The sequence below is a fragment of the Neofelis nebulosa genome, chromosome 10 (assembly GCF_028018385.1).
Source record: "Neofelis nebulosa isolate mNeoNeb1 chromosome 10, mNeoNeb1.pri, whole genome shotgun sequence".
NCBI lineage: Eukaryota > Metazoa > Chordata > Mammalia > Carnivora > Felidae > Neofelis > Neofelis nebulosa.
The window spans coordinates 62,738,784-62,810,872 of NC_080791.1; the positions used below are offsets into that span (position 1 = coordinate 62,738,784).

The 72,089-nt window shown below is 37.4% G+C and overlaps 4 protein-coding genes and 1 pseudogene across 4 annotated transcripts; 4 read left to right on the top strand and 1 right to left on the bottom strand.

Annotated features, from left to right (window-relative positions):
- Positions 1-6,679: 6,679 nt before the first annotated feature.
- Positions 6,680-7,784, bottom strand: LOC131487369 (olfactory receptor 56A3-like). The gene has a single exon (XM_058688018.1). The coding sequence runs from the start codon at positions 7,747-7,749 to the stop codon at positions 6,802-6,804; it is 948 nt and encodes a 315-aa protein (XP_058544001.1). The 5' UTR covers positions 7,750-7,784; the 3' UTR covers positions 6,680-6,801.
- A 1,309-nt stretch (positions 7,785-9,093) lies between these two features.
- On the top strand, positions 9,094-27,918 carry LOC131486606 (olfactory receptor 56A3-like; annotated as a pseudogene).
- A 10,588-nt stretch (positions 27,919-38,506) lies between these two features.
- Positions 38,507-39,505, top strand: LOC131487372 (olfactory receptor 56A3-like). The gene has a single exon (XM_058688022.1). It carries the CDS (start codon positions 38,558-38,560, stop codon positions 39,503-39,505), a length of 948 nt encoding a protein of 315 aa, XP_058544005.1. The 5' UTR covers positions 38,507-38,557.
- Positions 39,506-52,881: 13,376 nt separating this feature from the next.
- LOC131487371 (olfactory receptor 56A3-like) lies at positions 52,882-53,830 on the top strand. Its single transcript, XM_058688020.1, has one exon. The coding sequence runs from the start codon at positions 52,882-52,884 to the stop codon at positions 53,827-53,829; it is 948 nt and encodes a 315-aa protein (XP_058544003.1). The 3' UTR covers position 53,830.
- Positions 53,831-69,414: 15,584 nt separating this feature from the next.
- On the top strand, positions 69,415-70,374 carry LOC131487366 (olfactory receptor 56A3-like). Its single transcript, XM_058688016.1, has one exon. It carries the CDS (start codon positions 69,415-69,417, stop codon positions 70,372-70,374), a length of 960 nt encoding a protein of 319 aa, XP_058543999.1.
- Positions 70,375-72,089: the final 1,715 nt, after the last annotated feature.

Consider the following 72,089-nt stretch of genomic DNA (forward strand, 5'->3'; position numbering starts at 1 on the left):
TGCATACAAGATCCATTTTAGACCTAAAGACACATGCAGACTGAAAGTAAAGGGATGGAAAACATTTATCATACAAATGGAAGTGGAAAGAAAGCCAGGGAGCAATACTTATACCAGACAAAATACACTTTAAAACAATGATTGTAACAAAACAAAGAAGAACACTATATAATCATAAAGGGAACAATCCAACAATTACAACAATTACAATTACATAAATTTATGGCTCCAAGATGGGGGCAATCAAATACAAAAAGCAGATATTAACAAACATAAAGGAGGTAATCCATACTTCCATAAAGGAAGTAATCCTAATTGCATAAAGGATGCAATCCTTTGTGATGCAGCAAAAGTTGTTCTAAGAGGGAAGTTTATAGCAATACAGGCCTATCTTAGGAAGCAAGAAAAATGTCAAATGAACAACCTAACCCTACACTTAAAATTGCTTGAAAAAGAACAAACAAAATCCACAACCAGTAGAGGGAAGGAAATAATAAAGATTAGAAGAGAAACAAACAAAAGAGAAACCAAAAATAAAACAATATAATAAATCAATGAAACCAGGAGCTGGTTATATGAAAAGATCAACAAAATTGATAAAACTTTAGTTAGATTCATCAGACAAAAGAGAGATAGGAGTAGGGAGGAATGGAAGGAGGGAGAGAGAACACAAAATCAGAAATGAAAGAGGAGATATAACCAACATCACAGAAATATAAAGGATTATAAGAGAATATTATGAACAACTATATGCCAACAAATTGTACAACATGAAGAAATAGATGAATTCCTAGAAAATATCCAGAAGCTGAATTAGGAAGAAACAAAAAATTTGAATAGAACGATTCTCAGCAATGAAATTAAATCAGTAATAAAAAATTCCCAACAAACAAAAGTCCAGGATCAAATGCCTTCAGAGGTGAATTCTCCCAAACATTTAAAGAGTTACTGCCTATTCTCCTCAAATTTTTCCAAAAAAAAAGAAAAGGAAGAAAAGCTTCCAAGTGTATTCTACGAGGCCAGCATTACTCTGATACCAAAACCAGAAAAAGACACTACAAAAAGAAGAACAACAACAACAACAAAAACAACAACAACAACAACTACAGGCCAATATCTGTGATGAACATAGACACAAATATCCTCAACAAACTACTAGTAAACAGAATCCAACAATAAATTAAAAAAATCATTCACCATAGTCAACTGACATTTATTACTGGGATGCAAGAGTGGTACGGTATTTGTAAGGCAATCAATGTGATGAATCACATCAATAAGAGAAAGGATAAAGAAGATATGGTTATTTCAACAGATGTAGAAAAAGCATTTGACAAAGTATGACATCCATTCGTGAAAAAAACCCAACACAGTAGGTGTAGAGGGAACATACTTCTAGATGATAAAGTCCATAAATGAAAAATCCACAGTAAACATCATAAAAAAATGGTGAAAAATTAAGAACTTTTCTCCTAAGATCAGGAACAAGACAAGAGTGTTCACTCTTGCCACTTTTTGCTCAACATGATTATGCAAGTCCTAGCCACAGCAGTCAGACCAGAAAAAAAGTAAAAGACATCCAAATTGGGAAGGAAGAAGTAAAACATTCACTATTTGCATATGGCATGATAATATCAAAATAACACCAGCATTCTTAACAGAACTACAACAAACAATCCTAAAATTTGTATGGAACCACAAAAGACTTCAAATAGCCAAAGTAATGTTGAAAAAGAAAACCAAAGCTGGAGGCATCACAATTCTGTACTTTAAGCTGTATAACACAGCTGTAGCAATCAAGACAGTATGGTATTGTAAAAAAAGAAAAAAACAGCACAGAGATTAATGGAATAGAGTAGAGACCCAGAAATGGACCCACAAATATAGGGTCAGCTAATCTTTGACAAAGCAGGAAAGAGTATCCAATGGAAAAGAGACAGTATCTTCAACAAATGGTGCTGGGAAAACTGGACACTGACATGCAGAAGAATGAAATTGGACCATTTTCTTACATCATACACAAAAATAAATTCACCTAAAGGTGAGACAAGAAACCACCAAAATCCCACAGGAGAAAACAGGCAGCAACCTCTTTGACTTCGGCTGTAGCAACTTCTTATTGACATGTCTCCAGAGGCAAGGGAAACAAAACCAAAATGAACTATTGGGACCTCATCAAGATAAAAAGCTTCTGCACAGTGAAGGAAATAATCAACAAAAGTAAATGACAACTGACGGAATGGGAGAAGACATTTGCAAATGGCATATCTGATAAAGAGTTAGTAACCAAAATGTGTAAAGAATTTACCAAACTCAACACCCAAGAAAGAAATAATCCAATGACAAAATGGGCAGAAGACATGAATAGACATTTTTCCAAAGAAGATATCCAGATGGCTAACAGACCCATGAAAAAATACTCAATATCACTCATCATCAAGGAACTACAAGTCAAAACCACAATAAGTTACCTCACACCTGTCAGAATGGCTAAAATGAACAAAACAATAAACAACAAGTTTAGTGGGAGTGTGAAGAAAAGAGAACCCTTTTGCACTGTTGGTGGGAATGCAAACTAGGGTAGCCACTCTGGAAATCAGCATAGAGGCTCATTAAAAATTAAAATAGTACTATCCTAAGACCCAGCAATTGCACTACTAGGTATTTATCCAAAAGATACAAAAATACTGATTCGAAGGGGCACATGCACCCCAATGTTTATAGCAGCAATATCAACTATAGCCCAAGTGTCCATTGAATGGTGAATGGATAAGGAAGATGTAACTACACACACACACACACACACACACACACACACACACACACTGGAATACTACTCAGTGATGAAAAAGAACGATATCTTGCCATTTGCAACAATGGCAATGGATGGAACTAGAGGGTATTATGCTGAGCTACATAAGTCAGTCAGAGAAAGACAGATATCATATGATTCACTCATATGTGGACTTTGAGAAACAAAACATATAACAGAGGGGAAGGGAAGGAAAATAAGATAAAAATAGAGAGGAAAGTAAACCATAAGAGACTCTTTTTTTTTGTTTAAGTTTATTTATTTTGAGAGACAGAGAGCAAGCTGGAGAGGAGCAGAGAGTGAGAGAGAGAATCTCAAGCAGGCTCTGTGCTGTCAGCACAGAACCTGACTCGGGGCTTGATCCCACAAATCGGGAGATCATACTTGAACCAAAATCAAGCGTTGGACGCTCAACCAACTGAGCCACCCAGGCGCCCCTAGAGATTCTTAAATACTGGGAACAAACTGAGGGTTGCTGGAGGGGTGGTGGGTGGGGGATGGTCTAAATAAGTGAAGGGAATTAAGGAGGGCACTTTTTGGGATGAGCACTGGGTGTCATTTGTAAGAGATGAATCACTAGGTTCTACTCCTGAAGCCAAGACTACACTGTATGTTAACTAACTTGAATTTAAATTAAAAAAATAAAAAGAAAACCCAAAGGACTCTACCAAAAAAACTACTAAAACTGATAAATGAATTCAGTAAAGTCAAAGGATAAAAATCAATTTATGTATGGAAATCATTGCATTTCTATATACTAATAATGAAGTAGCAGAAAGAGAAATTAAGAAAACAATCTAATTTATAATTGCACCCAAAATAATAATATAGCTAATAATAAACAAGGAGGTAAAAGACCTGTACTTTGAAAATGATAAAACATTTATGAAAGAAGCTAAAGATGACACAAACAAATGGAAACATATTCCATGCTCATGGATTGGGAAAACAAATATTATTAAAATGTTCATCCTACCCAAAGTAATCTACAGATTTAAAGCAATTCCTGTCAAAATACCAATAACATTTTTTTTCAGAACTAGAACAAATAAACCTAAAATTTGTATGGAACCACAAAAGACCCCGAATACACAAAGCAATCTTAAAAATGAGAACAAAACTGGAAGTATCAGAATCCTAGATATACAGATATACTACAAAACTGTAATAAACAAAACAGCATGGCACTGGCACAAAAATAGACATAGATCCATAAAAGAAAATAAAGATCCCAAAAATAAACCCACAACTACATGGTCAATTAATCTATGATAAAGGAGGCAAGTATATGTAAAGGGAAAAAGACAGTCACTTCAACAAATAGTGTTGGGAAAACTGGACAACTACATCCAAAAGAGTGAGACTGGATCACTTTCTTACACCACAGACATAAATAAACTCAAAATAGATTAAAAACCTAAATGTGAGACCTGAAATCATAAAAATCCTAGAAGAGAGCACAAGCAATAATTTGTCGACATCAGCAGCAGTAAAATTTTTCTATATATGTCTTCTAAAGCACAAGAAACAAAAGCAAAAATAAACTCTGGAGACTACATCAAAATAAAAAGCTTTTGCATAGCAAAGGAAATAATGAACATAACATAACATAACTTCCCCCTACTGAACGGGGGAAGATATTTGGAAATGAAACACCTGAGAAGGGGCTAATATCCAAAATATATAAAGAAATTATACAATTCAACACCACAAAAAAAATTAATCCAATTAAAAGATGAGAAGAAGGCTTTAACAGACATTTCACCAAAAAAGATATAAAAATGGCCAAGAAGCAATTGAAAAGTTGGACAACATCACTGATCATCAGGAAAATGCAAAACAAAACCACAATGAGATATCAACTAACACCTGTCACAATGGCTAAAATCCAGAACACAAGAAAGAAGTTTTGGTGAGGATATGGAGAAAAATGAATTATCTTGTATTGTTGGTAGGAATGCAAACTGTGCAGGCACTGTGAAAAAAGTATGGAGTTTTCTCAAAAAATTAAAAATAGAATTACCATATGACCAAGTAATTCCACCACTGGGTATTTACCCAAAGAATATGAAAACACTAATCTGAAAATATATGAGTGCCAGTATGTTTATACAGCATTATTTACCATAACCAAATTATGGAATCACCCCAAGTGTCCATTGATAGAAGAATGACCAAGGAAGATGTGGTATACATATAGGATGGAATATTTTCAATCATAAAGAAGAATGAGATCTTGCCTTTTACGAAAACATGGATGGATCTACAAAGTATAACGCTAAGTGAAGTAAGTCAGTCAGAGAAAGCCAAATACGAAATGATTTTACTCAAATGTGGAGTTTAAGAAACAAAACAAATAAAGAAAAAAGGAACGGACAAAATTAGACTCTTAAATATTGAAGACAGACTGGTGGTTACCAGAGGGGAAGTGAGTGTGAAATGGGTGAAATAAGTGAAAGGAATTAAAAGTACACATAGCGTAATGATCACTGAGTAATGTATAGAATTGTTGAATCACTATATTGTACACCTGACTAATATAACTCTGCATGTTAATTAAACTGGAATTTAAAAATAAATGAATACAAATAAAAACAAAATAAATTCATTTAAAAATATTTTTTAAAAAATCATTTAAAACAATGCTCTAGGTTCTTGTGGTCTATATTGTGACAAAAAGCAAAACGGTTAGCCTAGAGAAAGTCCTTGACTGTATACTGCTGCCTACACCAGTTCAATAGAAACTGCTCTTGGCATATTTTCTGGGTGGGAATTAACTGAGAAGAACACATCAGCCAGAATAATATCTGCATAGTAAATTGCTAGAGACTTTGTCAGCTTTAGTGCAGATGCCATATTTGACACAATTGTACTGAAACTATAACTTGGCAAAATTTACTTTTGTCCACCTTTATCTGCTGTGAACTCTGGTTTATGCAGGGACTATCCTAGTGAATTTAAATGGATATGTGTTTGTGGACCACCACTCTATACCTTTTCAAGTCTCTGTACTATTACAGCACAGGATGCAGTTTGGGTTCTGACTCACTAAATTGATCATAATAAGGGGAGTTGTTCTTTTTTGGTTCAGGGGCAATACAGGATGCACTGATGAGTAAGTTATTGCTGTGCACAACTGGGGCTCAGTCCCATTGGGAATTCATGAGAGATATTTAAAAACAATATTCTATTTTTGTGTTTTAATATCTAACAAAATTCCCAGAACACAAAGTGTGCCTAGAAACTCTCCAATTAATATGATACAATGTTCAAATAATATGTTTTGAACATTTTAAATTATTATTATGGGATCATGTATTATAATCCTTATAATTCTTCAGTCAATAACAGAGCTATGTTTGCACACCATAAAGTATGATACCCTAGATCCAAAAGATAAATGTCCAAAGCACACACAACGGGGAGGAGAATTTAGAAGCCCCTTAAATCTAATTAGATTCATTGCTAATCACTGCACAATGAGAAACTCATGCAAAATCCCAATCCTCTTGCAATGCACATTTCAAAAGACCGCCCAATTTCAGACCAAATTATAGACCACAAGCAACTTTCCATCATTTAGGACTGAAATTTCACCCCTATGTCTTTGTCTCCAAAATGCTCCCTTTGATAAAAATAAGAATAAAAATACATTGCATATTACACAACTACCTCAAAATATCCAGAGTTGTATAGTCAAGAACACAAAGACATGGCACATTAATAGCTGTATATTCAAGAATAAAATTCTCACTAAGCTACCTATCCAAGAAATCCCAGTATTTTGTCAAAATAGGATAATGTGCATGGTGGAAACGCAAAGGGATCAAGGATATTGTTAAAGTAAAAGTGAGAGAAAGGGAAACATACAATGAAACTTAAGTTTTATTAAAGAAGACACAATATCCAATAGCTATTAATTCCAGCCCACTCACCCATTATTGATTCAAAACTCATCCTATATTAGGAATGCAGAGATCTTGTCCTTATTAGCACACTTTCTTCAGTAATCTCTGGATGCCTTGCTTGATCTCCTGGGTCCGCACTCCATAAACTATGGGGTTGAGGGCTGCGGGGATGACATGGTGGAGGACGTTGAGCAAGACTGGAATATCAGGGGAGACCTTCTTCTTCACCACATGAGTGAGCACGAAGACCAGAAGGATGGTGCTGAAGAAGAGGATAAGGATGAAGTGGGAGCCACATGTGCTCAGGGCCTTGGCCACAGCACCTTCTGCCTTGAGTCTCAGCACAGCTCGCAGTATGAGGGTGTAGGAGAGGAAGATGAGGATGAGGTCAGATCCTAGCAGTGTCCAGCCTCCAACAAACTGGTAGATGCGACTAATGGTGACATCATTACAAGAGAGCCTGGAGACAAACATATTGGCACAGATGCAATTGTCAATGACATTTGTCCCACAATAATGGAGTTGGGATGATAGAATGGGGATAGGCATTGTAATAATACTATTCCTGGCCAAAATAAAAATGGCAGCCTTGGCTACAAATTGGTCAGTGATGATGGATGGGTACCTCAGTGGGTGGCAGATGGCCACATAGCGGTCATAGGCCATGACCATGAATGTGCAGGATTCCATAGCAAAGAACCAATTCATGATGTACATTTGGAGGAAGCAGGCATAGAAACTGATGGACTTGAGGTCAAACCAGAAGATGGCCAGGACCTTGGGGATGACAGTGAGGCAGACAACAATGTCCAGCAGGGAAAGGATACTGAGCAGGTAGTACATGGGCTCATGCAGAGAGACCTCTAGCCAGATGGTGATCAGGAGAACACTATTGGCCCCCATGGCCAGAAGGAAGAGAAGGCTGAGGGGCAGGGACAACCAGAACTTCCAGCTGGGGGACCTGACAAAACAATTCAGGAGGAAGTCTGAAACCTCAGAGGTGATGGTGCCATTTTGGTATATTGTCATATTTTGTCATATATATTTCTGCAGCTTTCTTTCAGTGATCTGTAAAATTAGGATAAAAATTAGATACTGACTTAAGACACATGAATTTAGAACAATTTGCTTTAGTTAGGTGAAACTCGTGAGTCCTAGTTGGTCATCCAGAGCCATGTGAATTCATCTGTTTATCCTTTGTGCCATGCTCCAGGGCCAGTCCTATCACTAAACAGTATAGAAGACTGAGGTAATACGGTTTGTTTTTACATGTTTGATTTGTTCAAGGTTTATTTTTAATAGAACTGTAATGTTTGCAGAAACCAAAGAGGAGAAAATTACTTAGAAAACTATTTTTTGAAAGTTTTTTCCCCAATTTGTCAATTCAACTGTAACCATTTACACAGATAAGGAAATAGAACCTGGCACAAATAGGGACACAGATAAATGTCCCTGGGTCTCATGTCACCCTCATTCTGAGTTTTCAGCTATAGTTTGTTTTAATTACAGATTTAAAAGATGATGCCCTGGGGTGCCTGGGTGGCTCAATTAGTTAAGCGTCCAGCTATTAATTTCTGCTCAGGCCATGATCTCACAGTTCTGTGTTGACAGCATGGAGCTTCCTTGGGATTCTCTCCTTTCCTCTCTCTGCCTCTCTCCTGATTATATGCTTTCTCTCTCAAAATAAATAAATAAAAACTTAAAAAAAGATGATGCCTTGTAAATAAAGTTAATCTTCATTATCTCAACAGTCATTTAATGAGGGAGGTGTGGATCCTGCCAAAAAATTGCTTTTCTCCTTTCTATATATCTTCATATTTGTACAATTCTTAACTTTGGGAAGAAACAATCTTAAGAGGAGAAGGAGCAATTCCACATAGCTTTGTGAGACCGATACCTGCCATCAGATAAGGTGAAAACTTGATTGTTCTGGTTGCAATAATGTGAGGGTGATGAAGTCTTATCTTTAAAGTTTTTGCATCCCGTTTCTATTTTATTTTTCCATTATTAGTATAATGATCCAGGTACACATTCCTCTGTTTCCAAGCCCAGTTCGATGTTGCCATGTTCTCTAACATTTGACGTCCTCCCCTGGCATTCTGTTAGGTGCTAGGGTCACAATGTTGAAAAAGAAACTGTCCCTTTTTCAAGGAAGCAAACTAAGATCATTCAGGAAACAATGGGTAGAAATAAGAACAAATGACAGGTCTTGCACAAACAATTAGGAGAATGTAGAGGAGACTGAGTACCTCTGACATGGGACATAGGCTGGCGAAAAATAATTTAAATGAAGTGAGGTGGTTCTCTCCTTTACATTAAGGGTGAAGGGTTCTAAGGTGCTTGTCCCCCTGAATTGTGAATGAGGTTTGAAAGATGACTGAAGGCTGGTCAAAGGTGAGGATCAGGTCTTTGTGGGATACTTCAAATCATGCAGTCCATTGTAGCTGAATCTATCTACATGCACCAAGGCCTCTGTTAAACCATTACTTTGTGGGTTTAGAAACACTTTTTCATTGGGAGTTTAAATACTTCCCTATTTATTACTCTTGAGGTTCACTATATAAGATAAATTCCATATTGATTTGGAATTTCTAGAATTCCTAGGGCTTCATCCCATTGAATTATTCAGCATCCAATGAGATATGTTATAATATCACATTACCAACAAGGAAAATTATACCTCACAATTGTATTCACTCATTACTGTATTACGCTGATCTTCTTGCTTAATACAGTGGGTGGGTTGGAGTAATTTCTAGGATTCCTCTGCATCTCATGAATAATTATAATGATAATACGTTTTTCCCATCAATTCTATAAAAAAGAAAACACAAACTACACCAGTGATACAATGAATAGTTTTGACAACAGAATCTGATGGAGGAGGAATAGTTTGGCATAGGGGTTAGAGTGGCAAGGAAGAGAGTTTTATTAAATCATGAACTCAGATCGGAACAATGTTTTCATACCTCTATGATGAGGAAGTATTAGGAAAGCTGAGGGCAAAGCAAAAGTTAACACCACCCTCCCCCACCCCATGGTGGGGGGGCGGTGGCAGTGAGATATGTGTGACATTGCTCAGGCACTCCTGGCTGCCCAAGAACAAAGAAAAGGGGAAAACAAATGGTTAACTGATAGAGACCACAGTCATGCAGAATATGAGTCTCCATCAGTTCACATAAGTCATAGTAAATTATAAGAAAAAGGCAATCTTGTCAAAAACCTAATCTCCAGAAACCTATAGATTTAGTTTCCCAGAGCCCCAATATCACCCTCCCTTCCACAATGATGTGGGGAACAAAAGCAAGAAGGAAATGGTAGTTATAGTTAAATTCCTTTATAACCTGCAGCCCATTGACAAATACTTGAAGCAAATACACAGTGTAGCATTTCTCCATTAACTCCCTACTGACTTAATGTTAATGCTTGACTAGAGAGAAAACAACCTTAGCTTTACAATAGCAAGGCCTCAGGTATCTTTAACATATGAAAGTCCTTTTGTAGGCCTCCCTTTTGCCTTTACCTCCCTCAACTCCATGGTATATAACTGGTCACTCTTCACAACCCCAGTGCAGCTCTTTCTGCCCATGGGTCCTGTCCCTGTGATTTAATAAAATTATGATAGGGAAATATAGAATAAAATTGGCAGACAGGGAAAGATGAGGACCTGAGGCCCCTGGATGGGGAAAAACGCATATTTTGGAATAATGCTGGGAGTGTCTGACCACAGTAAACCCTCTTGGGTGTAAGGTTCCTCTTAAGACTGTAACTGATGCCGCTATTCCCCCTCAGGTTCCCCTCAGGAATTTGACAAAAGACCTGACGAAAAGTGAGTAGTAGACCATAAAACATATGACGCACAAGGAACGGTATGGCCATAGACCACCCCTCATGTAAAAGAAATGAGCCAATCAAAAAGGAATGAGTTGACATTTAGAGTTACCCAGCCAATAAGGGTCGGACCTGAGAAGAAACAAAGGTGGGAGAGAGGTGGTGACCAAAACCTTATAAAACAAAGACCCTTGCCTACAGTCACAGGCATTCACTTTCAAATACCTCCTCTCTATAAAGAGAGCTTTCATTCTATTCCTACTTTCTTATATTACTCTAATAAAGTTTTGCCTGCTGCTCATTTTGTGTCTACCTCTTCATTCTTTGAAGCTGCGAGACAAGAAACTCTAGGTGTTGAGGTAAAAAAAAATCATAAAACAAAATCACCTTTTTGCACCAAACACATCTCAAGAATTCTTTCTTGGCCATCAGCTCCAGACCCCCACCACTCCAAAACCCCATCACTTTAGAAACACTCGTTTTCCTGGAGTGGTTCAAATAGTATTTTTGTTTCCAGATATGATTTTCTATTCCCCAGCTGCAGGCTGCTGTTAAACTCTCCCTATCAGGAGACCCTGTTAGTGTCTGGGGCTTGCTCTCAGAGCTGGAAGGAATGGCATTCCCTTCCAGGGCTCTTCTCTTTACTCCTGATCCTCTGCTTCCCTAAGCAAGGGTTTGTGCAGCTGGCACCTGCCAGGCATGGCTCCCACATGATATGTAGAAGAGATTTAGATGGCTTCCAATTCTTGTTCTCTTTCTAGCAGAATACATTAGTAGTGACTTGGGCAATTTTGGGATGAATTTTAAACATATTTCATATGTGACTCATAACATTCTGAAGTAGGTAGGTTAAGTACACCATTTTAACAATTTATCTTTTGAAATGGACAACTGAGACTCAGTGATATTATCTGTATTTCCAGCTTAATTAGCAGTGTCTGGATGTGGAAGAAATAAAAGTTAGGTCCAAACCACTGACTATATGAATATACCTATGTCCTGTGTCACCACAGTGATACAGAAACGCATATCGTATCTGGCATTTTGTTTTATGTTTCTAGGTTTCTCTTACCTCCACCCCCATGCACATAAAATCCTTGGGCCATTTTCCAGAAATCTGGAATGTCCCTTGTTTTTGCACTTACAACTCTGACTCCTGGTTTCACTGCTCAGATTACAATTTTCTTCTTGTTTCCTTTTACTTTGTGTCCATTATTATTATTATTATTATTATTATGTATTAATTACTAATTATAAGGACCACCTAACTCCAGAAACTCAGAAGTTGAGACATCTCTCCAAAATATTGTTTAGGACTTTACTGAGTGCAACCAGTAATAGATACCTCAATGATCTTCTGGGCATAGTTTTCTGTTTTTACAGCATAGCTTTTAGAAATTCTTTAGATGAAGCTTAATCTGAGGAACTACTTTCTTACTCCCACTGACCCCAAATTGTGGTCTCTGTCTTTAACCTCTAATGTTACTTAGATTAAATTTAATTTCTCCTCCATGATTCAAGCATTTGTGTGCTGATTCTTTGCCTTAATGCCCCTTCAGTATGTTCAGCTGAAAACTCCAAATCATCTAAATTACGCTGCAGATGATCACTCTTCAGGCTTTCCACCCCACCCCTATTCATCTCCTATGGACAAACTCCTGCACCTCTGAATCTGGCACCACTCAGTAAAAGATCAGAAAAGGCAACAGAAGGGCAAAAAGGAAGGTCCCAGAACACAGGTTCTTACATTTGCTTCCTGACCTGAGACAGGATGAAATCTCTACAACCTGGTTTGCAGACTGCTTCAGCAGTACTGACTCAGGAATGGAATGGAACACAAATCTGTACTGAAAAGAAAGGTGTCCCCATGTTCTGATTAATCTTGGAATAGCTGCCTCTCAGGGGCCCTCTATCCAGACTCACTTACAGAGGATGTGAGCAAGGGTCTGGCTCCACTGATATTGGAGTTCTGGTTAGTTCCTGAACTATCTGGGTGTAGTTATAACTCCAGGGCCTCAGGGACTTTTCCCTCTGGGAACTACTCCATCCCTACTTTATTGTGCCTAAAAAGCCCTCTTGGGACAGACAGGCAGGAAGGAGAAGAAAATGATTTTCTTTCTCTCTAAAAGCAAGGAGCTCTGGTAATCCAGCCCAACATTGACTGTGTGTTCTGTGGACAGTTAATCTCCTGGGTATAGGGGTCTTACATTCATCCATCCATGTTCACAGTCATTTGCACATGCATACTCGATGCCTTCCATGGGTCCAATAAGCTCACTCATAAGTTCTCATGGGCTTCCAACAGACCATTGTTAGATAGGTACCTCCCAAACCATGCTATTGAATGGATTGGTATTAATTTGCCATGACTTTTATGATGGCATCATGATAATGATGGTAGAGTAACTTGAAAAATATATCCCTGAGAAAATGCAATGTGCTTTTCTTAAAGAAAATCCTATCATGTTTTTTGCTGTACTGAAAGACTTTTCAAATGTGATGTATATACAGCTCTATACTAGAAAGAATGATTTGTTTATTTTATTTTTCATTTTGAGCCTCATGTGAAATATTCATATGCCTCAAATTATGGGAGCAAGCATCATCAGTTCCTTTTTTTTCTTTCTTTCTTTTTCATTATTTTTAAAAGTTGATTGTAGTTGACACAGAATGTTGCATTAGTCAGTTGTACAACATAGTGATTCAACAAATGTATACAGTTATGCTATGTTCACCATTGGTAGCTACCATCTGTCACCACATAACACAATTACAATACCACTGACTCTGTTCCCTGTGTTGTGGCATCAGCATCAGTTTCTTTAAAGGCCTTCTTTTGCTCTATTTTTATTTCTCTGTCTCCTACATATCTCAACTTTGCTCCTATTCCTCTTCTCTTTAGAAAAGTGAAAGCCCCAGTGTTCTTATTGTTTTTTTTAATGTTTACTTATTTTTGAGACAGAGACAGAGACAGAGCACAAGCAAGGGAGGGACAGAGATAGAAGTAGACACAGAATCTGAAACAGGCTCCAGGCTCCTAGCTGTCAGCACAGAGCCCAATGTGGAGCTCGAACTCATGAACCATGAGATCATGACCTAGGCAGAAGTCTGATGGTCAACCAACTGAGTCACCCAGGCGCCCCAAAGCTCCAGTGTTCTTAAAATGTGTCTTTTCAATTAATTTTAGATATGCTTATGTAACTACATGTTCATGAGGATTATTTGGATATTGAATTTTATAAATAATATTGGATAATCTGATGTTATTCTTTGTTTTCACTCAATACTAAATCTTAAACAACTGTCCATGTTGTTCTGCATAAGTCATTCTTTTTCATTGCTTATTCATTTCAATTCCCATTATGTGCATTTTTTATATAAGTAGTCAACACCCGAATGACCTATAATTACTGCTAACGTCAATATCTTTGTATACTTCTTTTATAGTCCTAAAATAGGTATATGTGTAGGAGTGGGTTTTTTTAGTTATAAAGTAAAAACATTTAATTCCACTAGGAATTACCAAATTTGTCTCCAAAATACTTATAAAATCTCACTAGAAATTTCTATAGTTTAATTCTTCTATAGTTTAATTCTTCACATTCCTTACACCAATTGATGTTATTTTTTTTAATGCTTGGTGGATATAAAATTGTATCTCATTATTTTAATATGATTTTCTCCTGATAACTCAGCATTGTTCGTATACTGTTTAACCGTTTGTGATTTTCGTGCTGTGAATTATATTTTGACATCATTTGCCTGCTTTTTCTATTAATTTTGTTTTTCTTGCATATTTTTGCAAAATCTCCATGCATAATTTAAATCTTAGAGCCCCCTTTTCACTAGATATTGCTAGTATCTCCTCTACTCTATTATGTATCTGTGAATTTTAGTGTAAACTTCCCATTATTCAATGGAAAATCTTCAATTTGAACAACTCAAACTCTGTTTTACTATGAATAGATTTTCTGTGGGGATCCTATTTAGGGAACATTTCACAAGATCACAAAGGTGCTTTTGTTTGTTTCATTTGTTTTAATTGTTTTTTTTTAACTGAGTGGTTATTTTTCATAATAATTTATTCATTTATTTATTTGTTTACTGTTTCAAGTTTTTATTTAAATTCTAGTTAGTTAACATATAAATTAATATCAGCTTTAGGAGTAGATTTAGGGATTCATCACTTACATAGAACACCCAGTGCTCATCACAAGTGCCCTCAATACCCATCACCCATTTAATCCATCTTCCCACCCACTTCCCCTCCAGCAATGTTCAGTTTGTTTTCTATAGTTAAGATCCTGTATTATGATTTATCTCTCTCTCTTTTTCTTTCCCCTATGTTCATCTGTTTCATTTATTACATCCCACATATGAGTGAAATCATATGGCATTTTTCTCCAACTGACTTATTTTGCTTAGCATTACTTTCTAGCTCCATCCTTGTTACAGAAGGAAAGATTTCATTCTTTTTGATGGCTGAATAATATTCTATTGTGTACATATACTACTTTTTCTTTATCCATTATCAGTCAATGGATATTTGGTCTCCTTACATAATTTGGCTACTGTTGATATTGCTGTTATAAACATCAGGGTGCTGGTGTCTCTTCAAATCAGTGTTTTGAATCCTTTGGGTAAATAACTAGTAGTGTAATTGCTGTCTTATAGGGTAGTTCTATTTTTAACTTTTTGAGGAATCTCCATACCGTTTTCTAGAATGGCTTCACCAGTTTGCATTCCCACCAAGAGTGTAAGAGCATTCCCCTTTCTCCATATCCAGATCAATATTTGTTGTTTTCTGAATTGTTAATTTTAGTCATTCTGACAAGTGCTAGGTGGTATCTCATTGTAGTTTTGATTTGTATTTCCCTGATGATGCGTGATGGTGAGCATCTTTTTATGTGTCTGTTGGCCATCTGTATGTCTTCTTTGAAAAAAAATGTCTTTTCATGTCTTCTGCTCATTTCTTAAGTGGATTATTTTGAAGGCGATGAGTTTTATAATTTCTTTATAGATTTTGGATACTAACCCTTTATCAGATATGTCTTTTGCAAATATCTTCTCCCATTCCATAGGCTGCCTTGTAGTTTTGTTGATTGTTTCCTTCACTGTGCACAGAAACACTTTTATCTTGGTGAAATTCTGAGAGTTCATTCTTGTTTTTGTTTCTCTTGCCTCCAGAGATGTATCTAGCAAGAAGTTGCTATGGCTGATGTCAAAGAGTTTGCTGTCTGTGTTCTCCTCTAGGATTTTGATGGTTTCCTTTCTCACATGTAGGTATTGCATCCATTTTGAATTTATTTTTGTTTATGGTACAAGAAAGTGGGCCAGTTTCTTTCTTTTGTATGTTTCTGTGCAATTTTCCCAATGAATTTTTTTAAAAGACTGTCTTTTTTCCAATGTATATTACTCCCTGCTTTATCAAAGATTAGTTGACCATATAGTTGTGGGTCCATTTCTGGGCTTTCTATTCTGCTCCATTGATCTGTGTGTCCTTTTCTACCAGCACCATACTGTCTTGATGACTACAGCTTTGAAATATAGCTTAAAGTTTGGAATTGTGATGCCTCCAGCCTTGCTTTTCTTTTTCAAAATTGCTTTGGCTATTCAGAGTCTTTTCTGGTTCCATACAAATTTTAGGATTGTTTGTTCTACGTCTGTGAAAAATTGCTGGTGGCATTTTGATAAGGATTACATCAAATGTGTAGTTTGCTTCAGGTAGTATAGACATTTTCAATAATATTTGTTCTTCCAATCCATGAGCAGGGAATGTTTTCCCATATCTTTGTGTCCTCTTTAATTTCTTTCTTTCTTTTTTAAATTTTAACTTGTTTTATTTTATTTTATTTTTTAATTTACATCAAAATTAGTTAGCATATTGTGCAATAATGATATCAGGAGTAGATTCCTTAGTGCTTCTTACCCATTTAGCCCATCCCCCCCCACAATCCCCCCAGCAACCCTCAGTTTGTTCTCCATATTTATGAGTCTCTTCTGTTTTGTCCCCCTCCCTGTTTTTATATTATTTTTGTTTCCCTTCCCTTATGTTCATCTGTTTTGTCTCTTAAAGTCCTCATATGAGTGAAGTCATATGATTTTTGTCTTTCTCTAATTTCAATTAGCATAATACCCTCCAGTTCCACCCCACGTAGTTGCACATGGCAAGATTTCATTCTTTTTGATTGCCAGGGAATACACCATTGTGTGTGTGTGTGTATGTCTGTGTGTGTGTGTGTGTGTGTGTGTGTGTGTGTGTGTGTGTATACCACAACTTCTTTATCCATTCATCCATCAATGGACATTTTGGCTCTTTCCATACTTTGGCTATTGTTGATAGTGCTGCTATAAACATGGGGGTGCATGTGTCCCTTCAAAACAGCACACCTGTATCTCCTGGATAAATGCCTAGTAGTGCAATTGCTGGGTCGTAGTGTAGTTCTATTTTTAGTTTTTTGAGGAACCTCCATACTGTTTTCCAGAAGGGCTGCACCAGCTTGCATTCTTATTCAATTTCTTTCTTAAATGTTCTATAGTTTTCAGAGTACAGAACTTTTACCTCTTTGGCTGGGTTTATTCCTAGATATCTTATGGCTTTTGGTGCAATTGTAAATGGGGTTTGATTTCTCTTTGTGTTGCTTCATTATTGGTGTATAGAAACGCAACAGATTTCTGTACGTTGATTTTGTATCCTGGGACTTTGCTGAATTCATGTATCAATTCTAGCAATGTTTTGGTGGAGTCTTCAGAGTTTTCTACATAGAGCATCATGTCATCTGCAAAGAGTGAAATTTTGACTTATTCCTTGCTTATTTGGATGCCTTTTATTTATTTTTGTTGTCTGATTGTTGTAAGTAGGACTTCCAGTACTATGTTAGATGACAATGGTAAAAGTGGACATCCCTGTCTTGTTCCTGACTATAGGTGGAAAGCTGTTTTTCCCCATTAAGTATGGTATTAGCTGTGGGTCTTTCATACATGGTCTTTATGATGATATATGTTCCTTCTATCCCTACTTTATTGAAGGTTTTTATCAAGAATTGATGTTGTACTCTGTCAAAATTTTGTTTCTGCATCTATTGACAGGACCATATGGTTCTTATCCTTTATTTTATTAATGTGGTGTATCAGACTGATTGATTGATGAATACTGAACCACCCCTGTGGTCCAAGAATAAATCTCACTTGCTCATGATTAATAATTCTTTTAATGTAATGTTGTATTTAAATTGTTAGTATCTTGTTGAGAATTTTTGAATCCATGTTCAGCAGGGATATTGGCCTGTAATTTTCCCTTATAATGGGGTCTTTGGTTCTGGAATAAAGGTAATGCTGGCCTCATAGAATGAATTTGGAAGTTTTCTTTCCATTTCTTTTTGTTTGTTTGTTTGTTAGTAGCAGTTTCAGAAGAATAGGTATTAACTCTTCTTTAATTGTTGGCAGAATTCCCTTGGGAAGCCATCTGGCCCTGGACTTTTGTTTTGGGGGAGATTTTTGATTACTCATTCAATTTCTCCACTGGTTATTAGTCTGTTCAAGTTTTCAGTTTCTTCCTGTTTCAGTTTTGGTCGTTTATGTGTTTCTAAGAATTGTTTGATTTCTTCCAGATTATCCAATTTGCTGGCATATAATTTTTAATAATATTCTCTTATAATTTATTGTATTTCTGTCGTGTTGGTTGTGATCTCTCCTCTCTCATTTGTGATTTTATTTATTTGGGTAATTTCTCTTTTCTTTTTGATAAGTCTGCCTAGGGGGTTATCAATTTTACTAATTCTTTCAGAGAACCACCTCCTGGTTTAATTGATCTGTTCTACTGTTTTTTATTTGTTTGTTTCTATATCATTTATGGCTGGTCTAATCTTTATTATTTCCCTTCTTTTGTTGGCTTTAGACTTAATTTGCTGTTCTTTTTCTACCTCTAGCTCTAAGGTTAGGTTGTGTATTTGAGACTTTTCTTGCTTCTTGAGTAGTGCTATATTGCTGCCCACCTCCCACTTATGACTGCTTTTGGTGCATCTCAAAGATTTTGGATCATCATGTTTTCATTATTATTTGTTTCTATGTATTTTTTATTTCTCCTTTAAGGTCCTGGTTGTCCACGCATTGTTTAATATCATGTTTAACCTCCATACTTCTGTGGTCTTTCCAAACGTTTTTTTTGTCATTGACATCAAGTTTCATAGTGCTGTGGTCTTTCAGACCACATGCTTTAATATGCATATTATTATCTCAATCTTTTTGTATTTGTTGATGCCTGATATGTGAACTGGTATGTGATCTATTCTAGAGAATGTCCTGTGTGCACTCAAAAAGAATGAAAATTCTGCTGCTTTAGGATGAAATGTTCAGAATATGTGTTAATTCCATCTGGTCTAGTGTGTCATTCAAAGCCATTGTTTCCTTGTTGTTTTCTGCTTAGATGATCTGTCCACTGATGTGAATGTTAAATCCCCCTACTATTATTATGTTATTATCAATGAGTTCCTTTATATATGTTAATTGTTTTACATATCTGGGTGTTCCAAGTTGGGCATAATTATTTACAATTGTTAGGCCTTCCTATTGGATAGACCATTCTATTATGATATAGTGCCTTTCTTCAACTCTTGTTACAGTCTTTGGCTTAAAAAAACTTATTTGTATGATATAAGTATTTTACTCCAGTAATGTGGTTTGTGTAAGCAAGTTAGGGAGCCAGTGTTGGTGCCTTGCTACTTCCTGTAGGTGGCTCTGTGTTTATGTTGGGAGTTAGGGGAGGAAAATAGTGCCAGCCAGCTCCTTTATCCTGGAGAGGAGACTCTGTGAATGTGCCATATCTGGGATGCCCTGAGAACAGCAAATACTCTGAATACTCTCCCTCTGTGTGTACTCCAGGCGTTCTTCAAATCATTATTTGCACGCTGTCTGCCCCTGGGTTATTTGCTTTTCTTCTCTCCAGGAGCAAGGCAATGCCTTCTGCGATCCATCCCAGCTAAACCCACTGACCTTTAAAAACTCCATGTTTTAATCCCACCGTTTGCAAGAATTGAGCCCATCTCATTTCCTCAATCGCTATATGTTAACTAACTAGAATTTAAATCAAAACTTAAAAAAAAAGAAATAAATGAAATAGAGACTAAAAAACTAATAGGTGAGATCACTGAAACCAAGAGTTCATTGTTTGATAAGAGAAACAAAATTGATAAACCTTTAGGCAGACTCACCAAGAAAAAAAGAGGAAGGACCCAAATAAGTAAAATCAGAATGAAAGAGAAGTGACAACTGATACCACAGAAATACAAAAATATATATATTACAACAAAAAATACATGTCAACAATTGGACAACCTAGAAGAAATTGATAAATTTCTAGAAAGATGCACTCTTTCAAAACTGAATCAAGTAGAAATAGAAAATAAGAAAAAGAAGAAATATAGAATCTAAATAGACCAATCGCCAGGAATGAAATTGAGTCAGTAGTCAAAAGACTACCAAAAAATAAAAGTATAGGACCAGATGGATTTACAGGTGAATTATACTAAACATTTAAAGAGTTAATACTTCTTATTCTCAAATTTTTCTGAAAAATAGAAGGAAAGCATCCAAGTATATTCTATGAAGCCAGCATTATCCTGATACCAAAACCAGGTAAAGACACTTACAAAACAAGAGAACTAAATGACAGTATCTCTAATGAACATAGATGCAAGAATCCTGAACAAAATACTAGCAAATCAAATCCAACAATACATTAAAAAAAGTCATTCCCTATAGCCAAGTACGATTTACTTCCAGGATGCAAGGTTGGTTCAAAAATTGTAAATTAATCAACATGATATATCACATCAATAAAAGAAAGGATAAAAACCACATGATCATTTCAATAATACAGAAAAAGCATTTAACAAATTGCAACATCCATTCATGGTAAACCCCCTCACAAAGTAGGTTTGGAAGGAGCATACTTCATCATAATAAAGGCATTATATGAAAAACCCACAGTGAACATCATATTCTGTGAAGAAAAATGGAGAGCTTTTCCCCTAAGGTCAGGAACAAGACAAGGATGTCCACTCTTGCCACTTTTATTCATCATAGTGCTACAAGCATTCAGACAAGGAAAAGAAATTAAAGGTATCCAAATTGTGAAGGAAGAAGTAAAACTTTCACTATCTGCAGATGACATGATATTATATATTAATAACCAGAAAGACTCCACTAAAATAGTACTAGAAGTTATAAATGAATTCAGGAAAGTCATAGGATACATAATCAGTATATGGAAATCTGTCACATTTCTACACTCGAATAATAAAGTAGCAGAAAAAGAAATTAAGAAAACAATCTCATTTACAATTGTACCCAAAATAATAAGACATGTAGGAATAAACTTAACCAAGGAGGTGAAAGACCTATTCTCTGAAAATGATAAAACATGATGAAAGAAATTGAAGATGAGGAAAAAAATGGAATGGTATTCCATGCTCATGGAATTAGAGAGCAAATATTGTTAAAATGTCCATTCTATCCAAAGCAATCCTTATCAAAATACCAACAGCATATTTCTCAGAACTAGAACAAGGAATCCTAAAATCTCAGTAGAACTACAAAAGACCCTAAATACACAAAGCAATCTTGAAAAGAACAATACTGGAAGTATCAGAATCTCACATTCACAGATATACTACAAAGCTGTAGTAATCAAAACAGTTTGGCCCTGGCACAAAAATAGACATATTGAACAATGTAACAGAAGAGAGACCAGAAATAAACCCACACACAATTACATGGTCAATTATCTATTTAAAAAGAGGAAAGTATATGCAAAGGGGAAAATACAGTCTTTTCAACAAATGGTGTTGGGAAAACTGGACAGCTACATCCAAAAAAGGGAAACTGTACCACTTTCTTACACCATACATAAGAAACCCAAAATGAATAAAAGATCTAAATATGAGACCTAAAACCGTAGTATTCACAAGTATAGTATTTTTCTAGATATATTTCTAAGGCAAAGTAAACAAAAACAAAAATAAACTCTTGGGACTACATCAAAATAAAAAACTTCTTCACAGCAAAGGAAATAATGAGCAAAACTAAAAAAACAACCTACCGAATTGGAGAAAATATTAGCAAATGATATTTCTAAGAAGGGGTTAATATCCAAATATCTAAAGAACCTATACAACTGAACACCAAAAAACAAAAACAAGAACAAAAAAAGCCCTCAAATAATCCAATTAAAAATGGCAGAAGACATGAACAGACATTTCTCCAAAAAAGACATAAAAATGGCCAAGAGGCAATTGAAAAGATGCTCAATATTTTGAGCTCACTTATCATCAGGAAAATGCAAATCAAAACCACAATGAGATATCACCTCACAGTTGTCACAATGGCTAAAATCCAAAACGCAAGAAACAATAAGTGTTGGTAAGGATGAGGAGAAAAAGAAATCACTTGTAATGTTAGTGGGAATGCAAACTGGTGCAGGCACTGTGGGAAACAGTATAGAAGTTTCTCAAAAAATTAAAAATAGAATTACCATATGACAAAGTAATTCTATTGCTGGGTAGTTGCCCAAAGAGTATGAAAACACTAATCTGAAAAGATATGTGTACCATTCTGTTTATTGCAGCATTATTTACAATAGTCAAATTATGTAAGTAGCTCAAGTGTTCATTGCTAGAAGAATGGATTAAGATGTGTTGTACACATAGAATGGAATATTATTCAGTCGTAAAAAGAATGAGATCTTGCCATTTACAACAAGATGGATGGATGTAGAGTTCATATTGCTAAGTGAAGTAAGTCAGTCAGAGACAGACAAATCCCATATATTTTCACTTATATGTAGAATTTAAGAAACAATAATGAAGAGAGACAAAAATAAATAAACAAAACCCTCAGAACAATATGAAGAACAAACTGGTGGTTACCAGAGATGAGGTGGGTGGGTGGGGGAATGCGTGAAATAGGTAAAGGGGATTAAAAGTACACTTATCATGATGATCACTGAGTAATATATAGAATTGCTTAATCACGATATTGTACACCTGAAACTAATGTAACACTGCATGTTAATTGAAGTGGAATTTAAAAATAAATAAAGGATCACTCTCTTGTACTTCCATAACACCACGAGCACATCTTATTTTGGTGAGCCACACTATACTGCTATTCTTCTGTCTGACATTTTTGTGCCCTACTTTATTCAATGAGTTATCCCAAAGGCAGAGATGAATCATATTTGATATTTTCTCCCAAGGTCAAATACAGTGATTGACAATCTGACTAACCAGATTATTATGTTATTTCCCATCCTATTTTAATTTAGTTTGATACTTTCCACAAAGCTTCTTACATGGTTCTCCACAAGCTTAAATGATTTTTTAACAAGTTTCTTCTTTTTTGGCTACTTGTTGGCCTCTTCAAAGATGGGATCAAATGTCATATTATCCTCCAGCAACATCTGCTCTGCTGATATCCAAGTACTTCCAGAATTGTTTTGTCAGGTTCCTAGCTGGCAGCACTGATACCTTTCATGCCCTATTCCTCCTGGCTATGGGGCCAGTGTCACCTTCCTGATCACTGTCTTGATTCCAAATAATCAACCAGATCCTTAGAAGTTCCTCACCTAGTCTTTCATTGATCAAGGACAGAAAGTCAAGGTCCTTCCTGTCTTTTAGGAAAACGTATACTCTTTGTAGAGCTGATGCTAGTGTTACTGCAACCACCGCTAAACTCCGGATGACATGGTTTGTATGAAGCCCTCTTTTGTGTTTATTTAAGATGGTTTTGAAATGCTCATCAGATAACTGCATGCAATGAAATAGTGATCACTGAAAACTAATAATTATTTAACATCTTAGCAGTTTAAAAAACATCTAGAATGGTGGTTGCCAGGGGCAGAAGGGAGGAGGTCATGGGAAGTTATTGTTTAATGGGTACAGAGTTTCAGCTTTGCAAGATGGAGAGAGTTCTGGAGACGGATCCTGGTGATGGTTGCGCAGCAAAATGGATGCACTTAATATCAACGAACTGTATATTAAAATGGTTAAGATAATAAATTTTGCGTCATGTGTATTCTACCACAATAAAAAGCTGGAAAAAAGAAATACAATTTTAGCAGCTAATATAAATAATTCGATAGTAATTTTAGTAGTCTAACAGTTTAACATCTTCAAAACCTCCATCAATTTCAATTTAAAGCATTATTAAGACATCTTCACTAGTGTCTTCATTATTTACCACACTTTACTCCTGTGGCCTGTTGACGCACGCATATTGAAACACACACCCATTGTTCTCATTGTAATAGTCATATTGATCTTTAAGATCATTTCTTTCTCTTTGGTACCTAAGTTAGACCATGATATCTAAGTGTATATATTTATTTTTATTTTTTAAAGTTCATTTATTTCTGACAGAGAGAGAGTGCGAGCATGAGCTAGGGAGGGGCAGACAGAGAGGGAGACACAGAATCTGAAGCAGGCTCCAGGCTCTGAGCTGTCTGCACAGAGCCGGACGCAGGGCTCAAACTCACGGACCGTGAGATCATGACCTGGGCCAAAGTTGGATGCTTAACCGACTGAACCACCCAGGCGCCCCAACTAAGTGTATATATTTAGATATATCCAGGTGTACACTTTTTTTGATTTCTCCCACCCAGGATTTATTGAAATTCCTTTTTTTTAAGTTTATTTTTTATTTTGTGTGGGAGAGAAAGCACAAGTGTGGGAGGGGCAGAGAGAGAGCAACAGAGAGAATCCCAAGCAGATTTTGCGATGACAGCAGACAGCTTGGTGCAGGGCTCAAACTCATGAACCTGAGATCATGACCTGAGCCAAAGTCGATGTTTAACCGACTGAGCCACACAGGTGCCCCTTATTGGAATTCTTGAATCTGATTACTGATGTAGTCTGTCCTGAAAAGTTCAGATGTTTCTGTCTCATTCTCTTTCTTCTTCAACTGGGAGCTCTTATTAAATGTATTAAACATGCTCATCCCATCTATTTCTCCTACATTTTCTTCATTTTTTCCCATATGTTTTTATTTTATTTCCATCTTCATTCTCAGTAGATTCTTCTGACCACCTCTGACACTTTACTGACTCTACCATTAGCTGGCCCTAATCTACTGTTTAATTTAGTTCTTATTGTTGATATTCTGTTTTTCAAGTATATCTGGTTCTTCTTAAATCTGCTTTGTTACATTTTAGAGATTCCAGTGTCCTGAGCAAAATATTAATTCTGGACATCATCTTATTAATCCCAGGAAAACAGAAAAGATAGAGGGACTCTTAGCAGTCAGAATCCCGTATTTTGCTCTTTACATGTTTGCATTTTCTGTATATCCATTGGAGCTTCATTCTAAAACATTTCTCAAGTTCTATCTTCTAGGTCACTAACTATCTTTCCAAGTGTGGCTAATCTATTCTTAAATCTGTCTCTTGCAATGTTTTTTTTTCATTTTTGGAGAGAGGACTGATTCTCCTTTTCTGTGTGTTTATTTTGTTGTGTATATTTTAAAGCTTTTCTTTGTTTTCTTTTTTTAATGTTTGTTTATTTTTGAGACAGAGACAGAATATGAGCAGGGGAGGGGTAGAGAGAGAGAGAGAGAGGGAGACACAGAATCTGAAGCAGGCTTCAGGCTCTGAGCTGTTAGCACAGAGCCCAACTCGGGGCTCAAACTCACAAGCCGTGAGATCATGACATGAACCGAAATTGGATGCTTAACCGACTGAGCCACGCAGGCTCCCCTAAAGCTTTTCTTTCATTACCTAAAACGCAGTAGGGCTAGGTAATGAACAAAATAATTTTGTTCAATATCTTTTACCACACAAGTAATATCTTAAGTTTTTGTAGATTGGATTTGGTTATCATTTTTGTGGGCTTATATTCATTTTTTAAATTAAAAAATTTTTTTGATGTTTCTTTATTTTTGAGAGAGAGAGAGAACATAAGCAGAGGAGGGGCCCAGGGAGAGAGAGAGAGAGAGAGAGAGAGAGAGAGAGAGAGAGAGAGAATCCAAAGCAGGTTCCAGGCTCAGAGCTATCAACACAGAGCCTGACGTGGGGCTTGAACTCATGAACCATGAGACCATGACCTGAGCCGAATTCAGACGCTCAACTAACCGAGCTACCCAGGTGCCCCATCATTTTCTTTTTAATTAATTGTCTTTTTACCACAAGCAACTCAATTTCTTCAGAAGTTTTTGTGCTGAAATTCTTTGAGGCCTGAGATGAAGTTTCTTTCTCAAGAAGGGATTTGGGCTTGTTTCTGTTATTTTCTGAAACCACCACCAATCCAGGATAACTTTAAATTCCTTTCTGAGACAAACAGTTGGTGCGAACACAGGCTGCCAAGTCAAAAGAGAACCAGCCAGTAGTTCAGGATTTACAGGGAAGATTTCTACTATATAACAAGCTTTGAGGTTATTTGAAGTTCCAGGTATAAGTGAAGGATGAAGATGAAGGAGTGGGATTATTACTAGTGCCCACCTTTTTATTCAGGATGTAGTGTTGTAAAGCCCTATCTAAATGGGAGATCCTCTGCTACATTCTCCACCTGCTTGAGCCTAGATTTATCTTCTGTCCCTGGAGTTTAGATTTCAAGCTCCCCTAGGTAATGAAGACAGGTGCTTAAGTTTATAGAGTGATGCAAGTGCTCTCAGGTTGAAAGCCAACATCAATATTTGATTTTGATGTCTGGATTTTATCCAATCTTTAGCCTGATAATTCTTTCTTTTTTACTTGTTCATGGGTGTATTCAAGATATTAAAATATAAATAATAGGTGTAAGTATAGGCATAAGTGTAGGTATGGATATGGGTATGGGTATTGATAAAGATAGAGATTAGATATAGACATAACCATAGAAATGATTTGTATACCTTTTCATCAAGGAGATTTGCTCTAAGTACCCCAGTTCATCATGTCACTGGATACTATCATCTTTTTCTTCCTTAAAATCTTGAAAATGAATCCCATCTAACCTTTGGAATGCATTTCTGTTCATTTTAAAATTTAAACTGAAATGTTTCATCAGCCTTTGATTTTATGTATTTAATTTAAATAACATTTGGTGTTTAAATAATTTCTGATTCATTAAATATTAACCAAGCAAACAAACTGAAAATATACATTCACATAAAAGAAAGATAAAACACACATGAAATAACAAAGATGTGGAAACATTATATTATATATTCAACAAATGTCTATCAGCCACCTCTTATATGTCAAAAAATGTGCTAGGCACAAGGGCTGTGGGGTGGATGAAGTGGACTATGTACTTACCCTTATGGATTTTACAAGCTAAGTACATAGCCATCAGAGTATGATAGATTTACTCCTCTCTTCTGCAGCTACTCAGAGACATCTGCCTCACTAAAGTCACTGCCAATGCTGCCTTAGAACAGCAGCTCCCTCTCTATTGAAGTCTCAGACTTCATCCTGAATTGCTTTGTCAGGTCCCCCATCTGGAAGCATTGGTTGTCTCTGCCCCTCAGCCTCCTCTTCCTCCTGGCTATGGGGCCAACGTGACCCTCCTGATCACCATCCGGATCAGGATGGAGGTCTCTTGGCATAAGCCCATGTACTACCTGCTCGGCCTCCTTTCCCTGCTGGACATCATGCTCTGCTTGACTGTCATCCCCAAGGTCTTGGCCATCTTCTGTTTTGACCACAGGTCCATCAGCTTCTCTACCTGCTTCCTCCAGATGTTCATCATGAATTCCTTCTTGCCCATGGAATCATGCACCTTCCTGGCCATGGCCTATGACCGCTATGTGTCCATCTGTAAGCCTCTCTACTACCCATCTATCATCACTGACCAGTTTGTAGGAAAGGCTGTTCTCTTCATCTTGGCCCGGAACACATTTCTTACTGCACCTATTCCCATCCTCTCTGCCCAGCATCATTACTGTGGAAAAAATATAATTGAGAACTGTATGTGTGCCAATCTCTCTGTGTCCAAGCTCTCCTGTGATAACATTGCCTTTAACAGAATTTACCATTTAGTTGTGGCTTGGACTCTTCTGGGCTCTGACCTCATCCTCATCATTTTCTCCTATACTTTCATCCTATGAGCCGTTCTTAGACTCAAGGCAAAAGGGGCAGCTGCCAAAGTTCTGAGCATTTGTGGCTCTCACTTCATCCTCATCCTCTTCTTCAGCACCATCCTGCTGGTTTTTGTTTTTACCCACATAGCCAAGAAAAAATTTTCCCCTGATATCCCTGTCTTACTTAATGTGTTATACCATGTAATTCCTGCAGCTCTCAACCCCATTATCTATGGGGTATGAATGCAGGAGATTAAAGAGGGGATTAGGAAATTGCTGAGGAGGGCAAGAGCAGCAAGTAATTGTGTTCTAGCTTGACTTTTCTTAACTAAAATACTCAAAATCACTATTGGAATACAGGGACTTGGAGACAAAATTACAGTCCTAATCCTCTCTCTGGACATGCCTGATGATATGAATTGTATGGTTTTTCTCTTACCCACAGGTACATCACATTTCTTACATTCCATCATTTTCTAGAAGTGACTAAGGATACAGATGTATATATAATCTCTCATCATGCCACCCAGCCCAGAAGCTATGAATTTTGATGAATCAAGCATCACACCTCACTGTCTGCTCCTGATTAAATCCCTTTTAGAGTCAGTGTAATGGATGTGTGGTTGATGGGAAGTATCAGTACTTAAAGATAGTGCATTGACTTTGGAAAAGAAAGTAAAATTAAAAAGCAATGCTAAAAAAATGCTGAAAATAACCATTAGGTTTTAACCTTTCCCTCAGGCATTTAAGCATATTTATTGAAAGCTATTTTATATCTAGCACAGAACTAGAAAATGGGATTTTAACATACATAAATCTTGGTCCCGTTACTCAAAAAGGTCCAATGAAAATTTCAAAAGTTAGAATTAAGAGTTAGATTAAAACACATAAATAAGCCCAGAAGAGAGATAAATTTTGTTCCTGTAGGTAGGACTCCTTTACCTACCTGACCTCCTCCTTCAGACCCCCAGTCAGAACTGCCTCCCTAAGAGCTGCTTAAAAACATGAACTATAGTCCTGTCTCTGGAACTTTTTGCTTTTTGTTCCTCTGTCCACATAGCTCTGTCCCTCAGGTCCACTGGGTCTCCCTGACCACAGTATTTAACATAGTATCCAACAGTATTCCCCCAAGCACAAACAATATCCTTATACCTTCTCTGTTTTCCTGTTCTGCACAGAACTTATCACTGTTTAATGAACCTACATTTACTCATTTATTTGTTTAGTCAGCCTACATTCACTAAAATTTAAGCAGTAGAAGGGCAAGAAGTTTTGTCTTTTATGTTCACTGTTGTATTTTGAGTGTGCAAACAGTGCTCAGTGTATGGCATAGACCAATAAATGTTTATGAAATTAATGACTGAATACATGTTGAATAAATGATTCAATGTATGCTGGTTATCCAAAAATGAGACAAAACAATTGTAAATATTTATGTACCCAAAATGAGAACACCCAAATATATAAAACAATTAATTATAATATACAGGAACTAATTGATAATAATACAAAAATAGGGTACTTTAACTCTCCACCTCCAGCAATGGATATATCATCTAAGTAGAAAACCAACAAAGAAACAATGGCTTTGATTGACACACTGGACATGATGGACCTAATAGGTATATTCAGAACATTCCATCCTAAAACAGCAGAATACACATCCTTTTAAAGTCTACATGGAACATTTTCCAGAACAGATAACATATTAGATCACAAAACAGGCCCCCAACAAATACAAAAAAGACTGAAATCATACCATGCACCTTTTAGGACACAACACTATGAAACTAGAAGTCAACCACAAGAAAAAATTTGGAAAGACCACAAATACATAGAAGTTAAGCAACACAAAATCCTACCAAACAATTAATGGGTCAACCAGGAAATCAAAGAAGAAATAAAAAATACATTGAAACAAATGAAAATGAAAACACAACAGTCCAATACCTTTGGGATGCAGCAAAAGTGGTCCTAAGAGGGAAATAGATAGCAATACAGGCTTCCTCAAGAGTTGGAAGAAAACTAAAAAAAATTAGAACAGATCAATGAAACCAGGAGATGGTTCATTGAAAAAAATTAATAAAATAGATAAGCCTCTAGCTGGACATATCAAAAAGAGAAAAGATCCAAATAAACAAAATCACAAATGAGAGAGGAGAAATAACAGTCAACACCATAGAAATACAAAAAATTATGAGAGAATATTATTAAAAACTATATGCCAAGAAATCGGACAACCTGATACAAATAGATAAATTCCTACAAACATATAAACTTCCAAAATTAACAGAAAAAAATAAAAAACTTGAACAGACTGATAACCAACAAAGAAATTAAATCAATAATCAAAACAATCCCAACAAACAAAAGTCTGGGGCCAGATGGCTTCACAGGTGAATTTTATAAAACATTTAAAGAAGAGTTAATATGGGGCACCTGGGGGGCTCAGTCAGTTGAGTGTCGACTCTTGCTTTCAGTTCAGGTCATGATCCCAGAGTGGTGGGATCAAGCCCCACATTGAGCTCTGCACTGAATGTATAGCCTGCTTATGATTCACTCTCTCTCTCTCTCTCTGCCCCTCTCCCTTAGGCTTTCTCTATATATAAAATAAAAAAGAAGAGTTAATATTTATTTTTCTCAAACTATTCCAAAATATGGAAAGGAAAAAAAACACACACAAATTTATTCTATGAGCCAACATTACCCCGATACCAAAACCAGATAAAGCCTCCACTAAAAAAGAAACCTATAAGCCAATATCCCTGATGAACATGTATGCAAAATTTCTCAACAAAATACTAGGAAATCAAATCTAACAATATCTTTAAAAAATCATTCCCCACTATCAAGAGTGATTTATTCCTGGTGTGGTGGTTTAATATTGGCAAATCAATCAATGCAATAGAGCACATTAATAAAAAAAAAAAAGAAGAAGAACCATATGATCATTTAAACAGAAGCAGAAAAACCATTTGACAAAGTACAACATTAACTGATGGTAAAACAAACAAACAAAAACCTCACAACAGTAGTTTTAGAGAGAAAATACTGAAACATAATAAAGGCCATCTATAAAAAACCCACAACTAATATCATCCTCAGTGAGGAAAACCTGAGAGCTTTTCCTCTATGGTCAGGAATAAGACAGGTATATCCACTCTCACCACCATTATTTAACATAGTACTGGAAGTTATAGCTAGAGCAATCAGACAACAAAAATAAGTAAAATGCATCCAAATCAGCAAGGAAGAAATAAAAGTATTTGCAGATGACACGACACTACACATAGAAAACCTAAAAGACTCCACCAAAAAAAAAAAATGGCTAGAACTGATAAATGAAATCGTTAAAGTCACAGAATGCAAAATCAACATACAGAAATATAGTAAAGCAACAGAAAGAGAAATTAAGAAAACAATCCCATTTACAACTGCACCAAAAACAATAAGATAGGAATAAGCCTCCCCAAAGAGATGAAAGAACTATATTCTGAAAACTATAAAATACTCATGAAAGAAATAAAAGAGGACACAAAGAAATGGAAAAACATTCCTTGCTCATGGATTGGAAGAATAAATATTGTTGAAATGTCTATGCTTCTCAAACAACCTATACAGTTAACACAATCCTTACCAACATGCAAATATCATTGTTTATAGAGCTAGAATAAACAATCCTAAAATTTCTATGAAACCACAAAAGACCCCAAATAGCCAACGCAAACTTGAAAAAGAAAATCAAAGCTGGAGGAGTCACAATTTCTAACTTCAATTTATGTTACAATGCAGTAGTGATCAAAACAGTATGGTACTGACACAAAAACGGACTCATAGAGAGGGCACCTGGGTGGCTCATTCAGTTAAGTGTCTAACTTCAGCTTAGGTCATGATCTCACAGTCTGTGAGTTCGAGCCCCGCATGGAGCACTGTGCTGACAGCTCAGAGCCTGTAGCCTGCTTCAGATTCTGTGCCTCCCTCTCTCTCTGCCCCTCCCCTGCTTGCACTCTGTCTCTCTCTCTCTCTCTCTCTCTCTCTCAAAAATAACAAACATTAAAAAAAATGGATAGGTCACTAGAAGAGAATAGAAAACCCAGAAAAGAACGCACAAATATATAGTCAATTAAATGTAAACAAAGCAGGAAAGAATTTCTAAAGGGAAAAAGACAGTCTCTGTAACCAAGGTGCTGGGAAAACTGGACAGCAACATGCAAAAGGATGAAACTGGACCACTTTCTTTTATTTATTTTTATTTTTTTTAATGTTTACTTTTGAGCGAGAGGTGGGGAGAGGCAGAGAGAGAGAGAGAGGAAGACACAGAATCTGAGGCAGACTCCAGGCTCCAAGCTGTCAGCAGAGAGCCCAATGCTGGGCTTGAACTCATGAACTGTGAGATCATGACCTGAGCCAAAGTTGGATGCTTAACCAACTGAGTCCCTGGACCACTTTCTTATACCTCATACAAAAATGAATTCAAAATGGATGAAAGACTTAAATGTGAGACATGAAGCCTTAAAAGCCCTAGAGGAGAATACAGGCAGTATCCTCTTTGACATTAGCCATACCAACTTCTTACTAAATGTGTCTCCTGAGAGAAGGGAAACTAAAGCAGAAACAAACTATTGGGGCTACATCAAAATAAAAAGCTTCTGGATGGTGAAGGAAATAATCAATAAAACTAATAGGCAGCCTATGGAATGGGAACAAATATTCACAAATGACATATATGATAAAGGGTTAGTATCCAAAATATATGAAGAACCTATAAAACTCAACACCCTCCAAAATAAAAAATGAATTTAAAAATGGGCAGAATACATGAATAGATATTTTTCCAAAGAAGACCCCAGATGGCTAGCAGACACATGAAAAGGTCCTCAATATCACTCATCATCAGGGAAATACAAATCAAAACTACAATGAGATATTACTTCACAGCAGTCAGAATGTCTAAAATCAACAGTACAAAAAACAACAGGAGCTGGTGAGGATGTGGAGAAAGGAGAATCCTCTTGCACTGTTGGTGGGAATGCAAACTGGTGCAGCCACTCTGGAAAAGAGTATGGAAGTTCTTCAAAAAGTTAAAAATAGAACTACCCTACAAGTTAGCAATTACACTACTAGGTATGTATCAAAGAATACAAAAAATACTAGTTAAAAGGGATATTCTACCCCAATATTTATATCAGCATTATCTACAATAGCCAAATTATGGAAAGATCCCAAATGTCCAATTACTAATAAATGGATAAAGAAAATGTGCTATGTATACACAATGGAATATTACTTAGCCATACAAAATAATGAAATCTTGCTATTTGCAATCACATGATGGAGCAGAGTATCATGATAAGTGAAACAAGTCAGTCAGAGAAAGACAAATACCATATTTCACTCACATGTGGAATTTAAGAAACAAAAAAAATTAGGAAAGGGAAAAATAAAAGAGAGAGAGGCAACCAAGAAACAGACTCCCAACTATAGAAAACAAATTGATGGTTACCAGAGAGGAGGGGGTTAGGGGCATGAGTTAAATAGTTTGTGGGGATTAAAGAGTGCACTTGTTCTGATGAGCATGGGTGATGTATGGAACTGTTGAGTTACTATATTGTACATCTGGAAGTAATATTATACTGCATGTTTACTAATTAGAATTTACATTTTAAAAAAGTAAACTAAACAAAACAATACAAAAAACACACCCAGGACAGTTTACATAGAACACATAGGTCAACAAGATAGGTGGATAGGTTAAAACACTAAAGCATAATTAAAACGGCTTAGATAATTTTGTTTAAACTGGGGGGGGAAATGCTTAGTAAATGGTACAGCACCTCCATCAACAAAACAGAAGCTATTCAGACCGTGCCCTGTCGCTGCCACTGATGGACCCTATTCTGCTGTCAATAACGCACACTTTGTGGATCATGGGGAAGTCCAGGAGACACCATGATAGTGCCCAGGGTAGTGTTGAGGGGCTAGGGGACTCAAAGTAGAAGATATTTACAATAGCAACACAGTATTTGATAGCTGCACAGTTGTGAATATAGCAGTTTTTACTAACTTAATACCACTCCTTACTCTTGACATTATAAACCACAAACAGATTTAAATACATTGGTATGAAACATAATGCATGTTTTAAAAACAATTAAAGTAAACAAAAGCATCTTTGCGATCTTCTGGAATGTTCGCTAAATAGGATCCACAGAGAAAATCTATTTATAGAAAAAATAGAGTTTGACTTGGTGAAATTGAAAGATGTCCATTGAATACTGGGCAGCAGACAATAAAATTGAGAGCTTTATAGCAAACTAGAGGAGATACTAGTAATATCTAGCCAACAAAGGGTTCTAATATTTAAAATATGCACAGAGATTTTGTAAATATGCAATAAAAACAAATATTAATAGAAAAATCAGGTAAAGGATATGACCACATAATTTACAGCCTGAAAACCACAAATGGCCAAACACTATATGAACGATGCTTACTTATCAGGAGAAAATCAAATTAAAAACAATAAAATAGTATGTTACATCTTTATAGTTTTTTTTTTTAACAAGATAGCATCAAATGCTATAAGGATTCTGAAAAATAAAGGAACTTTAGGAATTTCTAGTAAGATTTTGTAAATATTTTGGAGAGAAATTTGGTAATTCCTAGTGAAATTAAATAATTTATATGCTATGACCGAATCAAAAATCCTCCACATATATCTACTTTAGGTCTATAAAGAGAAGTATACAGGATATTGACAGCAACAATATTTTTAGTAACAATTACAGGTCACTTGGGTGTTGACTACTTACATAGAGGGAAAATGCATATAATGGGAATAGAACAGCCACCAAAAAAGATCAAGTGGACTTAAAGCAACATGGACAGATTTTTAGAAATTACTTTTGGGTGTAAACAAAGAATAACATCAGATTTATAACACAATGACATTTTTAGAAAGCCAATTTCCGAAGTATTCTCCCATAAACAAACAGATAACTAATGAGTGTACTTAAGATTAATTAGAAGGACATATTTTAAGGACACTAGAGTTTTCATTCTCCTGAAGGAAAGAGAAATATGAGCAATGTTGAGATATACAGAAGAAAGAGAAGTAAAAACAGAGTAAAAGAAGACCTTTAAAGAGACTGAAGCACAGGATAAGGTATATAATGAATGGTATTCTAATAGCTCTGTATGGTGACAGATGGTAGCTACCCTTGTGGTGACCATAGCATAATGGATAGACTTGTTGAAACGCTAGGTTACACGCCTGAAACCTATGAAACATTTTGTGTCAACTACACTCAAATAAAAAAGATTCATGAAAACAAATAAATAAGTAGTAAAGAAAGTGTTCATGTTTGCTCCATATTGGAGGGGTATGAGTAATTCACATGAGATTCAAAATGAAAGTAAGAAATGAAGGAACAGATCATGTTTCCTAATATATAGCTCTATATACATCCCAGCTGAAAAATCTTTCACTACAGCAAAAATTTCTATGGGATTTTTTTCTCTGAAAAACATAATGCATTTTCTCAGGAATATTCTTTTTAAGTTTCTCATGGATTTTTGCCATTATAATGCAGTGATAAAAGTCATGATAAGTTAACATCAATCCATTCAATAACATGGTGAGGGGGTACTTATCTAACAATTACGTGCAGGAAGCCCATGAGAACTTCTAAGCGAACTTATTGGACCCATGGAGGGCACTAGGTGTGCATCTGCAAATAACTGTGAAAATGGATGTATGGATGTAAAATCCCTACACCCAGGAGACTAACTGCCTACAGAACACACAGTCAATGTTCGGCTGAATTACAAGAGCTCCTTGCTTTTAGAGAGGAAAAAAATCATTTTCTTCTACCTGCCTGCTTGTCTGTCCCAGGAGAACATTTTAGGTACAAGGAATTAGGGATGGAAAGTTCCCAGAGGGCAAAGTCCCCAAGGTTCTGGAGTTATAACTCCACCCAGATACTTCAGGAACTAACTGGAACAGCAGTATCAGTGGAGCCAGACCCCTACTCCATCCTATGTAAGTTTGTGTAGAGGATGCCTGAAAGGTAGCTATAGCATGATTAAGGAGAACATGGGGTGAAGGTGGGGGGATCTCTCTCTTCAATGTAGATCTGTGCTGCATTCCATTCCTGAATCACTACTGCTGAAGTAGTCTGAAAATGGGGTAGTAGAGACTGCATCCTGTCTCAGGTCAGGAGGCACCTGTGAGAACCTATGCTCTGAGACCTTCCCTTTTGCTCTTCTCTTGCCTTTTTGGATCTTTTGCTGGGTGCTGCCAGAGATGCAGAGGGGCAAGAATTTGTCTCTAGTAGATTAATGAACAGAGGGAGTCAGGTAACTATATCATCTGGGACTCAGATTTGCAAACGTGGGGGTTTCATATGTGAATACGAAAATTTAGTTTAGGGCGAAGAATCTTCTGCCCACAAATGTTTGAATCATGGCATAGGAATGAAATTTAATCTCGGGGCACCTGGGTGGCTCAGTCAGTTAAGTGTCTGAGTCTATGATCTCATGGTTCAGTTCATGAGTTCAAGCTCAGGTCATGAGTTCAAGCCCTGCACCCAGGCACCGCACTGACAGTACAGAGCCTGCTTGGGATTTTCTCTCTCCCTGTCCCTCTGCCCCTCCCTGTGCTTTCTCTCTCAAAATAAACAAATAAACTTTATATTTTAGGTTTAGGACAGAGATCACAGTTGGAGGGTCAGTGAGAGTCAGAAGGTTGTTCCTCCTATGTCAGCTCAATATAAAGAATTTCTAAAAGCTATTGCTGCCACAAACAGAAAGTTATGCACAGATCATAGAGGTATCTGTCACACTGGTTGGTTTAGATCAATGATGTCTGAAATGATACTTGGGAGAGAGGTCTCACAATTCTGAGTTTTGGAGTTAGGTGGTCCCTAACAACCCTTCCCCCTTTTTAAACAGGGCTTCCATAGTGCTATCCTGCAGTCTGATAAAAGTTAACTCTGCAGGGTCTCTGATTTTATCATTGCTCTTCAACCTCACTGGCTTCTTCATCCTGTCCCTACCCACAACCTGTAGTCATTAGCTCTAGGTCCTCAGCCCTAGTGCTCCACTGGCTAGCTCTGATTGCAATCCAAGATTTTAAGAGGAGAGTAGAACATCATGGTCTCAGATACTTTACTTCTAAGGCTGAGTAGGTAGTTCAATGCTTTTTGGATAAATTGTGGATTGAACTCAGAGGAACATCCAGAGAAAAGAGGAGAAAGGAAGAGTCAGTGAGTGGAAAGAACAGATAAAAAACACTCCTATGTTGTCCTCAGAAATTTCATCCTAGGGCTATAATTATCCTAAAGTTCTTCAGGAGACAAAGAGAATATGCTTCTTCTTCTGTACCTCTCCATGGATACTCATGCCTGAATTGCCATTTTTTTCCATTTGGCTATACACTCTAATGGTCATTTCAAGATATTCCTTCCTTCCATGTAATTTATCCCCAATTCCTGCCAAGAATACTCCGAATGATTGAAAATTTAAAGATTCTTGAACATGGTGAATTTGGGGGCTCTGACCTATAAGAATAAGTGTAAAAATTTTGCAAAGAGTTAGATCAGAGGGTGCAATCAAAGAGTTTTGCAAAGACTTAGATCAGAGGGTGGGCAAGATCAAAGACAAACCTAAATGATGAAAGTGGTGTTTGGAGGGAGTATTTCAAATTTGGTGGCATGAGGTTGTGCATCCTATAGGTCATTGTGGCAAGGTCTGGGCTGTTCAGGTGCAATTAGTTATGTCTCAAACTTACAACTGAATGTATCCAATGAGAAAAATTCAAGAAAAAGCAAAGTTCAATGAACACAGTGGCCAAGACAGGAGAAGGTCCTTTCTTAACCAACTCAAGACTGGATGTTTTTTTTTTCTATGGGTGTTTATCTTCATGAACACCTGTATGTGCAGCATCTGCCAATCCTTGTGAGTACTCCACCAAGGCACAGCATAACCACTAGACAAGAGGACCTGGATTGTTACAGTGAAGACCAAAAGGGATATAGAAAGGAAACGAAAGGACTTGAGGTAGACTTCATCACCCTCACATTATTGCAATCAGAACAATCAACTTTCCTCTTGTTTAAAGACACATATCATTCTCACATTTCTATGTGCACATTCTACTTTTAAGGTTGTTTCTTCACCAAAGTTAAGAATCCTACATATATTAATATGTACCGGCAATTATTTGGCCACTGTCACACACTTATGTGGAATTGCACATTCTACTGTTAAAACTGTTTGTTCCCTGAAGCTAAGAATCCTACATATATGAATACCTATTGGCAATTCTTTGGTGGGATCAACAACCAATGAACTAAAATAACATTTTGGACAAGGTGAAAATTAACTAACATTAATTCCAGGGTATCATTTTTTCAAACTGTGATTAAAGCCAACTATAGCTGAAAATTCAGAATGGGGGGTGGCATAGAGAACTAAGGCCATGCACCTGAGTCCTTACTTTGTGCCAGACTCTGCTACTCATTTGTGCATATTGCTAAATTGTCATGTGGTAGTCTAGGTGGTAATTAAAGAATAAAACACAAAAGGGAAGAAATTTAACAGGACAAATTTAGAGACTCACCTTTCACAAAGTAGTTTCCAAGTAATTTCTCCTTCTCTTTAGTTGCTGCAAAGATATAAAACTTCCTTAAACTTACATTTTGAATAATTCAAACATATCTAAACAAAGCACATATCCTCAGTCCTCTATACTGCTTAAATTGATAGGATTATCCCAGTAGCATGGCACAAAGGACAAACAGATGAATTCACGTGACTCTGGACGACTTGCTAGGACTCAAGCATGTCACCTAGGTGAAGCAAATTGTTCTAAATCCATGTGTCATGTGTCACTAGCTAATTTTTATCCTAATTTTACAGACCACTACAAGAAAGCTGTAGAAATATATGACAAAATATGACAGCACACCAAAATGACACCATCTCCTCTGAGGTTTCAGATTTCCTCCTGAATTGTTTTGTCAGGTCCCACACCTGGCAACTTTCTTTTTCCCTCCCCCTAAGCCTTCTCTTCTTCCTGGCCATGGGGGCCAATGGTGTTCTCCTGATCACTATATGGCTGGAAGCCTCTCTGCATGAGCCCATGTACTATCTACTCAGCATCCTCTCCCTATTGGACATTGTGCTCTGCCTCACTGTCATTCCCAAGGTCCTGGCCATCTTTTGGTTTGAACTCAAGTCCATCAGCTTCTATTCCTGCTTCCTCCAGATGTACATTATGAACTGTTTCCTTGCCATGGAGTCCTGCACATTCATGGTCATGGCCTATGACCGTTATGTGGCCATCTGCCATCCACTGAGGTACCCATCCATCATCACTGACCAATTTGTAGCCAAGGCTGCCATTTTTATTTTGGCCAGGAATGTTATTTCTACAGTGCCTATTCCCATTCTCTCATCCAGACTCCATTATTGTGGGAGAAAAGTCATTGAAAACTGCATCTGTGCCAATATGTCTGTCTCCAGGCTCTCCTGTAATGATGTCACCATCAATCGCCTCTACCAGTTTGCTGGAGGCTGGACACTGCTAGGATCTGACCTCATCCTCATCTTCCTCTCCTACACCCTCATACTGCGAGCTGTGCTGAGACTCAAGGCAGAAGGTGCTGTGGCCAAGGCCCTGAGCACATGCGGTTCCCACTTCATCCTTATCCTCTTCTTCAGCACCATCCTTCTGGTCTTCGTGCTCACTCATGTGGTGAAGAAGAAGGTCTCCTCTGATGTTCCAGTCTTGCTCAACGTCCTCCACCATGTCATCCCCGCAGCCCTCAACCCCATAGTTTATGGAGTGCGGACCCAGGAGATCAAGCAAGGAATCCAGAGATTATTAAAGAAAGGGTGGTAATAAGGACAACTGGATCTCTTCATTCCTAATATAGTTTAAGTTTGAATCAAATAATGGGTAAGTCAGCTGAAATTTTATCTATGAGTTACAATTTCAAACTGGTTATTGGATATTGTGTTTTCTTTAATAAAATTTAAGTTTCATTGTAAGTTTCCTTTTGTCTCACTTTTACTTTAACAATATCCTTGACCACTTTACTTTTTTTCTCCACACATATTATCCTATACTAACAACATACAGAGATTCCATGGGTAGGTTCTAAAGTGACAAATTTATGTTCCTGAATATACAGCTGTTAATATTTCATGCCTTTGCATTCTTGAATATACAACTGTGGATATTTGGGGGTACAGTTATGTAATGTGTAATGCATTCTTATTCTTATTTCCACAGAAGGAAGCATATTGGATACAAAGACATAGGAGTTGAATTTCGTCCTGAATGATGGAAGATTGCTATTTATGTGTAACTGGATCTGTAATTGGGTTGTCTTTTGAAATGTGCATTGCAAGAGAACTGGGATTTTTCTTGGATTTCTCATTTGTGAAACAATTAGCAATGAGTTTGATCAGATTTAAGAGATTCCTAAATTCTCCTCCCCAAAGGGGAGGACATTTATCTTTTGGATCCAGAGTGTCATATTTTATGATATTCACAGACAGCTCTGCTAAAGAGTTAAAGATTGCAAGGATTGTAATATATGATGCAGTAATAACAATTTAAATATCAAAAATATAATATCTGAACATTATTTTCATGTTAATTGTATAGTATCTAAAGATACTTTGTGTCCTGGTAATTCTTCAGATATGAATACACAAAAATAGAATATTGTTGCTGTCAGGAGCTAAAACTATGGTTAGTGGTAATACAATATGAGTTCCAAGAACATATTTTTCTCAATGGGAGAGAATGAGGAATGGAATAAGGCATATCTATATGTAGCAAGTTACCAGACAACATAAGAAAGCACTAGATAGAGAGTTAAAGGTCTGAAAGGTAAGGCTTACACAACTACACAAAAAGTTGGGTTCTTGGGAACAAATTAGGTGGTCTCATTGTGTTTCATGTTACTCATCTGTTACCCTTGTGGATAGTGAAAAATTTATTTTAAAAGATTCTTTCTAAATATAAGCTTTTGCACCTTAATAACAACTCATAAGTGTGTTTCCTTGTTTCATCATGGAAGGAAAATCTCTCAACAGTCTAATGCCAATACTGTCCCCAAAATCTAGGCCTCTTAGCCTTCATTGATTCATCCTGGGCCTACTTAACTTTTCATTCTGCAAAACTGTCCATTTCTTGTTCTTCTCTGTCTCACAATAAAGAACAATGAATTGGTATCTCACTCCTCTTCTTCTAGATACCATTATGAGCTACTATTGGAAAAAAGAACAAACACCAAAAACAGGTGCTGACATAATTAAGAATCAATAGTTAAAAGAACATAATCAACATTTTATTGGGAATAATATAACTATCAAAAGTAAAAAAAAAAAAAAAAAAAAACAATGTCAATATCCAATTAGGTTCATGCCATAGATAACCTTTTTCTTTGTTACTTGAAAAAGAGCTCTCCACAATCTCATTCTCTCACACATTTCAACCTTAAAAAATTATTTGGTTTAAAATACGACTTACGGGCTCTGTGCTGACAGCTCAGAGCCTGTAGCCTGCTTCAGATTCTGTGTCTCCCTCTCTCTCTGGCCCTCCCCCCATTCATGCTCTGTCTCTGTCTCGAAAATAAATAAACGTTAAAAAATTTAAAAAAAAAAAAAGGGGGGGGGGCGCCTGGGTGGCTCAGTCGATTAAGCGTCCGACTTCGGCTCAGGTCATGATCTCCCGCTCTGTGAGTTCCAACCCTGCGTCAGGCTCTGTGCTGACAGCTCAGAGCCTGGAGCCCGCTTCAGATTCTGTGTCTCCCTCTCTCTCTGGCCCTCCCCCGTTCATGCTCTGTCTCTCTCTGTCTCAAAAAATAAATAAACGCTAAAAAAATTTTTTTAAATATGACTTAAAAAGTGGAAAAACATTCCATGATTATGTATTGGAAGAACAAATATTGTTAAAATGTTGATACGACCCAAAGCAATCTACATATTTAGTGCAATTCCTCTGAAAATAACACCAGCATTCTTCACTGAGCTAGAACAAACAATCCTAAAATTTGTATGGATCCAGACAGGACCCCAAACAGCCAAAGCAATCCTGAAAAGGAAAACCAAAGCTGGGACATTGCAACTCTGGACTTCAAGCCATATTAAAAAGCAGTAATCATCAAGACAGTATGTTACTGGCAGAAGAACAGACACATCAATCAATAGAACAGAGTAGAGAACCCAGAAACAAACCCACAAATGTATAGCCAACTAATCTTTGATAAAGCAGGAAAGAATATCCAATGGAAAAAATACAGTCTCTTCAGCAAATGGTGTTGGGAAAACTGGACAGTGACATGTAGAAGAAAAACTTGGACCACATTTTTACACTATACACAAAAATGAACTCAAAATGAATGAAAGACCTAAATGTAACACAGGAAGCCATCAAAATCCTAGAAGAGAAAACAGGTAACAACCTCTTTGACCTCTGCCACATCAACTTCTTACTCAACATGTCTCCAGAGGCAAGGGAAACAAAAGCAAAAATGAACTATTAGGATCTCATCAAGATAAAAACCTTCTGCACAGCTAAGGACACAATCAGCAAAACTAAAAGGCAACTGAAACAATGGGGGAATATATTTGCAAATGACAAAACAGATAAAGAGATTGTATCCAAAATCTATAAGTAATTTATCAAACTCAACACCCAAAAACCAAATAATCCAGTGAATAAATGGGCAAAAGACATGAACAGACACTTCTCCAAAGAAGACATCCAGATTGCTAACACACACATGAAAAAATGATCAACGTCACTCATCATCAGGGAAATACAAATTAACACCACAATAAGATACCACCTCACACCTGTCAGAATATGAACAATTCAGGCAACATCAGAAGTTGCTGAGGATATGGAGAAAGAGCAACCCCTTTGTAGTGCTGGTGGGAATGCAACCTGGTGCAGCCACTCTGGAAAACAATATGGAAATTCCTCAAAAAATTTAAAATAGAACTACCCTATGACCTAGCAATTGCACTACTAGGTATTTATCCAAAGGATTCAGTTATGCTGTTTTGAAGGGGCCCATGCACCCCAATGTTCATAGTAACACAATCAACAATAGTCAAAGTATGAAAAGAGCCCAAATGTCCCATTGACTGATGAATGGATAAAGAAGATGTAGTATGTATACATATGTGTATATATGATGAAACATTACTCAGTGATCAAAAAGAATGATATCTTGCCATTTGAAACAACATGGATGGACCTAAAGTGTGTTATGCTAAGCAAAATAAGCCAGTCAGGGAAAGACAAATATCATATGATTTCACTCATATGTGGAATTTAAGAAATAAGACAGATGAACATAAGGGAAGGAAAGCAAAAATAATATAAAAACAGAGAGGGAGACAAACCATAAGAAACTCTTAAATACAGATTACAAATTGAGGTTGCTGGTGGAGTTTTGGATGGGGGGATGGATTAAGCAGGACACTTGCTGGGATGAGCACTGGGTGTTATATGTAAAGTGATGAATCACTAAATTCTATTCCTGAAATCATTATTACACTACATGTTAACTAAGTTGGATAAAAATAAATTTAAAATTAAAATTAAAAATAATAATAAAGTGCATGTAACTGGATACCAACAGAAAAGTCTTACAAATATGATATAATGTGCTAATGTGAAGTTAAACTACTATCTCTTAGGAACTAATAAAAGTTTACTAGTTTAAATACTATCATATATTAACATCTGCTCATCAAGGGACCAAAAACTTTCAGGACTAATCTCCACCAGGGTCATATTGCATAGCAAACCAAGATCTCTCCAATTAGCTGTTAGAAAACTTGAACATTGAATGCATGAAAAGGGCTACATCAGGGGATTTAAAGCATATACCACCCAAGACTGAGAAAATTTGACATGTGTTATCTTCCAAACTAGACAGTAAAATCTTTACATTTAAAACTTATATTTTTGAAAGTTTTACATTGTTGTGTTTATATGCAACTTTTACACATTTATGGCTCACATCAAAGCAGTATTGACAGATCCATTTGAAAAGTTCAAAAGATTAATGACGGCTTTATCCCACTAAAATAATTGATACTAAAACAGTGCTGTCCAATGTGAACCACATCCTTAATTTTAAATGTTTTAGTCACCACCGTAAACTATAAAAAGAAACGTTAAATTGAACTTAATTATGTGTTTTGTTGAATCCAATATCTAAAACATAATTTCAACACATAATACATACAAAAGAATTTAATACTAACATATTTTACATTCTTTTTATGTATGCTAGGTCTTTGAAATCCAGTGTGTATTTTACATTTATGTTGACAAGGTACAGCATCCATTCATGATAAAAATGCCCAGAAAAGTATATTTATAGGGAAATATCCTCAACATAATGAAGGCTATCTGTGAAACACCCAGAGCTAACGTCATCCTCAACAGGGAAAAACTGAGAGCTTTTGCCCTATGGTCAGGAACAAGACAGAGATGTCCATTCACCACTGTTATTTAACTTAGTACTGGATGCCCTAGCCTCAGAAATCTGACAACAAAAAGAAATAAAAGGCATCCAAATCACGAAGGACTGATGTCAGAACAAAGGCAAAAGAAAAAGTTAAATTTTTCTTTCAACTTACAGGCCACTGATAAGTCCTTTAGACATGCAGAGTCACCTTTCTCTAGAAACTCAGCTGCCTCAGTGTTGACACTTTGCTAGCAGCAAAAGGCAATCTTAGCTTAACATTATCCCTACCCCCCACGATGTTGTGAGTCTACTTTAAACATATAGAAATGCCTTTGGAAACTCGCTTTACCTCTACACCCCAAGATGTATGTTGGCAAACATCCTCCAAGCAAAGGCCCACTGATACATGTCTGAAGGGTCTCATGTCTGAGGGTTTATTAAACAGCAATAAGTGACCTTTTTCCAACAATAGGTAGACCCCAGTGCCCTGGAAACCTTGTTTCCAAAATAGAGACCTGTGCTCTCCCTATTTTTTTTTTCAACATTTTTTTTTTTTTTTTTTTTTTTTTTTGGGACAGAGAGAGACAGAGCATGAACGGGGGAGGGGCAGAGAGAGAGGGAGACACAGAATCGGAAACAGGCTCCAGGCTCCGAGCCATCAGCCCAGAGCCTGACGCGGGGCTCGAACTCACGGACCGCGAGATCGTGACCTGGCTGAAGTCGGACGCTTAACCGACTGCGCCACCCAGGCGCCCCTCTCCCTATTTGAAGTTATACAATCAGTCACCCATCACGACCCCAGTGCAACTCTTTCTGCCCATGGGTACTATCCCCGTGCTTTAATTAAACCACGTTTTTGCACGAAAAACATCTCAAGAATTCTTTCTTGGCCATTGGCTTTGAACACCAACATTTCCACATCAAGAAGAAGTAAAACTTTCACTATTTGCAGATGACATAATTCTCTATATAGAAAACCCAAAAGACTCCACCAAAATATTCCGAGAACTGAAAATTAAATTGAGTAAAAGTGTAGGACACAATTCAATGTACAGTGTTATATTTCTGTACACTAACATAGAAGCAGCAGAAAGAGAAATTAAGGAATCAATCTCATTTACAATTGCACCAAAAATAATGAGATATCTAGGAATATACCTAAGCAAAGAGGTGAAAGACCTGTACTCTGAAAATCATAAAATATTGATGAAAGAAACTGAAAATGACACAAGGAAATGGAAGTGGAAATGAGCATTCGATGCTCATGGATTGGAAGAAAAAATATTTTTGAAATGTCTATATTACCCAAAGCAACATACAAATTTAATGCAATTCCTATCAAAACACTAACAGCATTTTTCATAGAGCTACAGCAAATAATCCTAAAATGTGTATGGAACCACAAAGTACCCTGAATAGCCAAAGCAATCTTAAAAAGAAAACCAAACCTGAAGGCATCACAATTCCAGATTTCAAATTACATTACAAAGTTGTGGTGATCAAAGCACAAAACTGGCACATAGATCACTAGAACAGAACAGAAAACCCAGAAATGGACCCACAACTATAGGGGCAATTAATTGTCAACAAAGCAAGAAAGAATATCCAATGGTAAAATGACAGTCTTCTCAACAAATGGTGCTGGAAAATGGACGGCAATATGCAAAAGAATGAAACTGGAATAATTTGTTGCATCATGCACACAAATAAATTCAAAATGGATAAAAGACCTAAATGTGAGACAGGAAACCATAAAAATACTGGAGGAGGAAACAAGCAGTAACCTCTTTGATGTCGACTGGAGCAATTTCTTACTAGATTGGTCTTCTGAGGCAATGGAAACTAAAGCAAAAATAAAACTACGGGGACTTATCAAAGTAAAAAGTTTCTGCATAGCAAAGGAAACTATCAACAAAAGTAAAAGGCAACAGATGGATGGGAGAAGTTATTTGTAAATGATATATCTGATAAAGGGTTTATATCCAAAATCTATAAAGTTTCAAACTCGGGGCGCCAGGGTGGCTCAAATGGTTAAGTGTCTGACTCTTGATTTCAGCTCAGGTCATGATCTCATGGTTCATTGAGCCCCACATCCACACTGTCGGCATGAAGTCTGCTTGGGATTTTGTCTCCCTCTTTCTATGCCCCTCCTCTGCTTTCTCTCTCTCTCTCTCTCTCTCTCTCTCTCTCTCTCTCTCTCTTTCAAAATAAATAAATAAACTTTATAAAAACTCAACACCCAAAAAATAAATAATCCAGTGAAGAAATGAGCAGAAGACATGAAGAGACATTTTTCTAAAGACATCCAGATGGCTAATAGACACATGAAAAGATGCTCAACATCACTAATCATCAGAGAAACACAAATCAAAACCATAGTGAGACACCACCTCACAGCTGTCAGACTGGCTAAAATTGGGGCATCTGTGTGGCTCAGTCAGTTAAGCATCTGACTCTTGGTTTTGCCTCAGGCTATGACCCCAAGATCCCTTAGACTGAACCCTGCATCGGGCTCTGCACTGATTTTGGAGCCTACTTGAGATTCTCTCTCTCACCCTCTGCCACTCTCCCTGACTGAAGCTCTCTCTCTAAGTAAAATTTTTAAAAATTTTAAGGGGTACCTAGGTGGCTCAGTTGGTTAAGCATCCAACTCTTGATTTGGGCTTAGGTCATGATCTTGTGGATCCTGAGATCTAGCCCTGTGTTGGACTCTGCACTGGCAGCATGATTTCTGCTTAGGATTCTCTCTGTATCCCTCTCTCCCTGCCCTTCCCTCACTCTCTTCCTCTCAAAATAGGTAAACTTAAAATTTTTTAAATATAAAAATAATAAAGTAGTAACTTATATTCACCTAGGTTATTTTTTAAAGGTCACATTAAATGGTATAAGGAATGTGAAAATACACTTCAGAAATTTCTAGTGAGATTTTTAAATATTTTGGAGAGATATTTGGTAATTCCTAGTAAAATTAAATATTTTTGTATGCTATAAGTGGAAACACAAACCACTCCTACACACATTCTAAGGACTCTAAGAGAAGCATACAAATATATTAACAGTAACAATACTGTTAAGAGTTAATTGTAAGTCATTTTGGTGTTGCTGGCTACTTACATAAAAAAAGAAAATACATATCATGGGAATTGAACAGCAATCAAAAAGAATGACTTACACAGAACAACATGGACAGTTGTTAAAATTTAGTGTTGAGTGAACACAAAGAATAAGATCAGATTTATGATCCCATATCATTTATAAAATCCAATATCCAAATCATCCTCCAATAGATGAACATGTAGTTGCATAAGCATACATGAGATTAATTAGAAAGACATATTTTAAGAACACCGGAGCTTTCACTTTTCTAAACAGAAGAGAAATAGGAGTGAAGTTGAGATATGCAGTTGACAGAGAAATAAAAATAAAGCAAAATAAAGCCTTTAAAAAGACTGATGCTGATGGCACACCATCACCCTTGGTCAGGGGTAGTGTAATTGTGTTCTAGAACACAGGTGGTAGGTGGTAGCTGCACTTGTGGTGAGAACAGCATAACTGTATACACTCGTCGAATCACTATGTTGTACAGCTATTAATGCAACATTGTGTGTCGGCTGTAATCAATTTTTTAAAATGAAAAATAAGAAAGAAAAAGAAATTAATGATGTTTGCTCCCATAATTTGAGGATGTGAATAATTCACATGAGTCTCAAAATGAAAATGAAAAATAAATTGTGTTTCCTAGATTACAGTTGTAGATACATCCTATTTGAAAAGTCTTTAGCTACAGCAAAAGTCACTGTAGGATTTTGACTTTGAAAAACACATTGCATTTTCACAGGATTATTTTTTATATTATTTTTATTAATTTAAATCTTAGTTAACATACAATGCAATATTGGTTTCAGGAGCAGAATTCAGTGATTCATCACTTACATACCAAACCCTGTGCTCATCACAAGTGCTCATTTTAATACCCATCACCTATCTAGCCCCTCTTCCACCCACCAGCAACCCTTAGTTTGTTTTCTATCACTAAGAATCTCTTGTGGTTTGTTTCCCCTCTTCTCTTTTTCCTCCACTTTCCATGTGCTCTACTGTTTTATTTCTTCAATTCCATAAAAGCGTGAAGTCATATGGTATTTGTCTTTATCTGGTTGGCTTATTTTCTTAACATGATACATTCTAGCTCCATCCACATCATTGCAAATGGCAAGATTTCACTCTTTTTAATGGCTGGGTAATATTCCATTATATATATATATATATATATATATATATATATATATATATATATGCCACATCTTGTTTATCCATTCATCAGTCAATGGACATTTGAGCTCTCTCCATAGTTTAGCTACTGTTGACAACGCTGCTATAATTATTGGAGTGCATATACCCCTTTGAATCAGCATTTTTGTATCCTTTAGGGAAATACCTAATAGTACAAATGTAGGCTCATAGGGTAGTGCTCTTCTTAGTTTTTTGTGGACCCTACATACTGTCCTGCAGAGTACCTGCAACAGTTTGCATTCCCACTAACAGGGTAAGGGAGTTCCCCTTTCTCTGCATCCTTACAAACACCTGTTGTTTCCTGTGTCATTAATTTTGGCCATTCTGATAGGTGTGAAATGGTGTCCCATTGTGGTTTTGGTTTGTATTTCCCTGATGATGAGTGAAATTGAGACTGTTTTTATGTGTCTGTTAGCTGTCTGGATGTCTTCTTTGGAAAAGTGTCTGTTCATGTCTTCCTTCCATTTCTTAACTGGGTTGTTGTTTTGAGGGGTGTTAGGCTTGATAAGTTCTTTATAGATTTTGGATACTAACCCTTGTGCCCTCCATGGGTCCAATAAGCTCACTAAGAAGTTATTATGGGCTTCGTGCACATGATTGTTAGATAGATACCTCCCAAACCATACTATCAAATGGATTGATGTTAACTTATCATGACTTGTATGATGGCATCATAATGATAATAATGCTACAGTAACTTGAAAAAAGAATCTCCTTTATTTTACAGAGAAAGAAAATCATTTTTTTCTCCAACCTGCCTGCTTGTCTGTCCTAAGAGGATCTTTTAAGAACAAGGAAGAAGGGATTGGAGAAGTTCCCAGAGGGTAAAATCCCTTAGGCTCTGGGAGTTATAACTACCCCCAGATATTTCAGGAACTAACCAGAACTCCGATATCAGTGGACCCCAGCTTCACATCCTCTGTAAGTGAGTCTGGGTATAGAGGGTGCCTGAGAAGCAGCTATACCAAGATTAGCCAGAGCACTGGGGATGGGGAGAGGAGACACCTTTCTCTTCCATCAAATCAGTGCTCCTTTCCATTCCGGAGTCAGTACTGCTGAAGTAATCTGAAAACAGGGTAGTAGAGACTGAACCCTGTCTTACATCAGGAAGCACAAATGAGAACCTGTGCGAAGGGACTTTGCCTTCTGCCGCCTCTTGCCTTTTTGGGTCTTTTGCTGCGTGGTACCAGAGAGGCAAATATGCAGGACTTTGTCCATAGGAGATGAATGGGAATGGGAGCCTGGAAAGGGCATTATCTACAGCTTAGTTTAGATGATTTGGAGTTATCAACTGTACATATTGAAACACAGGGACTTTAGGGCAAAATGTCTGCCTACAAATGCTTGAATCATGGTGGAGGAATTAAATTAAATCTAGCTAACATTAGAGGTTGAAGACAGAGACCACAATTGGGGATCAGAGGGAGTAATAAAGTAGTTCCTCAGATTAAGCTCAATCTAAAGAATTTCTACAAGCTATGCTGTAAAAACAAAAAATTATGCCCAGAAGATAACTGAGGTACCTGTCACTGGTTGCACCTAATAATTTCGTAAACAATATTTGGGAGAAATGGTTCAAGTTCTGTCTGAGTTTCTGGAGTTATGTGGTCCTGACAATACTACTACTACTACTACTAATAATAATAATAATAATAAACAGTACTATCGGACACAACATAAAAGAAAACTAAGAAGAAAATTGCATTCAGAGCAGTGAAACCAGGAATCAAAATAGTAAGTGCAAAGAAAAGAGAGATTCCAGATTTCTGAAAAAGTGCCTGAGGATTTTATGGGCATGTGCATGGAGATGAGAGAGAGAAACCTAAAAACATATAAAACAAAATGCCAGATATGTATTTCTACATCACTTTGGTGACACAGGAAACAGATGTATTCATATAGTCACTGGCTTTAGACCTAACTTCCATTTCTTCCACATCAAAACCCTACTAATTAAACTGTGAAAATATACACAATATCAATGAATTTCAATTTACCCATTTCAAAAGATAAATGCTAAAATGGTCAACTTAACCTACGTACTTCAGAATGTTATGAGTCACACATGAAATATGTTTTAAAATTCATCTCCAAATCGCCAGTCATTACTAACTTATTCTTTTTTTTTAAATTTTTTTAAATGTTTATTTATTTTTGAGACAGAGAGAGACAGAGCATGAACGGGGGAGGGTCAGAGAGAGGGAGACACAGAATCTGAAACAGGCTCCAGGCTCTGAGCTGTCAGTACAGAGCCTGACGCGGGGCTTGAACTCACGGACCGCGAGATCATGACCTGAGCCGAAGTCGGCCGCTTAACCGACTGAGCCACCCAGGCGCCCCATTACTAACTTATTCTATTAGCAAGAGAAAAAGAATTGGAAAGCCATCTAAATCTCTTCTACTTATCATATGAGAGCCATGCCTGGCAGGTGCCAGCTGCACAAACCCTTGCTTAGGAAAGCAGAGGATCAAAGAGAATAGAGGAACCCTGGAAGGGAATGCCTTATTCCCCCTCTGAGAGTAAGTCCCAGACACTAACAGGGTCTCCTGATGCAGAGAATCTAACAGCAGCCAGGTGAGCAAGACTGGAACTGCCACTGGGGAACAGAAAATCCTAACTGGAACAAAAAAAAAACCCTATTTGAACCACCCCAAGAAAAAAATTACTAAAGGTATGAAAATATCATTCATCTTTGAGTTCACAGTTTTATTGTAACTTCCCTCATTGCCACCCTGTCCCCATTCCAACACTATTTCTCCTCCATCAGATTCAGTTATCAAAAACATTCATTGTATCATGCATGAAGCTGTTTTCATTTTTATAGAATTGATGGGGTAAATACATTTTCATACAATTTTTCATGAGATCCAGAGGAATCCTAGAAAATGCTCCAACCCAACTGTATTAAGCAGGAAGATCAGTGTAATACAGTGGTTAAGGTTGTGAGATATAAATTCCCTTTTTGGTAATGTGATATTATAACATATCTCACTACATGCTAAATAACTCGAAAGGGATGAAGTCCTAGTACATTTCAGTACAGTTAGACGAAATGGTAAAAGTTCCCAAATTAATATGCAATTTATGTTGTATAGTGAGCCTAAAGAGTAATAAACAGGGAAGTACTGAAAACCTCTAATGAAAAAGTGTTTCTAAACCCATAAAGTAATGGTTTAACAGAGGCCTTGGTGCATGTAGACAGATTAGCTACAATGGACTGAGAGATTTGAAGTACCCGACAAAGACCTGATCCTTACCTTTGACCAGACTACAGCCATCTTTCAAATCTCTTTCACAATTCAGGGGGACAACCATATTGGAATCCTTCACCCTTAATGTAAAGGAGAGAAGCACCTCACTATATTTACATTGTTTCACCAGCCAATGTCCCTTGTACCTTGTCCCATATCAGAGTTATTCAGCCTCTCCTTCACTCTCCTAATAGTTTGTCAAGACCTGTCATTTGTTCTTATTATTACTCATTGCCCCCTGAATGGTTTCCTTTTACCTCCTGAGAGTAAGGACAGTGTCTTTTTCAATGTTGTGATCCTAGCACCTAACAGAATGCCAGGGGAGGATGTTAAGTGATAAGAGAACATGGCAACATTGAATTGTGCTTGGAAACAGAGAAATGTGTACCTGGATCATTATACTGAAGATGGAAAAATAAAATTAAAATGGGATGCAAATCTTTAAAGTTAAGACTTCATCACACTATTGCAACCAGAACAGATTTTCACCTTTTCTGATAGCAGGTATGGGTCTCACATAGCTATGTGAAATTTCTCCTTTTCCTCTTAAGTTTCTTTCTTTCCAAAGTTAAGAATCCTACAAATGTGAAGATGTATAGAGGAGGAAAAATTTGACTATTTGGCAAGATCCTCACCTACCTCATTAAATGACTGTTTACAGGTTATGAAGATTAAGTACTTTATCTGCAGGGCATCATTGTTTAAATCTGTAATTAATGCAAACTACAGCTGAAAACTCAGAACAGGAGTGGCAGGGAGAGCTAGGGACACTTATCTGAATCCCAATTTTGCCAGGCTGTACTACTTGCCTGCATATATTATTACACTTCAGTTATCATGTGGTAGTCTATATGATAATTAAAGAATAAAACACAAAAGGAAGAAACTTATAAGAACAATTTGGGACACAACAGTCCAAAAGTAGTTTTCTAGGCAATTCTCTCCTTCTCTTTAGTTTCTGCAAAGAAATAACATGTTTGAACAAATCAAACATGTCTAAACAAACCATATATCCTCAGTCCTCTATACTGCTTAAATTGTTAGGATTCTCCCAGTAGCATGGCACAAAGGACAAACAGATGAATTCACGTGACTCTGGATGACTTGCTAGGACTCAAGCATATCACCTAGGTGAAGCAAATTGTTCTAAATCCATGTGTCATGTGTCACTAGCTAATTTTTATCCTAATTTTACAGACCACTACAAGAAAGCTGTAGAAATATATGACAAACTATGACATCACACCAAAATGGCACCATCTCCTTTGAGGTTTCAGACTTCCTCCTGAATTGTTTTGTCAGGTCTCACACCTGGCAGCTCTGGTTGTCCCTGCCACTCAGTCTCCTCCTCTTCCTGGCCATGGTGGCCAATAGTGTTCTCCTGATCACCATATGGGTGGAAGCCTCTCTGCATGAGCCCATGTACTATCTACTCAGCATCCTCTCCCTGCTGGACATCATACTCAGTCTCACTGTCATTCCCAAGGTCCTAGCTATCATCTGGTTTGACCTCAAGTCCATCAGTTTCTATGCCTGCTTCCTCCAGATGTTCATCATGAATGGCTTCTTTGCCATGGAGTCCTGTACATTCATGGTCATGGCCTATGACCGTTATGTGGCTATCTGTCACCCACTGAGGTACCCATCCATCATCACTGACCAATTTGTAGTCAAGGCTGCTGTCTTTATTTTGGCCAGAAGTAGTATTGTTACAATGCCTATCCCCATTCTCTCATCCCGACTCCATTATTGTGGGAGAAAGGTCATTGAGAACTGCATCTGCACCAATATGTCTGTCTCCAGGCTCTCCTGTGATGATGTCACCATCAATCGCCTTTACCAGTTTGCAATAAGCTGGACTGTGCTAGGATCTGACCTCATCCTCATCTTTCTCTCCTACACCCTCATACTGCGAGCTGTGCTGAGACTCAAGGCAGAGGGTGCTGTGGCCAAGGCCCTGAGCACATGTGGCTCCCACTTCATCCTTATCCTCTTCTTCAGCACCATCCTTCTGGTCTTTGTGCTCACTCTTGTGGTGAAGAAGAAAGTCTCCCCTGATGTGCCAGTCTTGCTCAACATCCTCCACCATGTTATCTTCTCAGCCCTCAACCCCATTGTGTATGGGGTGCGAACCCAGGAGATCAAGCAAGGAATCCAGAGATTATTAAAGAAAGGGTGCTAATAAGGACAACAGGATCTCTGCATTCCTGAGTTTTGAATCAATAATGGGTGAGGCGGTTGAAATTCACATCCACGAGTTGCAATCTCAAAGTGGGTAAATTGGATAACGTGTCTTCTTTAATAAAACTTAAGTTTCATTGTAATTTCTTTTTTTTCTCACTTCTCCCTTAGAACTATCATTGACCCCTTTTGATTTTCCCCCAAAATATTCTATTTTGACAAAATACTGGGAATCCTTGGGGGACAGGTTCTGAAGTGAGAAATTTATGTTCCTGAGTATACAGCTGTTAATATGTCATGCCTCTGGAGTTGAATATACAACTGTGGACATTTTGGCTTACAGTTGTATAATATGTAATTCATTCTTATTCTTATTTCCACAGAAGGGAGCATATTAAAGACAAAGACATAGGCGTGAAATTTCAGTCCTGAATGATGGATCATTACTGCTGATCCTAATTGGGCCTCCATTTGGGTGGTGATTCAAAATGAGGTTTGTAAGAGGACAGAGTTTTTGGATGGATTTGTCACTTGTGCAACAATTAGCAATGTATTTGATTAGATTTGAGATACTCATAAATTTTCCTCCCTAAAGGGTTTGTGCTTTGGACGTTTATCTTTTGGATCCAGGCTGTCAAAAGTTATGGTATCAAAATACAGTTCCTCTGATGAGTTAAAGATTGCAAGAATTGGGCGCTTGGGTGGCTCAGTCAGTTAAGCATCTGATTCAGTCTCAGGTAGTGATCTCATGGTTCGTGAGTTCCAGTTCCACATCAGGTGAGCTTGAGCCCCGCTTCAGGTGAGCTCTGGTTATCACTCTTTCCCTCTCGCTCTCTCTGCCCCTCACTCACTTGCATACGCTCTCTCTCTCAAATAAAATAAAAACTAAAAAAAAAAGTTTGCAAGTGTCGTTATGTATCGTCCTGTAATAATAATTTAAATATGAAAAATATAATATCTGAACATTGTTTTCATATTAACTGTACAGTTTCTAAGCACTAGATAGAGACTTAAGGTTTGAATTGTAAGTCTTGCACAACTACCAAAAAAAAGGGGTCTTTGGGAACAAATTAGGTGTTCTCGTTGTGTTTCATGGTATATACTCATTGGCTACCCCTGAGAATAGTGAACAATTTGTTTTAGAATATCCTTGCTTTTTAAATTTTTTTTAGAGACAGAGAGAGACAGAGCATGAGCAGGGGAGGGGCAGAGAGAGAGGGAGACACAGAATCCGAAGCAGGCTCCAGGCACCAAGCTGTCAGCACAGAGCCTGATGCAGGGCTTGAACTCACGGAGTGTGAGATCATGACCTGAGCTGAAGTCGGATGCTTAACCGACTGAGCCACCCTGGCACCCCAGAATATCCTTTCTAAATATGAGCTTTTGTGCCTCAATAACAACTTATCAGTGTGTTTCCTTGTTTAGACCATGGAAGGAAAATCTCTTAACAGTCTAAATCAATACTCTCCCCAAACCTGGGTCTTTCAGCCTTAACTGAGCACCTGGATTCATCCTTAGACTACTTAAGCTTTCACTCAGCACAACTCTGTCTGTTTCTTCATCTTCTCCATCTCACAGTGAAGAATAATAAATTGATGTTTCATTCCTCTGCTTCTGGATATCACTATGAGCTACTATGTGAAAAATAAACCTGTACACACATAATTAAGAAATAATAGTTAAGAGAAGCCTGGGTGGCTCAGTTGGTTAAGCATCTGACTCTTGATTTAAGTTCAGGTCATGAACTCACGGTTTGAGGGACTGAGCCTCCCATATGGCTCTGCATTGAGAAGTCTGCTTGGGATTCTCCCTTTCCTTTTCTCTCTCTGTCCCTCCTCTGCTCATATGCTCTCTCTTTCTCGCTCTCTCTCTCTCTCTCTCTCTCATTCTCAACAAATAAATAAATAAATACAATACCATAGAATACTTAGAAGTACATAATCAACATTCTATTTAGGAATAATATGTTTCTCAAAAGTAAAAAAAAAAAGTCAAGATCCAATTAGGTTCATACCATAAATAACCTCTTTCTTTGTCACTTGAAAAAGAACTCCCCAAAATCACATTCTCTTGCACATTTAAACTTTAATGAAATGACATGGTTTAAAATGTGAATAACTGGATAGCAACAGGAAGGTCTTATGAATATGAAGATATAATATACTAAAGTAAATTTATCCTACTATCTCTAAGGAGCTAATGAAAATCTACTAGTTCAAACACTATCATATATTAACATCTTCTCATCAAGGAACTAAAAACTTTCAGGACTAATCTCTACTAGGGTCACATTGTATAACAAACCCAGAGCTCTCCAATTAGCTGTTAGAAAACTTGAACATTGAATGCATGAAAAAGGCTACATCAGGGGATTTAAAGCATATACCACCCAACACTGAGAAAATTTGGCATAAGCCATGTCTTCCAAAGTAGACTAGAAAAATCTTTATATTTAAAACCTATATTTTTGAAAGTTTTGCATTGTTGTGCTTATATGCAATTTATACACATTTATGGCTCACATCAAAGAAGTACTGACAGATCCATTTGATAAGTTGAACAGATTAACGATGGCTTTATCCCACTAAAATAATTGATACTAAAACAGTGCTGTCCAGGACAATGTGGGCCACATACTTAATTTTAAACATTTTAGTAGCCACATTAATCTATAAAAAGAAAATAAACAAACTGTAAAAAGTAAAAATGATCTTACGTATTTTGTTGAAACCAACATATCTAAAACATTATAACTTCAACACATAATAAATATAAAAGAATTTAATAATAACATATTTTATATTCTTTTTAGGTATTCCAGGTCTTTGAAATCCAGTATGTATTTTACATTTATGGCATATTTCAGTCAGGACAACTGAGTTTCAGGTGCTCAACAGCCACATGTGACTAGTAGGTAATATATGGATCAGTTCAACACTAGACATCCAGCTTCAAAAGGCAAATGAAAAATGGGTAGGAGAGCAATTGAACTGAGAAAAAATGTATCCTTCTCGGAAAAGAATTACAACGATATTGTTTCTTCTTGGCTGTGACTTTATTTTTTTTTATGTTTTTCCATATGGAGGAAAGGAAGCCAGTGTTTTAGAGGATGAATAATGATTTCCCTGTCTTAAAATCTTGCATTACATGAGTGCTTATGTCTTAAAGACCAGTGTGAGAAGGGTAAAGTAAGAGAAAGCCCATCTATTGTTTTTACAATACACAGTCCTCAAATCCTGGAGCAACAGATTTGAAATACAACCATATAAGGCCACCTGGGTGGCTCAGTTGGTTAAGCGTCCTCCTCTTGATTCTGGCTCAGGTCATGATCTCACAGTTCCTGGCATCAAGCCCTGCATCAAACACTGTGCTGACAGTGCAGAGCCTGCTTGCGACTTTCTCTCTCCCTTTCCCTCTGCCATTCTCTCTCTTTCTCTCTCTCTCTCTCTCTTTCTAAGAAAGAAAGAAAGAAAGAAAGAAAGAAAGAAAGAAAGAAAGAAAGAAAGAAAGAAAGAAAGAAAGAAAAGAAAGTCATATGTAAACCTTGGAAGTTACAGAAGCTAAGAAAAAAATGTAAATAAAGACTTTACTGATGATAAGACAGGAATATTAGTGCTAGGGGAAGCAACAGATGATAGTGTCAAAGGTTTATCAAAAGTTAGATGTTAATAATCATACTCTGTCATTCCTTAAACTACTCATAACACTATTTACAGGTACATATGTATGAGTATTTTAAATTAGTTATTTTCAACTCTATTATTTTAATAAAGTATATTTTATTTGAAATGCTTAATAGTGAAAATGGTATAATTATTCAGTAAAACATATGAGTAGGAAAAACAGTCTCTTAAAACCTAATACCCGGGCGCCTGGGTGGCGCAGTCGGTTGAGCGTCCGACTTCAGCCAGGTCACGATCTCGCGGTCTGTGAGTTCGAGCCCCGCGTCAGGCTCTGGGCTGATGGCTCGGAGCCTGGAGCCTGTTTCCAATTCTGTGTGTCTCCCTCTCTCTCTGCCCCTTCCCCGTTCATGCTCTGTCTCTCTCTGTCCCAAAAATAAATAAAAAAAAAAAAAAAAAAAAAAAAAACCTAATACCCATATCCACAAAATGTTACAGCTCAGATTTTGTTGTGAGACTTTTCAGTTTACTTACTTATTACCCACAATTAGACCCTTCCTTCAATGTGCAGAGAAAGTGAGACAAATATTTGGGGGCAGACACAGCTGACACCAGAAATTGTGCCAGAAGAACAATGCAGAGCACAACAGAGAAAGGTAATGGCCCTTCAGGCCAACAGTCAATAGTATATTATCTGCAAAATATTCATTGATACCTAACATAGACATCTTTGTTATGGTGCTGGGGTTGCAGTAATGAGCAGGACAGTCAAGGTCCATGTTTATAAGTGCAAACGGTCTGTGCCTGGAGGAAGAAGAAGTCCAAGAAGCAAAGGGAAGTGTCAATATGTAGGAAAGACATAGCCAAAGAGAAGCTAAGGTAGAGATCTAAGTGGCAGTGGCCACTTGGCAAAGTCAGGACCCAAATATGGAATACGATTTGAAGGACTAGGCAGAATATTGCATTAGGAACTTGAGTTTGAGCCAAGGAAGTAACACAATCCTATAAACCGAAGCTATACAAGCACTCTCAACAATAGTTTAATTATGGAAAGAGCCTAAATATCCATCAACTGATGAATGGATAAAGAAATTGTGGTTTAGGGGCGCCTGGGTGGCGCAGTCGGTTGGGCGTCCGACTTCAGCCAGGTCACGATCTCGCGGTCCGTGAGTTCGAGCCCCGCGTCAGGCTCTGGGCTGATGGCTCAGAGCCTGGAGCCTGTTTCCGATTCTGTGTCTCCCTCTCTCTCTGCGCCTCCCCCGTTCATGCTCTGTCTCTCTCTGTCCCAAAAATAAATAAACGTTGAAAAAAAAAATTTTAAAAAAAAAAATAAAAAAAATTAAAAAAAAAAGAAATTGTGGTTTATATACACAATGGAGTACTACATGGCAATGAGAAAGAATGAAATGTGGCCCTTTGTAGCAACGTGGATGGAACTGGAGAGTGTTATGCTAAGTGAAATAAGCCATACAGAGAAAGACAGATACCATATGTTTTCACTCTTATGTGGATCCTGAGAAACTTAACAGAAACCCATGGGGAAGGTGAAGGAAAAAAAAGAGGTTAGAGTGGGAGAGAGCCAAAGCATAAGAGACTTTTAAAAACTGAGAACAAACTGAGGGTTGATGGCAGGTGGGAGGGAGGGGAAGAAGGGTGATGCGTATTGAGGAGGGCACCTTTTGGGATGAGCACTGGGTGTTGTATGGAAACCAATTTGACAATAAATTTCAAAAAAATAAATAAAATTAAAAAAATGGAAAAAAAAAACCCCCAAAGCTATACAGAGGAAACTGGGGCTGAAAAACAGGATTCCCTATCAGAACCAGGCACGATCCAGAGAAAATGTATCATAGTACAGTCTAATAGAAATGATAACTCAATGCTAAGACCTCTACCTTCCAAAATATTATTCAAATAATTATACTATGAACCCAGCATGCATGCTTAGATTAGATGCCACATGGGGGAAAGCTGAGACAAGTCATAGAATATTAGATCTGACTGCACACACTAAAACCTAGGAATAAAGTAGCTATCTAATTCCAGGATGCAGGACACATTGTCCTTTGTCAGTGAGAGCTTTCAAATGTCTTGTAATTACAAAAGTACTTGTTTATATTTTCCTTTTTGTGTAATTTAAATCTTGCTTGAATTTTGTGAGCTCTATTTTGTATATATGAATGTGGGGGTACTTGAAATGTATGATATAGTTAATATTTCAATTCTTAAAACTGGTGCTGCCTGTACACAGACTTTGATAGCAGATTTGACAGTATAGGGGGAAAAAAAAACAAAGAATTTAAAGGTATAGAAATGTAAACTATTTAAACTAAAAAACATAGAGAAATAATGCTGAAAAAAAAAAGTAGAGTGACCTGATGACAGATGAGATAATATTAACCAGTCTAGTATTCATATACTTGGTCATTGAAAGCATAGACAGAGAGGAAGTAGGGGAGAAAAACATAGTGACAATGTATTAGAGTTTATAAACTATGTATAAATAAAATGTGTGGTAAAAATAGAAGAATGATATGGAGGGGTCAAATGGAAATAAACCTTTATAAATTCATATCTTATATATGAAATAGAATAATATTATCTGAAGGCTGACTGATAATAGAAAGATGCATATATTAAACACTAGCACTGAGAACAGTAGAAATTTTCTTTCAAAAGCCCAGATTTTTAAGGCCACGTAGTTTCTGTTGCAGCTATTCTGCCATATAGAGTAAAAGAAGCCATGAATGTGTTCTAATCACATCCACATAGCAAATGTCTGTGGTTGAAGAAGTACCAGACATTGGAGGAGTTAAGCTGGAGTAGTTGAGGGACCCAGGGCTTGCTCATCCCTTGAACACAGCTAGATCAACTTCAAATCTTGAACACCTAGTAAATCAATTTGAGGACTGGGAGAACAGTCTGCATAGTTTGAGAGAGAGAACCAGGCAGGTATGAGGTGTGGACACAGGAATTGGGGGAGAGAAAAGCCATGGTGCCATGGAGGGTAGGGAGCTCTTTTCAAGATGAGGAGAGATGGGAGAGAGGCAGCATCTCATCAGGTTAATGCAAGAAAAGCACTCCCCCAAAACCACTGTCTGGGGGACTGGGAAAACTCCAGAAAGTTCTTGCGAAAAGTAGAGATCAAATTCCTAGGTTGTGGATGTCCTTACCATTCCCTGGAGTCAATTCAGGTGGGTCACAGTGCTTCAGAAGAGGAGGCCTGAGGCCTGCGAGCAGATAGCTGACACCATGGGATGGGGATCCTCTGGGTCGCACGTTCCCCTTCCTGGACTGCATTTGGAAGAGGGTATATTGACTCTACAAGGACGAAAGACCCAGCTGGAGCCTATGAGCAGTCTTAACAGCAGGTGACAAAGGCACAGGCAGATGCTCTGCTTCACCATAAACTCCAGGCACCAGCGCAGCAGTGCGACTGCCTTTCTGGGACAGAAGAGCACCAGGTGCAGCACTGTGAGGTTCACCTTGGGAAGAGGGCAGTGGGTCTGTATCTTGCCAGGTCCTTTAAGATTTGGAGTTATAAAATCCGTACATGCACCAGAGATAAAACATAGGAGAGCTGTCATGCCAGCCATGTCAACAGCCCAGGCACAGATGGGTTGAGGGCAAGGATCTAATGGAGGTTTGAGACACAGGAGGGGAGATTGTTTGCTTGTCTGTGAGGGCTCTCTGATCAGTGGAAGGCATGAGCTCCCCACCCCAGGGAAGAAAGAGCAGGGTGACACCATCTCCCCCCACACCCACCAGTGTGGTTGGACTTCAGTGAGCAGCACAGCACCTCCAGTGGAAGCTGAAGTCACACCAAACCCTGCCCCGATGTGCCCTGCAGGACATCTTTACAAGGGCAGGTCTGACTATGAGCCAGTGCAATGGGCCTCTCAACCACCGGACCAACACAGGCACCCCCGCATGCATGAAGTCTACTGATCATAGAGTTCTCCAAAGTCTCAGCTTCAGTTCTTCAGCTCTGGAGGAAATAGGAGCAAGCTTTTTTTTTTTTTTAATTTATTCTTTTCTTCTCTCTCTCTCTCTCTTTCTCTTTAATCAGGCTTATAGTTTTTCGTTCATTTGTTTGGGGGTTTTTGGTGTCCTTTTATCAGATTTTTGGATTAGTCTTATTTTTTTCTTTCTTTCTTTATTTTTCTTTGGAATCAGGCTTATAGATTTTTGTTTGTTCAGGTTTTTGTTCCTTTTCCATTTTTTTTTGGATCAGGCTTTTTTTTTTCAAATCAGGATTACTTTAACAAACAAATCAAGCCACACCTAGTTAAAGGTCCCAAAACCTCTGCAAGGAGGAACTCTGCAGAGGACTGATTCAGGGGAAAGAGCAAACAAATCACAGTAGCAGAGTATACACAGATAACACCAGAAATACTTTCTGAAGTGCTAGGCCCTGGACACTCTATGACTGCCTCCTAATATACCATTATTCTCAGGAGCCGTAAACATGAACAAGCTTTCATAACATGCAAAAGAGAAACCTAGACAAAATGACAAGATGGAAGAATTCTCCCCAAAATAAAGATCAAGAAGAAACCACAAATAGGGATTGGCTCAAAACAGGTAGAAGCAAAACAGTTCAGAAGCAATCTGAACAAGAATTTACAACAACAGTTGTGAGAATCCTTGCTGGGCTTGAAAAATACATAGAAGACACCAGAGAAGCCCCTGCTGCAGAGATAAAAGACCTAAAAACTAGTCAGGCCAAAATAAAAAATTCTATACATGAGATGCAAAACTGACTGGATGTAATCATAATGATGATTGAAGAAGCAGAGAAATAAATAGGTGATACAGAAGATAAAATTATGGAAAATACTGAAGCTGAAAAGAAGAGGGAAAGAAAACTTTTAGATCACAAATATAGACTTGGGAAACTCAGTGATTCCTTAAAGCACAACAGTACCTGTGCGATAGGAGTTACAAAAGAGCATGAAAAAGAGACCAAAGTTTTATTTGAAAAAAATTAGAGCTGAGAACTTCCCCAATCTGAAGAAAGAAACAGGCATTCAACTCCAAGAGGCACAGAGAACTCCCCTAAAAGTCAACAAAAACATGTCAACACCAAGACACACCATTTTGAAACTTGCAACAGACCAAGATATGCATACCAAAAGCATCAAAGCTTAGAAAGGACCAGAGAACACCATCAGAAACTCCAACTCTGTTACAGGCAACATAATGGCCATAAATTCGTAACTTTCCGTATTCACTCTAAACGTCAATGGACTCAATGCTCCAATCAAAAGACATAGGGTAACAGAATGGTTAAGAAAATAAGATCCATCTATATGCTGTTTACAAGAGACCCACTTTAGACCTAAAGACATCTTCAGATTGAATGTAAGGGGAGGGAGAACCATCTATCATGCTAATCGTCAACAAAAGAAAGCCTGAGTAGCCATACTTATATCAGACAATCTAGACATTAAAAGAAAGACTGTATCAAGAGATGCAGAAGGGCATTATATCATAATCAAGGGGTCTATCCACCAAGAAGACCTAACAGTTGTAAACATTTATGCGCCAAATGTGGAGCACCCAAATATATTAATCAGTTAATCACAAACATAAAGAAACTCATCGATAGTAACACCACAATAGTAAGAGACTTCAACACCCCACTCATAGCAATGGACACATCATCTAATCAAAAAAATCAACAAGCAAATAACGGCTGTGAATGACACACTGGACCAGATGGACTTAGCAGATATATTCAGAACATTTCATCGTAAAGCAGGGGAATACACATTACTCTCCAGTGCACATGGAACGTTCTCCAAAATACACCATATACTGGGACACAAATCAGGCCTCAGCAAGTACAAGAAGATCAAGATCATACCGTGCATATTTTCAGACCACAATGCTATAAACTCGAAATCAACCACAAGAAAAAATTTGGAAAGGTAACAAATACTTGGAGACTGAAGAACATCCTACTAAAGAACAAATGGGCTACCAAGAATTTAAAGAGGAAATTTAAAAGTGTATGCAAGCCAATGGAAATGATAACACCACAACCCAAAACCTCTGGGATACAGCACAGGCGGTCATAAGAGGAAACTATATAGCAATCCAGGCCTTCCTAAAGAAGGAAGAAAGATCTCAGACACAAAACATAACCTGACCTTAAAGAGCTGGAAAAAGAACAGCAAATAAAACCCCAAACCAGCAGAAGACAGGAAATAATAAAAAAGAGAGCAGAAATTGATGCTATTGAAACCAAACCAAAACAAAACAAAACAAAAGAAAATAGTAGAACACATCAATGAAACCAGAAGCTGGTTCTTTGAATGAATTAACAAAGTTGATAAACCACTAGCCACTTTGATCAAAAAGAAAAAGGAAAGGACCCAAATAAATAAAATCAAGAATGAAAGAGGAAAGATGACAACCAATACACCAGAAATATAAACAATAATAACAGCAATTATATGAGCACCAATATGAGAAATTATATGCCAATAAAATGGCAATCTGATAGAAATGGACAAATTCCTAGAAACATATACACTACCAAACTTAAAACAGAAAGAAATAGAAAATTTTAACAGATCCATAACCAGTAAGGAAATCGAAGCAGTAATCACAAATCCAAAAAACCAGAGTCCAGGGCCAGATGGCTATCCATGGGAATTCTATGAAACATTTAATGAAGAGTTAACACCTATTCTCTTGAAGCTGTTCCCAAAAAATAGAAATGGAACGAAAACTTCCAAACCCATTCTATGAAGCCAGCATTAACTAGATTCCAAAACCAGAGTCCCCACTAATAAGAACTATAGACCAATTTCCTTGATGAACATGGAGGCAAAAATCCTCAACAAGATATTAACCAACCAGCTCCAACAACATTAAAAAATTATTTACCATGACCAAGTAGGATTTATACCTGGGATGCAGGACTGGTTCAATATCCGCAAAACAATTAACGTGATTCATCACATCAATAAAAGAAAGGACAAGAACCATATAATCTTCTCAATAGATGCAGAGAAAGCATTTGACAAAATACAGCATCCTTTCTTGATAAAAACCCTCAAGAAAGTAGGGACAGAGGGATCATATGTGAAGATCATAAAAGCCATATATGACCGACCCAATGCTAATAACATCCTCAATGGGGAAAAACTGAGAGCTTTCCCCCTAAGGTCAGGAACAAGACAGGGATATCCACTCTTGCCAATGTTATTCAATATAGCATTGGAAGTCTTAGCCTCAACAATCAGAAAACACAAAGAAATAAAAGGCATCCAAATTGGCCATGAGGAAGTCAAACTTTCACTCTCCGCAGATGACATGATACTCTATATGGAAAACCCTAATGATTCCAAAAAAAAAAAAAAACTGCTAGAACTGAATCATGAATTCAGCAAAGTTGCAGGATATAAAATCAATGCAGAGAAATCGGTTGCATTCCTATACACCAACAATGAAGTGACAGAGAAATCAAGGAATTGATCCCAGTTCCAATTGCACCAACACCCATAAAATACCTAGGAATAAAATCTAACCAAGGACGTGAAAAATCTATACACTGAAAACTATAGAAAGCTTATGAAAGAGATTGGATAAGACACAAAAAATGGAAAAAGATTCATGCTCCTGGATAGGAAGAATAAATATTGTGAAAATGTCGATACTACCCAAAGCAATTTTCATAATCAATGCAATCCCTATCAAAATAACACCACCATTCTTCACAGAGCCAGAACAAATAATCCTAAAATTTGTATGGAACCAGAAAAGACCCCGAATAGCCAAAGCAATCTTGAAAAAGAAAACCAAAGCAGGTGGCATCACAATCCAGGACTTCAAACTACTACAAAGAGGTAATCATCCAGAGAGTATGGTACTGGCACAAGAACAGACACTCAGATCAATGGAACAGAATAGAGAACCCAGAAATGGACCCACAAATGTATGGCCAACTAATCTTTCACAAAGCAGAAAAGAATATCCAATGGAATAAAGACTGTCTCTTCAGCAACTGGTGCTGAGAAAACTGGACAGCGACATGCAGAAGAATGAACCTGAACCACTTTCTTACACCAAACACAAAAATAAACTCAAAATGGATGAAAGACCTCAATGTAAGACAGGAAGCCATCAAAACCCTTGAAGAGGGTTTTGACTTGGCCGCAGCACCTTCTTACTCAACACGTCTCTGGAGGCAAGGGAAACATAGTCAAAATGAACTACTGGGACCTCATTAAAATAAAAAGCTTCTACACAGCGAAAGAAACAATCAGCAAAACTAAAAGGCAACTGACAGAATAGGAGAAGATATTTGCAAATGACATATCACATAAAGGGTTAGTATCCAAAATCTATAAAGAACTTATCAAACTCAATACCCAAAAAACAAATCATCCTGTGAAGAAATGGGCAAAAGACATGAATAGACACTTCTCCAAGGAAGACATCCAGATGGCCAACAGACACATGAAAAAATGCTCCACATCACTCATCATCAGGGAAATACAAACCAAAACCACAATGAGATACCACCTCACACCTGTCAGAATGGCGAACATTAACAACTCAGGCAACAACAGATGTTGGCGAGGATGCAGAGAAAGAGGGTCTCTTTTGCATTGTTGGTGGGAATGCAAGTTGGTGCAGCCACTCTGGAAAACAGTATGGAGGTTCCTCAAAAAACTAAAAATAGAAATACCCTACGACCCAGCAATTGCACTACTAGGCATTTATCCACAGGATACAGGTGTGCTGTTTTGAAGGGACACATGCACCCCCATGTTTACAGCAGCACTATCAACAATAGCCAAAGTATGGAAAGAGCCCAAATGTCCACCGATGGATGAATGGATAAAGAAGATGTGGTATATATATACAATGGAGTAATCCTTGGCAATCAAAAAGAATGAAATCTTGCCATTTGCAACTACATGGTTGGAAATGGAGGGTATTATGCTAAGTGAAATTAGTCAGTCAGAGAAAGACAAATATCATATGACTTCACTCATATGAGGACTTTAAGAGACAAAACAGATGAACATAAGGGAAGGGAAACAAAAATAATATAAAAACAGGGAGGGGGACAAAGCATAAGAGACTCATAAAAATGGAGAACAAACAGAGTTACTAGAGGAGGTGTGGGAGGCGGGATGTGCTAAATGGGTAATGGGCACTAAGGAATCTACTCCTGAAATCATTGTTGCACTATATGCTAATTTGGATGTAAATTTTTAAAAAATTAAAAGAAAAATTAATAATGCTCACAACTAAAAACAAAATAGAATTAATTATTGATCATTTGGGTGTAGATCATTTACATAAAAAAAGAAAAGTACATAATTGTAATTAAACCGAAATCAAAAAGAATGAAGTGGACTTACAAGAGTAACAGGGATAGTTGTTCATGATTTACTGTCGAGTGAAAACAAAGAACATCAGATTTATGATCCACTATATTTATAAAATTCAATCCATTCATCTTTCCATAGGTGGACATATAAGCATATTTAAGTATTCCTAAGATTAATTAGAAAGACATATTTTAAACACGCTGGAGCTTTCACTTTTCTAAAGAGAAAAGAAATAGTTAAGTTGAGGTATTCAGGGACAGGGAAATAAAAATAGAGTAAAAGAAGACCTTTAAAGAAACTGATGCTGACAGCACAGCCCAGGGAACACGGTCAATGCTATTGTACTTGTGTTATATGGTGATGGCTGGTAGCTATACCTGTGGTGAGTGCAGTATAACTTAACTGTATACACTTGTCGAATCACCATGTTGTACACCTGAAACTAACGCAACATTGTGTGTCAACTACAATCAACTTTTTAAACTGAAACGTAAGAAAGAAAAAACAAACTGATGATGCTTGCTCCCATAATTTGAGGATGGGAATAATTCACATGAGGCTCAAAATGAAATAGAAACGACTCCTGTTTCCTAGTATACAGTTGTATACACATCCCATTTGAAAAATCTTCCATTACAGCAAAAATCATGATAGGACTCTCTCTTTTAAAAACACATTGCATTTTCTCAGGAATATTTTTTCCAAGTTACTCTTGCATTCTTATCATTATAACGCCATGATGAAAGTCATTATAAATTTACATCAGTCTATTTAACAGCATGGTTTGGGAGGCACCTATCTGACAATGGGCTGCAGGAAGCCCATTGGACCTTCTGAGTGAGATTATTAGACCCATGGAGGACACCCAGTGTGCCTGTGCAAACGAGTGTGAACGTGGATGGATGGATGGATGGATGGATGGATGGATGGATGGATGGATATAAGACCCCGAGCCCCAAGAGACTAACTGCCTACAGGACGCAGTCAGTGTTGGGCTGGATTACCAGAGCTCCTTCCTTTTAGAGAGAAAGAAAAACATTTTCTTCTCCTACCTGCCTGCTTGTCTCCCAGGAGGGCCTTTTAAGCACAGGGAAATGGGGATGGAGAAGTTCCCTGAGGGCAAAGTCCCTGATGCTCTGGAGTTATAACTACACCCAGCTATTTCAGGAACTAGCCGGAACTCCAATATCAGTGGAGCCAGACCCCTGCTCACAACCTCTGTAAGTGAGTCTGGATAGAGGGCGCCTGAGGGGCAGCTATACCAGGAGTAGGCAGAACACTGGGCATGGTGGGGGGAGGCATTTCTCTTTAGTCCAGATCTGTGCTCCGTTCCATTCCTGAGTCACTACTGTAAAAGTAGTGCGAAAACAGGATAGGAGAGACCACATGCTGTCTCAGATCAGGAAGCACGTGTGAGAAACTGTACTCTGGAACCTTCCCTTTTGCTGTTCTCTTGCCTTTTTACGTATTTTTCTGGGTGCTGCCAGAGATGCAGAGGGGCAGGAATTTGTCCATAGGAGATGAATGGGGATGGGGGTAGGAAGCCTGGAGAGTGTATCATCTGGCGCTTACTTAGATGATTCGGAGTTTTCAACTGTACACGCTAAAATGTAGTGGCTTTATGGCAAACAATCTGCCCACAAATGTTTGAATCATGGGGGAGGAATTAAATTTAATCTAAATAATATTAGACGTTGAAGACAGAGACCACAACCGGGGTCAGTGGGAGTAAGAAAGTGGTTCCTCAGTTTAAGCTCAATCTAAAGAATCTCTAAAGCTATGCTGTAAAAACAGAAAATTATGCCCAGATGATCACTGAGGTATCTGTCACTGGATGCACACAATATCCTAAACAATGTTTAGGAGAGATGTTTAAAGTTCTCTGAGAGTCACTGGAGTTCAGTGGTCCCTACAACAACAACAACTAATAATAATAATAATAATAATAATAATAATAATAATAATATAGAAAACAACAATAATAGACACAACATAAAAAGAAACTAAGAAGAAAATTATACTCAGAGCAGTGGAAGCAGGAGTCAGAGTACTAAGTGCAAGAGAAAGAATTATTCCAGATTTCTGGAAGCCTGACCAAGAATTGTATGTGCATGAGGGTGCATGAGAGACAGTCATGTATCTGAGTCCCTACTCGAGCCAGGTTCTGCTCCTTAACCTTTGTGTAGACAAACCATATGTTTATCATATGGTAGCCTTGGGGTCACAAAACAAAAAACAAAAAGGAAGAAATTTACGAGCACAAATTTAGAGACTCATCTGAAACAAAGTAGTCTCTGAGTAATTTCCCCCTGCTCTGTGTTTCTTCAAAGAAATGACAATTCTATTTTTAAAAACCTGAAAAAAATCAAACATGTATAAATAAATCACGTTACTTCAGTCTTCTATATTGTTTAGTGATGAGAATATCTGAGTAACATGGCACAAATGATAAATAGATAAATTCACATGGGTCTGGATGACCTGCTAGGAATCACAAGACTTACCTAGGTGGAGCAAATTGTTCTAAATTCATGTGTCCTAAACCAGTAGCTAATTTAATCCTAATTTTACAGATCACTAAAAGGAAGCTTTAGAAATATATGACAAAATATGACAGTGCATCAAAATGGCACCATCTCCTTTGAGATTTCAGACTTCCTCCTGAATTGTTTTGTCAGGTCCCCCAGCTGGAAGCTCTGGTTGTCCCTGCCACTCAGCCTCCTCCTCCTCCTGGCTATGGGGGCCAATGGTATTCTCTTGATCACCATTCGGATGGAGGTCTCTCTACATGAGCCCATGTACTACCTGCTCAGCCTCCTCTCCCTACTGGACATTGTGCTTTGCCTCACCGTCATCCCCAAGATTCTGGCCATCTTCTGGTTTGACCTCAAGTCCATCAGCTTCTATGCCTGCTTCCTCCAGATGTACATCATGAATTGCTTCTTTGGCATGGAGTCCTGCACATTCATGGTCATGGCCTATGACCGCTATGTAGCCATCTGCCACCCACTGAGGTACTCATCCATCATCACTGATCATTTTGTAGCCAAGGCTGCCATTTTTATTTTGGCCAGAAATGCACTTCTTACTATGTTCATTCCCATCCTCTCTGCCCGGCTCCATTATTGTGGAAACAATATAATTGATAATTGTATGTGTGCCAATCTCTCTGTGTCCAAGCTCTCCTGTGATAACATTGGCTTTAACAGAATTTACCATTTAGTTGTGGCCTGGACTCTACTGGGCTCTGACCTCATTCTCATCATCTTCTCCTACACCTTCATCCTACGAGCCGTTCTTAGACTTAAGACAAAAGGGGCAGCTGCCAAAGCTCTGAGCACTTGTGGCTCTCACTTCATCCTCATCCTCTTCTTCAGCACCATCCTGCTGGTTTTTGTTTTTACCCACATTGCCAAGAAAAAAATTTCCCCTGATATCCCTGTCTTACTTAATGTGTTACACCATGTAATTCCTGCAGCTCTCAACCCCATTGTCTATGGGGTACGAACTCAGGAGATTAAAGAGGGGATTAGGAAATTACTGAGGAGGGCAAGAGAGAACAGAAAGTAATCATGCTCTTTCTTGTTTTTTCTCAACCAGGAATTCAAAAACACAATCAGTAGGCAGGGACTGGGAGATAGACATATAGTTCTAATATTCTCATGGGACATGCCTGATGATAAAAACTATATGGTTTCCCCTTTACCCACAGTCACATCACACTTCTTACCCACCATGGTTTTCTGAAAAGACTAAGGATATGGCCCTCCTTTACCTACCTGACCTTGTCCTTAAGTCCTTTGGTAAGAACTGCCTCTCTAACAGCTTGTCAAAAACATGAACCACACTTCCATCTCTGGAACTATTTGCTTATTGTTCCTCTGTCCACATAACTCCTTCCCTCGCACCCAATGGGTCTCTCTGACCACAGCATTTAAAATAGTACCTAACAATATTCCCCCAAAGCACAGATGATGTCCCAACACCTTCTCTATTTCATTGTTTTCACAGCATTTGTCACTGCCTAATGACCATAGAAGTTCCTCATTGACTTGTTTAGTCCGTTGACATTCATTAAAATTTAAGGAGTAGAAAGGCACAGTGTTTGGCTTATGGTAGAGACCCACAAATGTTTGTGAAATTAATGATTAAATAAATGCTGAATAAATGATTAATTGTATGCTAGTTACTAGGAACATAATTCAGACATGGTACTTTTTCTCTGGGTTTTTATATTAGACTTCAAGAGTGAGGGAGACCATATTTCATCCACATTCCATGGTCTGAGCACTATAGGACAGACAGGAGCTTAGTCATAAGAGCAAAAGTATATTTTTAGGAACTTTGAATTTGAATACACTTGAGATATTCAAATGGAAGTGTATAGACTTACAGGTATCACACTCAAATAAGATTTGCTCTTGGAAGAAAAAGAGATGTACATGTGAGAACTGACTGCATATCCTCATTGAAGCAATGGAAGGAGATGGAATGTCCAAGGGAAAGAAAATAGAGCAAGAACATAAGAAAGCCCACCAAAAAACCCTGAAGTCCTCCATATCACTTTTACCTTCTGGTATCAAGAGATTAACATGGATTCACACAAAGTAGTGTTCAGTGGATAAGAAAAAATAAAAGATTCACAGAAGAAAGCACCTCAACATAAACTGTGATCAATTAAAAAGTGATACTCAATTTTATTCAAGGTTACCTGTAGAAGTGTGGGGCCCTTGTCTGTCTAAACAATTTAATGTGTAAAATGAAGTACAAAATGTATGGGCCCATGTGGTCCCATTGAAAAATGTGTGAGTTTATCAATAAAAAGTTAGAACAATGGGTAGAGAAATAGTTCTGATGTATGTATTCATTGTTCTGTCAGTGTAAACAAAGATATTTTTGTAGTGTCAAGGCACCACCTTAACAAAAGGGGGACATAAAGTATATTTGAAAAAATAATGGCTGCAAGTTTCCCAATCTGGTAAAAATTATAAACTCAGAGTTCTAAGAAGCTCAATGAAACCCAAGAATAAGAAACATGAATAAAGCTATATTAGGGGTACATATCATAATCAAACTGTTCATAAGTAATGATTAAAGAAAAAAAATATAAAAGCCAGATGAAAAGACACCTTACAAATTATCTAAATAAAGGATTAAAGCATATTTCTTATCAGAAACAATGCAAGTAAAACCATAGAGCAATATCTTTAAAACTGAAAGAATAGGGGCGCCTGGGTGGCTCAGTCGGTTAAGCAGCCGACTTCGGCTCAGGTCATGATCTCGCG

Bases quoted from the DNA above. Each gene is read 5' to 3' on its own strand.
- LOC131487372 (XM_058688022.1), top strand. From the start codon at position 38,558: ATGACAGCACACCAAAATGACACCATCTCCTCTGAGGTTTCAGATTTC.
- LOC131487366 (XM_058688016.1), top strand. From the start codon at position 69,415: ATGACAGTGCATCAAAATGGCACCATCTCCTTTGAGATTTCAGACTTC.
- LOC131487371 (XM_058688020.1), top strand. From the start codon at position 52,882: ATGACATCACACCAAAATGGCACCATCTCCTTTGAGGTTTCAGACTTC.
- LOC131487369 (XM_058688018.1), bottom strand. From the start codon at position 7,749: ATGACAATATACCAAAATGGCACCATCACCTCTGAGGTTTCAGACTTC.